Here is a 72,089-nt window from a genome sequence, read left to right as displayed (position 1 = left end):
TAGCTATAACAGCATGCATGGGTGTTCCAATTAACACAAACCAACAGATTTGATACAGTTGCATAGCAGACAGAACACATATATAAATGGAACAACAGTAAGCATGTCAACAGCATGCAAGTTACATTGACTGCAACAGGCCAACAATAATACTATTTGAACAAGGTATATTAATATGCAACCAATTAAATATATGAACAATAATAGAACACATGTCCCTACAATAGGTTTTGAGAACAACATACCCGTCGTATATGAATAATTATTACTGAAGCAGATGAGGGGTGGGTGGAGAGAACAAATTCCATTAACAACTGTATAGGCTTCCATTTTTCGCAACTGTACTACTCAGTACTCTACAATTCTGCCCTCACTTTACCTCTACCTATGGCCCATAGCTTCTGTAGCATATACATACCCATTAGACTGTCAGCCTGTAATGGTGTGGGGCAGACTGGGAGGACAATGGCTACATTACTGGAGGGGCTTGTACATGTCAGGGCTATACAGTTGACAGAGAAGGGGTACCTTGCACTGATGTTGTGTTAGTCTGTTACTGGCATACTTCCCTGGATTCCTACCTGTGTTCAAGGTTATTGGCAGCAGTGACCACTAGCCGTGACAGCATGACACTTGAGGGACATGTATCAGGGAGTGTCATGGTGTATGTACCTATCCTGCAGTCATTTGTAGGCATATGAGTTTGGACAGTGGAACAGTTGTACACTGTGTATTAGTCTACCCTTCATACAGGTACTACACGCATTTCTTTACCTGTAAGACCTGCTGAGAAAATATCTGTTGACACTTTCTGACTGTTTCTACACATAGTCAGGATTTCTTTATTGTATATATGTGCACATCTCAGTACCACTCCCTGGATTCAAACCATGTCTGGGTGTGCTAAAATGAACAACAGGGCTATTGTCCATCACACTGAGCTCCTGGGAAACTGATATCTCTTGCTTGACTAATTTCTGCCTAATACCCTCTGGCTTGACAGTCTGGCCTTGTAATCCTGACATTCATGCATGACAGATAGTTATTGTACTGTGTATTAATCCTTTGAAATGATAATATCTCGAAAGCAAAGGTTAACACAAGAATGCAATACTGCAGGGGACACATTATAATACTGTAGATATTACTATTCAGGGTTCAAAACTTAGTGCATACAGTATTTCATATTTTGTTTATATTGTGCTTTACAGCTCCACATTCTACTGTTTTACATACTAGCTGGTTCTCAGAACAGCCTCAGTTACTTCATGCTGTCAGTGCCATATTTGCTGTGATGAACCTGTACACATTCTATTTCTATGACAACATACCAGAGTAAACACAGCAGTTTGTGTTATACATCTTTATTACAGTGAAATGACACTTTTATTAATGCAAAGCCTGTGGATCAATATTAGTGTGACAAATGTCATTTATTCATTAGACACAGTACACATTATTCCTACTGGCAGTAAACAATGTACTCCTTCTACTTTATGCCACTATATACTGCAATTTAGATCTGTACTCTCCAGCCTGCCGATGCATCCATATCACTCTGTCTGCATGGACTTCAGTGTTACTAGCCCTCTCTGCTGCAGCTGTAGGGGTAAAAAACAAACATTATGCATGCCTGTCTATCACATACTCAGGCTAGAATCTGGAACACCTATATCTGTGATACTTACAAACTGCTAGAGCATGGTTTTCCCGAGCTTCTTGGATCCATTGAGCCAAAAGCACTCTGTTTTAGGTTGGCATAGTGATGCCGTACCTGCTCTCCAGTTTGGGGATACCAGTGGCACTGGTGAGGTCATGTGCCAGACATTCCCAGGCCTCCACTTTATACTGCGAGCCCTGGTACTGGCCTTGCAGCAGTCTGTCATCATGGTTTGATATGAGGAGCCCAGCCATGACCCTGGACTCCAAAATGCCCCAGCGCTGCACTCTAAAGCATGAGCACTCTCCAACTCCTGACATGGTTCCTGCAGAGATCAGACTACAACAGGTTCTGGCTGTATTCCCACCTGTGTGGTTTAAATTAGGCCATATTCCCACCCTTTGTTGTCATTGGATCATTTTGAAAATGCTAAGCTCAGCTAAGCAATCCACAAATCTGCTAAGCTGGGTTGAGCAATGCTTAAAGGGGTAATTGCTGAGCACTGCTTAACAGTGCACAAATCCACTTAGCTGAGCTGACTGTTGCTTTGTATTTAAGTCAAACCAATGCTTAAACTGGCTAAGCAGAGCTGACCACTGCTAACCATTGCTCACTTTTCATTTTAAAAAATATCGTAATTATGACTTTATTTATCATTACTGACATATTATTAAGTGTATATGATTTACTTTACATGACGTCCTTCTATGTACTTTCATTACATTACCTTGGGGTTTAACTATACTGTATGGGACACTTGTGTATACATGGGTGATTTCACATGTTATATGCACTCACACTTACATTTTGAACAAGCTATACTAACCTGGTTAACAAATATTAATTGCTACATAATTTAAAACAAAAACAGATAATTTTAACAATGCTTTCCCCATGTAAAAATAAAGTGTCTATCTTGGTACTTGAACTATGAATGCCTGACTACAAAGCCGTGACTCTAACCACTATGCTATCTTGTCATTAGGATTTTAGCTGTATATTTGTATTTATCTCCTATGGGATGTTTAAGCAATGCTGAGCAGATGGCTATAATGCGCAAACCCACTCAGCTATGCTTAAACATACCTCAGAATGAAAAAAAAGGAATTTCATAACATCACTTTAATGACATGTCAATACTCCTTGTAAATCACAGTAAGGCAATTGTAAGGGGACAAATAGGAACACATTTTAAATATTATTCTTACAAACTTAGAAAGTTGATAGACTAAAGGTTTGACATTAGCCGATTCTTTAATCCTTGAAAGGAGAGAATTGGTTTGGCAATTAAGACTAGATGCCTGCCATTATCCGGGCATAAATGATAGACTATCCATAACATGTATATTGAAACTTAAAAGTCTAACTAGTTAGTTTTTAGGGGTGTTAATTGATTTCCAATATGATACAATTTTATACCCTTATATTTTTATACGTATAACAGGTTAAGAGGACAGTTCCATATATAGACAAATAGGATATTTATACACCACGTGTTTTTATTAACAGTTTTTTGTAGCAGTTCTTGCAGTCAGTAGCAGTGTAGATTAATAGACACCTAGGGTGATTGATGGGTTATTTATATATATATATATATATATATATATATATATATATATATATATATATATATCCATATATTTCTATTTTTATTTTTTACTTCTATTCATTTTACTACTTTATATATAAAAAAACGTTTTAACATATTCCTTCACATCTAATATTATGTTTGTTATATATAAACTTAGGAACATTTATTTGTTCCACATGTTTTTGCCCATTTTTAGATTTTTTCAATTATTAATGTAATATTTTTAAACATTTAAATGATTTCCAAATGTATTGAAAGATATATTGTATATATAAAAAAATATATTTTCTTATATATAGATGTGAGGATACTTAAGGGGTGGTGCCTGAGTAATGTTGTTTCTGTTTTATCATCTGTTAGAGTCTTCTGAAGAAGTTGGTGTATTTTTTACCGACGAAAAGCTTGTGAAAAGCTTAAATCTAATAAAGTCTACACTTTTCGCATTTTCATTGTTCAGAGATTCATTTAATAGTTCCTGTTATAGTTCCTATGGCATGGAAGGAGTGTTGTGCATCTCTTTGCCTTTTCAGTGTGTTTGTATTATTCTGGTTTGTAAACCTGTTATTCTTTCAACTTGCCAGGTTTGTATGAGCAATATTTAAAAAGTGTCCCTATTTTTGGCCTTTTGTTCCCCCCATTATTTATGGCTTTGTACATATTTCTTGCTCTAGGAGGTTGAGAGGTATGTAAGGCAGGCATCTGGGCATTCTGTGAAAACCTGTACAGGTGAGGGGTATGGCCGTATGGCTCTTTCACAATGCAGGAGGTGTGTGACAGCACCTGTCATACACCCCCTGCATTGCTTCCTATTGTAATAGCTGCTTTCAGTGTCCCCAGACACTGAAAGCACTTGCAAAGTGCGGTATGGCAATTTGACAATGCTGCGGGTGTGTGACAGCACCTGTCACACACCCCCTGCATTGCTTCCTATCCAGACTTCCTGCTTTCAGTGTCCACAGACATTGAAAGCACTTGCAAAGTGCCGTACAACACTTTGACAATGCAGGGGGTATGTGACAGAACCTGTCACACACCCCCTGCATTACTTTCTTGATCCCCTATCTATTTCAGTGTCCACAGACACTGTTTTACTATTTTATTTGATTTCAGTGTCTGCGGACACTGAAAATCTTTTAAAAAGTGCCATATGGCACTTTCTGAGTGCAGGGGGCATGTTAGATGTGTGTGCACTACTTAAACACGTCCCCTGCACTCAGTAGTGTTTGTGTCCATTTAGCCTTAGCAGCAGTGCGCCTTCATGAATATGCAAGGTGCACTGCTGTTAAAGCTCAGGGGAAACGGACATGGTTCACTCCGTGCAGGAATAGCACTATTCCTGCATGGAGTTGATTGAATCCCAAGGCATGTCTCTGACTTCTACTCCCATTTAAATAGGTGTATTGATAATGCACTTCCTTAGCAGCACCAAATATGAGAAATTTAAAAACAAACCCCTGTGGTGAAATACCCATGTAAACAAATTATATAACAACAGAAAGAAACTGCTCATTCTACCTACCTTAAGAGCACACAAACTAACAAAAAAGCTTAAGAAACCATTAGGAATCTCAAATAATAATAATTACTATAAATCTTTTTTCAACTATGTCAGGAAGTTAAGAAGTATCACCCAACAATCTTCAGTACTAGTCCAAAATAATTCTACTTTCTCTGATCAAGATAATGTCCTAGCTAACAAATTCAGTATAAATTGTACTCCTCCCACAGTTATATCTATTCTACAGGTTCCTCATTCCCAGACCCCCCTTTAATTACTATGGAACTATTTCTATCATCCATCTCAAAAATCTAAGAATAATTCATCCATGGGCCCTGATAATATACCAGACTGTCTGGTTATCGGTACCAAATATAGCATTTCTGAACTCCTACTTAACCTCTGTAATCCAAGCCTCAACACTGGCTGCACTTTTGAAGCCTAGAAAATAGCCATTGTAATGCCATTGCACAAGGGAGGCCCAGTTAAAGACCCTAATAAATATAGACCTATTAGTCTCACTAGCCCCATATGTTAAGCATGGGAGCACATTATCTCAGACATCATTAATCCGGAGAATGAAAATCCTTTAACCATAGACCCTTATCAATTTGTCTTTGTCAAAGGAAGGTCCTGCTCTTTAACCTCATTAATTTCTTTGAAAAATGAACTCAGGCAGTGGATAGTGATTATGCAGTGCATACAGCATATCTAGACCTGGCTAAGGCCTTTGGCACTATATCCCCATGCAGGCATTATTGATAAACCTGTAAATCTGAACAGAAATCATTATATTGTGTGGTGGACAGTAACTGGTTGTCTAATAGAACCTACGTGGTTAGAGTCACAGGTACCACTTCTGAAACCAAAAAGGTTACCAGTGATCTACCACAGGTCTCAGCTTTGAGCCCTCTCCTATATGGCATATATTTCTCAGACCTTCAGGCCAGCACTCCTGGACTATGGTTAACTTGCTCTGCAGACAACTGTAAATTGTGTGTTGTTTAATCTTCAGCTGATTCACAATTGCTCCAATTTGGGTTAAATGATGTTAACAACTGGTATAAGAACAATGGTCTCAAAATAAATGTAGAAAATGTAGTGCAGCACATTTGGTAAACAAGAAAGTTTAGCTTACCATACAGGTGATGCACCCCTCTAATCAGGCACTGTTGTAAGGGATATAGGTACGCTTGTTGATAATTTATTTTCATTTAACCATCATGTCTCCATGGTAGTTCAGAAAGCCTTTTATCTTATCATCTTATTTCCAAAGCTATCTTCAGTAGATCCAGAGAAGTGTCAATTCTGAGTTACCCATAAATTATCAAGTACATTATTGAATATAATACACCTTTTGGCATGTATTTGTCTAAACATATCACACAACTTGAGAGACCTGAGAGATTCATAACAAAACAAATCAGTGACCTCAAAAGTTTTAGTTATCAGGAGAGACTGGCAGCCCTTTCTCTGTACTCAGTCTCTTACAGACTCCTCTGTGGAGATCTATGTCTAGTCTTTCAGGCTATTAGAGATCCAACCCCATTTGTCCTCCTATTACTTCACAGAACAAATGGTACCTCAAATACCTGGTTAACAGAACTAAACCTTCATAAACAGATAACTAAGAAACGTTGGCATTATAGATTCATATCTCAACATATCCCTAAGCAATGGGACACATTTTCTCTACCTATCAAGCAAAGTATCATCTCTGCCACCTTCAAATTAAATCTTTATATTTAGATGAGCAGCCTGAAATTCTCTCGTCCTACCCTCCTTGAAGCTAGAAAGAACTTTTTAACAAGGTTTTTGACTAGGCATGGTCAGCAGACTGATTCCTAGTACTTACCTATGAAGAACCTATAAACAGATAATGCTCCAGAATAGAAAATGGGGGTACCGCCATTGTATGTTTCTCATCCGGTTATATATACATGTGTATGAATTGGTAGTCAGTTTCATTAATGTTTCTAGAATAGAGAAATGCTAAATACAGTCCAAAGCTCTCAGAAAGATCCAGATATACAATATGAAGTGTTACATATTCAACCAATGTGTAAATTATATCATTGCAAAACTTCAGCACACAAGCTGTACCAGTAGTAAAGCTATGTTGGTTAAGCTAATAGCCCAGACACAGATTCGACAGCAGCATTGTAATATTGTAACACCATCTAAAAGTTCTTTCCTATATTGCAAGTAAGGCTAATAGGCCTGTATCCATACACAGTGCTAGCATTATTTCCCTTTGAGACTTGTACAACTACTACTTCCCTTCACACATATCAGGGACATGGTAGTGCAATAAAGACTTCTGAAATAAAATAAGTAAGCCATACACAGATAGAGCTTCTGATCTTGTTTATAAAAAGCCATTTAACTCATCAAGCCCCGTTGTCAAACCTGATCTAATTCTCTTTAATGTCTGGGATACCATTTATTTAATTACCAATGGATTTGAATGCTGGCCAGCCATTAATGGAAGGGATACCATATTATCTATATACTTCTACTCAGGGGAAAAAAGCTTTTACACAGTAATTCTGCTATGTTCTTAACATGGTCATTAATGGTATTATCATTCTTAAGGGAGAGATTTTTCTATAGCCCCTTTGCATGACTTCTCACATTTAAAGATTTTCTTTTTTATTATCTACTGTATGTACAGCTACATTGTTTCATGTTTATCCTTAGCAAGCCATAATTTCTTACTCGGCGGACATTTTACTTTCATATGTCTTTCTATGTTACTCATTGAAGGTAATTCTCTAAAATTTTCCAGTAGTGATGTTTCATTTCTATCAATTTTTAACTGAATTCCCACAGCATTCAAGACTTAATTTCCTTAAGGCATTTACCTTATAGCATATATGAATACTATTTTCAATAATTTCTTCGGCTTTCTTGCAAAGCTTTCCCCATGGATGAAAAGTATCATTGATTTGTTGATAATGTCCCCAGGTCCATTCTAATAATTCAATGAGAATTTTGATGTAATCAGTGAATACAACATTTGTACATAATTTTCTGACATTTTCTTAAGCATCCTGTATTTCCTAGGTAGCACTGAAATGTTTTGCTTTACTACATTCTAAGCAAATTTCAGTATTTAATAACCTAAGGCATTCATTAACCCATACAATAGCCTAATACGTTCATCTACTATCTGATGGTAAACATCAATCAAAGCTTTAACCAATAAAAATTTATCTTTAGACTTCGAGAGCATGATGCCCCTGAACAATGTTTTGGAGAATATAGGTCTCCAGCTAGTTAAGCTACTTTACTATTAAAGTCATTATGCATTTCTCTATAATGTTTGCACTGTAATTTACTAAAGCTGAGCTCTTTCAGAAACTAACAATGCCCAGTGATTGCTGATCAGTATTAAAATTAACAGTAATAATTTCTACTTTTTGATTGTTTATAGTTACCGAGGATCCCAGACAAAGACAAATAACTGGTACCAGAACCATGGCCTAAAGCACAATGCAAAAAAATGCATAATTCTACACTTTGAGAAGATGAACACCCCTGCAAACTGCAACATTGCTGACCATCCCTGCAAATTACTACATTGATAACACTCCCCGAAGAGAATACCCAGTGGTAAGGGACTTGGGAACGTGGGTAGACAGTAATCTGTACTTTGATCACCATGCACCCATGGTAGTGAAAAAATCCTTCTATGGGGCATAACTTATAAGTAAGGGCATGGCATCCAGATCTAAGCAGATCTTATACCCACTATATTCAGTGCTCATTAGACCAATAACCGCATATAATGTACTTTTCAGCATGTACTTGACCAGGCATTTGCAATAGCTGGAGCAGCCAGAGAAGTTCCTCACTAAAAGAATACAGGGTGCAAATAATGTCTTATGCAGACCACCTCAATGCCTTGTTCCTGTACTTGGTCTCTTACACACTACTGAGGGGTGATCCATGCCTAACTTACAAGGCATTCTCAGATCCAGCTCTGATGGATCTGCTACACAGTCACAAAACAAACATCAATAGAATTACCCAATCTAAGGATCTAAACTTCATTTGTGACATAAACAAAACATGTTGGAGGGACGGGCATGTGTTTCAGAGATTTATCCTTCTCTGGAACAGACTCCCCATCCATGTAAAACACAGCTCTTCCGTAAGCCTGTTCAAATGAAGTTTGGACCAATGAATGGGAAATTGCAAATTCACCCTTTATGGAGAGGTACAGTTTTTAGATGCAGGCATATGCCAAAGCTGTTCTAGCTCTGGGGTATAAATGGTTAGGATTAAAAAGGCACTAGGGCTATTACCTAGAAACCTCCTATAATCATTTCATCCTGTAATAATTATGAGAATAGCAAATCCACCTGAGTGTTTTACCCTATAGTTATGAGACCCTTGAAAACCTTGTATAAATATGGAATAGTGCTTGGACCAAGCCATATTTCACTAACTATGATGACATTGTATTTTCCAACATAAGCTCTGCACTGTAGTTCTAAGAATTTCTTGTTGCGGTTTATTACAGTAGTTGTAAATTGGATTAACACCATTTCTCTTATAAAGGTTTCAGGATTAGCTGGCATTGATCTAGAAATGATTCCATTATTTTTGGGTATACTTTGCCAAAATGTAATTACCTCAGTGATTAAGGTGAAATTATCTCTTATAAGCAAATGTATTTTTGAAAATGTTAACAAAGGTAAATGCATTTCACACTGTGATGCCTGTGCACTGGCCCAGCAATCAAGGAGCCTCAATCCTCACCACTAACACCAGTGAGGGACGTCCACACTGGGAAGGATAACAAATACACACACAGTAAAGAACTATTTCCCTTAAGTGCACACAGAGATCACAGTCAGTCTGGGGCTGGTTTCTCCCTTTCTCTCCAGATCCCCAATAAGACTCCCCACTGGCACAGTTATAGAGTGGGGTCCTTAGCCAGGGTCACAAGCCAAGTCCTCCTAGAACTGTCTCTGTCCAACCAGTGCTTCGTGTCCCTGCCCAAGGAGCTGAAACACACATATACACTTTGAGATATGATTTATATACAATCACACAGACACTCCTGGGGAAGGCTGGCACAGGTTCGCAAGCTGTGCCCCTTCTGTCCAGGCTATAAGATAGTAATCAATACCACCAAGACCCTTACTTATCAGCTACTAAAAAGACCCTTACTAAAGGGTGTCCAATTATTACTGTGCAACATTATTATCAAAATGGTAAGTGTAACTGAACAGCAAGGCTTATTGGGGTGGTTTAGTACAGTATCACTATATACATGCAATGTACTCTAGAGTTTAAATTATCGCTGCATAAAACAGCCACAGCTGAAAGGTTTAAAAATATTTAATAATAGAATAAAAGAACACAAGACAATACTTCTTGCTACACAGTGCTAGTCAAGAGTACAGAGATCACAGGAAAATGCATAAAATAATACAGTAGAATAGTTCTGACATCAATACAGAAAACAACTAGTCTAATCTTCTTATTTCCTAGCTATTTCTAAGAGCAAACACAGTTCTAAAATAAACTTACATATAGGGCAAGACAGTGCTGGTGAAGGATGTTCTGAAGACAAATGCAAAATGCTCTGAGTATCGCTGTCCTTAAATTGATAGCACAGTACTACTGACTCATTTCAGATTACATCATTTTTTCTCTGGTTCACAGGCTAACAAAAACTCAGAGTTTAGCAGCCCTTTTGATCTTGCACCTGGTCAGGAAGGTACAGCAATAAAAGACATTATACATGCAAAGTCTAGCAATTTAATCTGGTCTCAAAACAATAGCAAGAATTCCTTCATCCAGACATCTCGGCTCCGAGTTTTGAGATTAAGCAATTATACAATGCTTGACTTATCAGCTTTCCTCCAGCAGAGTGGAAAGTGGTTACATTTTTGAAGTTCAACATTTAACAAGGAGAACAAGCATGTGGCATACATTAATATTTACAAATAACATAATTATCTACAAAATCCTATCTAGCTAGGCTGGCAGCCTTCACATATCTTCACACACACCATCAAGTATACACAGACACATCAGTTCACTGTTTAGGTGATTACCCTGCCAATACTTTTGCCCTGAAAGTACTATGATGGAGGGATACCTCTTAGTGCCCATTTGATTTGCCTTACATGTGTTTAAATGACTTTAAATGCATGATTTAATCAGCTCCCTTTCTTTCTCAGAAAAACCTCACTTGAATGTCTGCCCCGAAGTTTACATGCACTACTACCACATCTAGGTTCTAAATTAATTGCGTCTTTAATATCAAAAGTTTGACAACCAGTTGAGCTAGAAACTGTATTCCAATACGTTCTTATCACATATCTTCACCCTTTGAGCAGTCAATCCCCATTAACCAGCACCTGTTCACAGTTAAGTATCCAAGCAGCATCTAGTAGTTACAATAGGTTGTCCTCTTCACTAGGCCTAACGTCTTTTGAGTTATCATATGCAGACCTGTCCATGACCTCAGGAAAAGGGATGATACCTTCTGTACCTCCCTCCAAGGCCCTTTTCTGTTTCTTTTTCTTTTTATATCCTAACAAACAAATACAAGTACTACGCCTTACATCATCATTTTGCAGTAGCTTTTTGTCACTGGCATTCATGACTCCTGCCTATGTACTTGGTTCCCCAACCTGATTCAGTTGAATTGCATTTTTACTCACTTCTTCTGACTGTATCTCATTTAAGTCAATGCCAACTTCAATACCTAGTTCAAGCAGATCTACCTGAACAACAACTACAGTTGGAATGCTTTGCACTTTTAAAACTTAATCCTATTTTATCGGTTATAAACAATTATTACAACTTTTAGAATCTGTTGCAATCATTTCTTTCATCTTTGTAAAGATATTGCAAAAGTCACACTGAACAAGAAACTCTACATAGTAAGTTCTATTAGTAAAATGTATCCATTGTATGCATATCAACAGCCCTAGGCAGTGAATATTAAATTAATCAAAGGGTAAAATGCTGTTGAATAAGTTACAGTACTGAAAGGGGATGTAGATTGTCACTATTCTAGCAAATAATAAGCATAAAATGCTCACAGTTAATTAATATCCTTAAGGGGTTGACAAAAGGCTGCCTTTCTTACCAAGTGAGTAGCTTGTCATCTAAAAGTATGGGCTGTCAGTACTTTAGTGTCAAATTCAGATAAAAAAGCAAAGTCTGCTATGCTTTCCCCTGCATGGTAGTATGCACACTGCCATGCATATCCTCCAGAAGGCTACTGTCAAGTGTACATCCCCACCTCGCATGCAGTATTCCTGCTTCACTGAGGGCATCAGTGGCACAGACCAAACCACCTCCACCCTCTCAGGATGGGTAGCCAGTACTGTTTAATCACTCCATCCCTCCCGGGTCAGCACTCAGGCCACCAATCAGAACTCATGTGGGCTGTAATCAGCACTTCATCCCTCTACACCACAAACATAACCTGTTACAAACAAAATATTGTATATAGCACATGAAGTTACATCAAATACACAAATATACTACAAAGTATTATGTGTGTATCTTATTTTTTTCTTGAAGGATTACCTAAGATGCCTATGATATCTTGTTCTAACAGTGAATCCAGACATAGACTAGAAGCTGCTTTCAGAGTACAATATAAAAATACATCATATTTTGCAGGAAACAGAACTTTTAGTTACAGCCAGTGCAGCATATACAAACAGGTAAACAGACAGTAGTATATAAATGAATGTAATTTTAGGCTAATGGGAAGTTAGAGTTACATGACTGCCCCCATTTAAATTGACAAAGCAGCATAATCAGCAAAAATATGAATCCAGGTGCACATTCATGACTGAGATATACCCTGCCCGATGCCCTTGTCATTGAGTGTTTTCAAGGTGATGAGATAAACAGAATGTGGTAGCTGAAGTTATAGCATCCTTTGGGTCCAGTCAGGAAAAAAATGTGCTGAGAGGAGGTGTATTATTTGGGTAAACAGTACCTATTACAGACTATCAGTGAGGCTGTTCGGTAGGAAAGTTACTTGGCACTGGATCTCTAGGCAGTGCTATAAAAAAGAGGTTGCTCCAGTGCTGTAGAGAGGTAAAGCCCTGACTTTACTGACCTTACCAGTTGACCTGGGTTCGACTAGTGGCTCAGGTGACTGACGGAGAGGCAGTGTAGGGACAGGAATGTTCATCCTGATGGGAGGGAGATTACATGGATGGAGGCTGGGGGTGCTGCATTGAGCAGCATAGCGTGTGGAGATGTAAGGATGGTGAGCATGGCTGAGCATCTGGGGAGGCAGGGTGATATGGCATGTACATCCATTGCACCTCTCCTACTCATGCATCACCACATTACCACATCAGGAGGGGGGAGTGGCTGGTAGGTCAAAACTGGGAAAAAGTGGCAGAATGGTGACAGCCAAGATCTCCAGGATGATCTTAGGTTCCATGACTGTCCCTAGCTAAAATCAGAAATTAGTAGTAGCTAGTAGACTTGGCATGAATGTGGGGCACTGGGTAGAAAGGCTGTAGGATGATGCAGGGACCAAAAACAAAAACAAAAATGCTGTAAAAGGAGCACTATTTTTTCAATTAGCTATTTCCAACATGCAAAACAAAAATGAAAACACATATGCGAATTAAAGATCAGTCTTCCTTCTCCACTCACTGACAAAATGCACTGCATTAATGACTCGACAGTATGGTGCTGACCACATGCTACAGGACAGGATCATTATAAGATGATTTATCATACTCTGGGCTGATTGAACTAATGCTGGGACAGACCATCGCAGCATCAATAGTTGTTTGCTATGGACATGTCAGTTTCTACTGTGCAGATATCCCAGTTCTCATACTGGCATGATGTTTTATATCTCTGCTGTTCAGCTCCTGTGCAGTAGCTTAAGGTAGCTAAAGTCTATACAAAGGTAAATAGCACATTGGTTTATTTTAGATGTGCTAAGCAATCAGTAAAAGAAATTTGTCCAAGGATTTCAGCACTTCCTAGAGTCTGCCATACTACTAAATGAACCACAATGCAAGTAATATATCTAAAGGAACAGGGACTATTTACTGTGCAGATTCATGCTTCAGTATTGATACTACAATACTGCATGAGGGCATGCTGCACAGTGGAGGTGGCTTCCTTCTAACAGTACACTAAACCATGAGCCTATCCCTTGATAGTTCTAATGGATATGAAAAATCAATGGCACTTACGTTCATAGGTTCATAGCTGTTTACTAGGCTAATAACCAGAAGGGCCTTTTTAAGCCTAGCCATGCACCCCAGATCTCTGACAAGTTATGGTACTCATGATAAGTGTAAGCAGGGGCTTAGGAGATGAAAAATTTACAAGCAGGGGCCAGGGAGCTGAACCATTTACAGGTTACCTGTGTCAATTAGAGACATAGGTGCCTAGCCAGGGATTAATTTCCTGTTCCCCATCCAGGGAGGAACTCTGCTTCACATGACTGAGGAGCCTATTCCAGGGACAGGATAGTCTCTGAGATACATACCTGTCTATCCAGCAGGTCCTATTTATATGACAGCAAGATTTAACTCTTTAGAATGGGTAATTCTGGTGCTGTTTGTTTTGTGGATATGCAGGAGATCTATCAGAGTGGGATATGACAATGCCCCGTGTCAGGTATAGAACTCCCCTCAACAGCTAAGAGACAGAATGCCTAGTTAGGTACATACTAAAGAGGGCATTGTACAAAATGATGGTTATGATGAAAGTTGAATACAGTGGAACAATGACTTCCTTGGACCTAGATGCCATACCTTTGTTTATATGAACAGCAGAAATTACGCAGTGACTCAAGAAACATGTACACCACCCACTCTCCCACATGACACACTTTTCATGATTATAGGCATTCATTAGAAAGTATCACTATATACAGTGTCTTCCCTTTATAAAGCACGTTTAAGCATACTACTATCAAAAACTTCCAGCTCTGCTGCCCTGTAATCACAGTAAGACTTGTATCTTTGCTTATTGACGTTTCATAAACTGTTTAGGAATTTTGCCCTATGAAATGTGTGGTTGGTATAGCCTGGAGCTTTCTGAACAAGGCTAGATAATAATTGTCATGCTATAAATGTGTATAAAACCCATGAATCTTAAGTGCTACACAAAATGTATGTACAGCAAAACTATTCAGCAGAAAAATACCTTTCCATCTGGGAATGAAATAACCCTAAAGTAATTTATTTTTTTCCATTTTCAGTTTTAGTAGGAAAAAATATATATATTGTATATATATATATATATATATATATATATATATATATATATATGTGTGTGTGTGTGTGTGTGTGTGTGTGTGAGTAGGAAATGTATGTATATATATATATATATATATATATATATTTTTTTTTTTTTTTGTTTTCATCAAGATAGCCTTATTAATAAGTGCTGATGAGAAGAATATAACTTGTAGTACCAAATTAACATTTCACACACAAATAAAAAAGGCAGCAATGTCCTTTTGTATAAAACATAAATTTATAATGAAATATGCTCACCATTTTATTCACAGTAACCTGGTGAACCTATGATATAAATGAGAACAACAAAGAATCTAGAAAGCAAAATGCTTCAAGGAAGTGTTAGAAGTTACAGAGCAAAAGAAACACAATCTGTCCCATGGGGATGAGTGTGGTGAGTGCAAATTAGAAAGAAAATAATTTTCATAGCAGAGCAGACTAAAATCATTGATCTAAAAACAGGCAGTAACAACATTATACAAAGTCAGACATGCTTCAAAAAATTAAATCAAGACTAGGATAGGCAACTCTGTAAATCCTCTAGGAAAACTGCAATGATACGTTTTGCCAAACTATGAAATTAAGGCATACCAACTAAAACCAGTACAGTACTTTTCCTAGGAAAACATGAAGAAAAGATAAACCACAGAAAGAGGATGCACCTTTCAAAAACAGACATAAATCATTCTCGGAACACTAGCTGTTTCAAACATTACACAGCCTGGTGTAATGAATGTGATAACATGAAACAATTGTGAGAGAGACACACAAGGATGAAAATGGCAACTGTATGGTAGCATTTTGTTTGCTTTTTTTGTTTGTTTGTTTTTTTAGAAATCACAAGATGAAAAAGACTCCGTGCAAGAGTTAATCTAAAAACTCCAGCCACATAAATTAAAACTCTGTAAGAAATTAGGCAGCAGACTGAAAGTGAAATCAGGGAACAAAGGAAGGAAACAGCGTTAGGACGGTATGCCAAAATGTAAGTTATGTATTTACCATAATGTTAGATTTAGATGGTATCTGTTTGGACACTGGAGAACTGTGAACTGGTCTCCAAAGGCACAAACTCCAAGGCAACAACATAACGCCAGACAGCTCTAGCTTCTCCCCTTATCCCATAATACACTGCTGTGAAACTAACTCTCCAGATTGAGTGTAGCCATTTCAATATGAGAAGATATGAAAACCAAATAACCAAATGACTTGATGGTGTGGACACTTTAGGAAAATAGGTGTCAATTATAGCCTCTTGTCTTTTTCTAGGTTCCTCTGGATAGGGCAGTTTGGTCAGGACAGGTGGGCAGGATGTTTCAATGTCTTGAGAGATACCAACTAAATGTAACATTCTGGTAAGTACATAACTTATGTATTTAGGCTCGTCTGTCTGTACACTGGAAACCTGTGGACAGAATCTCCAGCAGGCCGTGGGAGGTACTAAGACAAAAAAATACCCCTAAGAATGGAAGCTGCAAAGAAGACTGCATCCAAACTGCAATGTTTCACAGAAGTATGTAAAATACACCAAGCAGCTTTTGCACAAACCTCTTTCAAAGGCAGATTTCAAAGGAAGGCCAGTGAAGTAGCCCAGGCCTTTACAGGCCGTACTGTTGGATTGATTAGCAGGGATTTGTTGCAGGAAGAATAACAAAATGTACTGCAACTAGAAAACCACTTTGATAGTGAAACTTTGATAGAGAGCTGAATCTCAGAAAAGGCCTAGCACTGCTTGCACTACTGCAGAAATTATGTCTGGGGGAAGGATGGGCAATTGTTTGACTGTGTTCAACTAGCAGCCTATGAATGTTAGAGACTGAGAAGGTTCTAGCTGGGAATTTGGTAGGTTGAATGAGATCCCCAAGAAAAGGTACTGGTATAGGTGGAGTAAGTAATATCTTCCCAAGATGAATTAAGATGAAGTTTTCCATTGTAGATGCAGTGATAAGCCATTCATCTAGGTAAAAAATATTTTGTTGCCCAATAGATGCATGTAGGTAGCAACTGTAGCCATGCACTTAATGAACACTTTTAGAGGGTGAGAGACTAAGGGACAAAGTTCTGAATTTGTAATGAGAGACTTCCACCTGGAAGCATTGGTATCTCCTGGGCAGCTTGATCATTTATATGTGTAGAAATGCATCATGGAGATCCAAAAACCTCATCTAATCTCCTGCCTACAAACACAGTAGGGTGGATTGCATTGTGACCAGCCTGTATGGCTCTTTCTTCGCATATTGATTTAGACAGCTGAGATCTAAAATTCAGCAAAGGTCTGGTTTCTTTCAGGACATCAAGAAGAAGCTAGAGTAATATGCAGGTCCTCTGTGGTCTAGTGGGACCTCCTGAATGTCTCTTTTCCTGAAAAGGAGAAGGTTCTCCACTAGGATGGCACTGCATGGTGGATGGCAAGGCATTTATTTAGGCAGTTCTATGAATGGTAACTAGTAGCCACTTGATACAATTTTCTTGATCGAACTGTTCTGTGTGATGACCAGCCATGCAAGGAGATGCAGGGAAATATGTTCTCTGATTGCATCCAGAAAAGGACAGTCAGGCAATGATATAGGGTTTATACTCACTGGACCCAGAGGAGATGGAATCCTTTTTGATCTGGACCATCACTGCATTTCTGGTTTTGGTTACCATAGAAATTCCCTCCACCATAGGAACTTCTGACAAACTACTGCTGGTGCTGGGGCTGTTGGCATTTACAAAACCATGTATTTTTGGCACCATTCTTGTTTCTTTGGAATCACTGTTGAACTGATAACTTGCCCTTCTGCTCACACTGTAGCAGCTTATTGTTGACATTCTGCCGAAGAAAAGAAGTCCCAATAAAAAAGGCATTGAGATAAGTTACCTTAAAGTGCTCTACAAAACCTGTAAGACAAAGCCAGGCCCAGTGTTGCATTGCGATGCCTTATCCCACTGACCTAGCTGTTCCATTTCCTGTGTCATTATACAGGTGCATGGACAGTGAAGTAATGCAGTTGATCGTGCCTATCTGGGTTTGCAAATGTTTTCAAAGATCACCAGGAGGCAGTTGTTTCAGAGTCTACATAGTTTTTCCCATGAAATCCATCTAAAACCTATCATATGTATCAAGTAGTTCCTCACCATGATAGAAAAACTTCCTGACATGTACAGACATTTCCCTAGCATAATCCATCCATTGGAACACCTTTATGGGAGGATGGATGGCTCGAGCATCTTCTGGGACCTCCTTTTTTGTGGCTGCTGAGACTACAATGAAATCCACAACAGTCATCTTATACCAATGGGGTTAATCCTTGGGGATCAGCAGCACTCTGACTGGTTTTCAAGGAATTGGTTCAATAGCATCCACACCTCTCTTCAGGCTTTGACACAGACCATGTGAGACGGCCGTGCCCTGGCCCAGCAATCAAGGAGCCTCAGTCCTCACCACTAACACCAGGGAGGGCGTCTCATATAAGAGGAAAGGATAACAAATATACACAGTAAAGTGCAATTTCCCTTAAGTGCACACAGAGATCACAGTCAATCTGGGGCTGGTTGCACCCTTGCTCCCTAGTTCCCCAATAAGACTCCCCACTGGCACAGCTATAGGGTCCAGATCTCAGCCTAGCTGGCAAGCTAACCTCTAGTACCCTTTCTGTCCCACCAGTGCTTTGTGTCCCTGCCCAGGTAGCTGACACACCAGACACACACTGAGATAAGTATTTATATAACTTCACAGACACTCCTGGGAAAGGATGACACAGATTCTCCAGCTGTGCCCCTTTACCCAGGCTATATGGTAGCAATTACTGCCATCACCAGCTAATACTTATCAGCTACCCAAAGGCCCTTAAAAGGATGTCCAATTATTACTGTATAATATTATTATCCAGTTGGTAATGTGACTAATCAGTCTAAGGCTTATTGGAAGGGCTTATTACAGGATCACTTATAAGCATGCAATGTACTCTAGAGCTTACTTATCTCTACACAAACCAGCCACAAGCAAAAGGTTTTAAAATATATAATAAAAAATAATGAAAACACAAGACAATACTACAACACCACAGCACTATTCAAGAGTTCAGAGATCACACAGAAACTTAAAACAATACAGTAGGAAAGTTCTGATATAACAGAAAAACACAAGTCTAATCTTTATAGTCCTAGCTATTTCTACAAGAAAACATACTTCTAAGATACTACTTACATAAAGAAGCATAAGGAAGTGCTGGGAGCTGGATATCAAGATCAAAAAGCTTACAGTCTCTCTCTGAACAATAGTTTTTAAACTCACTAACAAACATCTCTGCTGGGCCCTCCCAGATTACATTATTTTGACACTTAGGTTTTCCCAGTACACACATTACATCATTTTGACATTTAGTCTGGAGTTCCCAGGGCAAAAGGCTACATTATTTAACAATCTAACACCTGCTCAGGATACTACAACAATAAAAGACATTTCACATGTACACTCCAGCAACTATTCCTAAAGTTAAAACAATAAAAAGAATGTGTTTAGCCAGCCTCTTTGGTACCACTGTCTAGATCAAAAGGGTATACAAGACATACTTTTAACTTCAAAAAAACAGATGTGAAATGTTTGGCTTAGTTTTCCTTACAGCAGATGGCAATGTTGCTACAATCTTGAAGTTCACATTTTACATTGTTTTCTTTCATTTAAGAAAGAAGGCTGTATTTTACATTTATATTCACAAATGATAGAATTATGTATCAAATTCTATTTGACTAGGCTGGCAGCCTTCACCCCTTCTTCCCCAATCTTCACATCTCTCCCCCCCTGGAGAACTCAAGCTAGTTTTTCAAGTGACCCTTGATAAATGCAGCTTGAGAGGGTTAGGACTATCGGAGTGTACCTCACCCCATTCCCTGTCTTGAGAACCCATCTGCATTGGCATTGATAATCCCACTGCAGTGCTGCGCTGACATATCATTTGCTTGCAACCCGATGCTCCATCTTAGCAACTTGGCATTTTGCTGACTGGCTCTGTTTAACCATGTTAGAGGGTTGTGATCTGCCATTACAGTGAATTTTCTGCCATACAGATAAGGTTGAAGTTTTTGCAGTGCCCACACTATGGCTAGACATTTCTTTTCTATGGCTGCATAGCATTCCTCCCTGGGTTGGAGCCTATGACTGAGATAAACCACTGGGTGCTCTTTCCCCTCTGAAGAAATCTGGCTAAGTACAGCCCCCACCCCATGGTTTGAAGCATCCACTTGCACAACAAATTCTTTTCTGTAATCTGGACTAACACAGGGGGTCCTCCCCAAGCTTCTTTAAGCTTCTGAAATGCCTGATTACATGCTCGGGTCCACACTACCCTATATGGCCTGTTCTTCCTTGTCAGGTCTGTGAGTGGAGCAGCCATGGTACTATAACTAGGGATGAACTTTCTGTAGTACCCTACTGTTCCTAAGAATGCCCTCACCTGCTTTTTGGTAACAGGTGCAGGCCATGCCTAAATAGCTTCCACTTTGGCAGGTTTTGGCCTTATCTTACCACTCCCCACTCTATGTCCTAGGTAGGAGACCTCTGCCATACTCACCTGACATTTGCTCAGCTTAATGGTCAACCCTGCCCTCTGTAGTCTGCCCAGCACCTCCCTGACATGCCGAAGGTGCTCTGGCCAGGAATGGCTGTAGATGGCAATATTATCTAGGTAAGCAAGGGCAAATCCTCCTGCTTCTGCTAGGATATTATCCACCAACCTCTGGAAAGTTGCTGGGGCATTCTTCATCCCAAAGGGCATCTTTATGAACTCATACAAGTCAAAAGGAGTCACAAAGGCTGACTTCTCTCTAGCACTGGGAGTCAAAGGCACCTGCCAGTAACACTTGGTAATATCAATGGCTGTAAGATACTTAGCCTCACCCAGCTGCTCTAGGGCCTCATCTGTCCTAGTTATGGGGTAAGCATCTGACTGTGTGTGACTATTTAATGTCCTGTAATCCACACAGAAACTGGTGCTGCCATCTTTCTTTGGCAACAGCACCACTGGTGAGGCCCAGGGACTGTTAGACTCTTGAATCACCCCTAGTTCCAACATCTCTTGTACCTCTTCTCTCAGAGTCTGTTTGACTCTCTTAGGGACCCTATAAGGGGCATGCCTAATAGGCCTTTGGGATGCTGTACCCACCTGGTGCTGCACCAGGTGGGTGCACCCTGGTTTCCCAGTGAACATGCCCCCAAATTCCTGCAACACTGCTTGGATTTCTCAAACATGGTAGGAGATAGCTGCTGGGATATTGCTACCTCTTCCACTGAAGTGTCAGCTTGAGCCTCACTGAGGAGATCAGTCCCCAGATCTCTCTCAGACTCCTCCTGCAATCCACTGCAAATGCTCAGCACAAGGTCCTCCCTATCATGGTAAGGTTTCATCATGTTAACATGGTACAATTTGTGCTCCTGCCATCTGCCTAGCAGTTCCACTATGTAGTTAACATCACTTACCTTTCTTACCACCTTGTAGGGTCCCTCCCAAGCTGCTTGCAGTTTGTTGTGTATGACAGGAATGAGAACCATTACCTGCTGCCCCACAGCATACTCTCTAGCTTGAGCATTCCTGTCATACCACACCTTTTTCTGTTGTTGGGCTTCTGCCAGGTTCTCCTGGGCCAAACCCATGAGTTCCCTGAGCCTTATCATGAGGTTTAGGACATATGCCACAAAAGACTCCTTGTGAGACTCGTACTCACCTTCCCACTCATCTCGAATTAAATCTAGAGGTTCCCTCACCCTATGCCCATACAGCAACTCAAAGGGTGAAAAACCTGTGGATTCCTGGGGAACATCTCTGTAAGCAAACAACAGATGAGGCAAATATTCGTCCCACCCCCCTCTTAAACGGATCTGCACATGCCCATAGCATGGACTTGATTGTAGAGTTTAACCTCTCAACAAGACCAGTAGTCTAGGGATGGTAGGGGGTGGTCTTCATGTGACTGCACAGGACGTCGACAGACAAGCCAGCAGGTCTGACATGAAATTGGCACCTCGGTAGGTCAGTATTTCTTTTGGGAAACTTACCCTGCTGAAAATCTCTAACAAAGCATTTGTCACCTTCTATGCCTCAATGGAGGACAAAGCCACTGCCTGAGGGTATCGTGTAGCATAATCCACTACCACTAGGATATACTTTTTCCCTGTGGAAATTGGGGTACTCAGAGGCCCCACAATATCCATAGCTACCCTCTGAAATGGCTCCTCAATCACAGGCAAAGGCATCAAAGGAGCTCTCACCTTGTCTCCTGCCTTGCCTACCTTTTGCACTGCTCACAGGTCCTGCAGGACCCTGTTACATCTCTGGAAATTCCAGGCCAATCGAAGTTCTGCATAATGCGCCTCTTTGTACATCTTATGCCTATATGACCTGTAAAGGGAATATCATGTGCTATGGCTAGAAGCACCAGACGGTAGGCTCTAGGCACTACCAACTGCTGTACTCTCTCATCTTCTAGCCCTCTCTCAAGGGTCCACTCTCTGTATAGTAACCGTTTGTCCCAGTATACAGGTTCCCCCCTCCCTTGAGAATCAGGTGCCTCCCTAGCTACCTGCCTCAGGCCTTGCAATGTAGGGTCTGAGAGCTGAGTCTGTCTCAACACTCTCCTTGTAACCCTTCCCAGCTCCCCTTCCACAGGAAGTCTGGCATCTTCTACTGTCAGCCTGGGTACTACTACTCACCTTTACCTTTGTAGTTATCCTGTCCAATTGAGCATTAGTACCCACAAGCAGCTGTGGCTCACCTCCAGTCTCATTGCTACAGCGTAGCTCACTCCTTGAAGTAATCACCTCACCAGTCCTAGCTGCAAGTATGCAGTCCATCTGGGTCTCCCCCAGGCTACCAGACTCACATGCTTGCCTCCTAACATCACTGGGTGTAACTGCATAAGTGCATAATACTGCCTCATCCAAATCATTCCCTCTCAGGACATCTGCAGGATGATAGCTCCATGCCCCTGTTGTCTCAAGACAACCTACTATTGGCATTTTGCCTTTCCCACTTACTGTCTCCCTCACCTTTGGTTCCCCAACTTGCCTCCATGGACATCTGTATGCCCCATGGCCCCACTGGTTGCATTGAAAACATTTAACCCTAGCTCCTGGACGCGTACCTGGACTAGTGGCTTCCCCTGCTACTGGCAGATTCTGTTTGGGCAGTCTGTCCTGCCAACTATGGGTTCCTTTAGACCCATGAGCAGTACCGGGGGCCCCTGTCCTGTGCAGGGCTGTCCTGCTGGCCAGGTATAGGTCTCCCTTCTTTCCCAACTCATCTGAAGTAGCACATTGTCTATCAGCTAACCAGATCCTCATGTCCTCAGGCAAAGTGCTAAGGGCTTTTTCTCCCACCAAAACGTCTGCCAGCCCTTCAAAAGTGGTGACCTGACATCCACTCACCCAGCTATGAAAATAAGTGCTCAATTCAGCAAAATATTCACACACACTTTCATCTGCCTTGCGTCTATGCTCACAAAACTTTTTCCTATACATTTCAGGTGTTAGCTTAAAACATTCTAAAAGACATTTTTTACAGCAGTATAATCAAAACAGACAGAGTCAGGTATTTTTGATAAAAAGTTACAGCTTTCCCATGGAGTAAGGGGGTCAGGAACCATACCCAAAGCCTTTGGTAAACACTATATTGTTTGCATACCCTCTTAAACATATGAATGAATCTATCAAAATGATCCCCCTCTTTAAATTGCGGAAGAAATTTACCGACCTGTTGTGCTTCTGGGGTCCATTTCCCTCTCATGCTTCCTCTGATACTCCTTTTCTTTAGTTTCTGTCTCCAAATGCCTGGCCTCCAACTCAAGTCTCTTTAGCTCCAGCTGGATTTTTAAGTCCACTGCAGAAAGGTTGAGCTGTCCATTCTCAAAGGATATTTTATCTCCACTGCCAGTCTGATTGTCCTTCACAGAAAGGTTGAGCTGTCCAGACTCCGAGAATATTGTATCTCCACTGCCAGTCTGATTGTCCACCTGGATGCTGTTTTCTAATGCAGCTGTAACCAAGGCTGCAATTAGGTCTGTCCTAGTCAGGTTTACATGCACCAGTCCCCTAGCCTGGCACATCTCCACCAGCTGGCTCCTTGTCAGCTTTCCATACTCCTTTGCTGACATGCTGACTGCTCACCCTGACTAAGCTAACAAAAGAAATAAAACAATTGTGATCTGAACTCTGAGTATTCACTGCATGGCTGATTTAAAGTACAAAACACCTTCAGAGATCATTGTACATAAGCTACAGGATTCACTCTACCCACACCACTGCAAACCACAAGTGAGGATATCTTATCCCAATCACTGCCACCACAATGTGACAGCCTTGCCCTGGCCCAGCAATCAAGGAGTCTCAATCCTCACCACTAACACCAGGGTTATACCAGTCTCATATAAGAGGAATGGATAACAAATACACACAGTAAAGTGAAATTTCCCTTAAGTGCACACAGAGATCACAGTCAGTCTGGGGCTGGTTGCTCCCTTGCTCCCCAGGTCCCCAATAAGACTCCCCACTGGCACAGCTATAGGGTCCAGATCTCAGCCTAGCTCTCAAGCTAACCTCCAGTACCCTCTCTGTCCCACCAGTGCTTTGTGTCCCTGCCCAGGTAGCTGACACACCACACACACTTTGAGATAAGTATTTATACAACTTCACAGACACTCCTGGGAAAGGCTGACATAGATTCTCCAGCTGTGCCCCTTTACCCAGACTGTATGGTAGTAATTACTGCCACCACCAGCTAATACTTATCAGCTACCCAAAGGCACTTAAAAGGCTGTCTAATTATTACTGTGCAATATTATTATCCAATTGGTAATGTGACTAATCAGTCTAAGGCTTATTGGAAGGGTTTATTACAGGATCACTTATAAGCTTACTTATCTCTACACAAACCAGCCACAGGTAAAAGGTTTTACAATATTTAATAATAAATAATTAAAACACAAGACAATACTACTACACCACAGTGCTATTCAAGAGTTCAGAGATCATACAGAAACTTAAAACAATACAGTAGGAAAGTTCTGATATAACAGAAAAACACTTAAGTATAATCTTTATAGTCCTAGCTATTTCTACAAGAAAACATACTTCTAAGATGTTTTTTACATAAAGAAAGCATAAGGCAGTGCTGAGAGTTGGATATCAAGATCAAAATGCTTACAGTCTCTCTCTCTGCACAATAGTTTTTAAACTCACTAACAAACATGTCTGCTGGGCCCTTCCAGATTACATCATTTTGACACTTAGTTTTTCCCAGTGTACACATTACATCATTTTGACACTTAGTATGGAGTTCTCAGGCCAAAAGGCTACATTATTTAACAATCTAACACCTGCTCAGGAAGCTACAACAATAAAAGACATTTCACACGTACACTCCAGGAACTATTCCTTAAGTTAAAACAATAGAAAGAATGTGTTCAGCCAGCCTCTTCTGCACCACTATCTAGATCAAAAGGGTATACAAGACATAATTTTAACTTCAAAAGAACAGATGTGAAATGCTTGGCTTAGTTTTCCTTACAGCAGATGGCAATGTTGCTACAATCTTGAAGTTCACATTTTACAGTGTTTTCTTTCATTTAAGAAAGAAGGCTGGATTTTACATTTATATTCACAAATGATAGAATTATGTATCAAATTCTTTTTGACTAGGCTGACAGCCTTCACCCCTTCTTCCCCAATCTTCACACCATGTCTATGAGTTTATCAGGTTATAGTACTACCTAGGCTTCAGGGAATAAGAATACTTCCTTCAGGAGCTATTCTTTGAAACAGGTGGGGTCATTGGGTCAAGATCTCTTCTGCCTCTTCATTTTTAATATCTCAATGAATGTAGTGTCTTATGGAAGAGATTGTGTGGAGGCCCATTCCTCAGAAAGATCCATGTCTGGGAGGGGATCTCTAAAGGGGAGCCTAATTGCTTCTTCTTCCTAGTGCATATCCATTTTCTGGGATGGCTTGGTGGGGATTCATCTGAGCTGTCCCCAGGAGAAGGCAACCAATACCAGGAATGTCTAGAAGACATAACATTACTCTGCGCGAATACTGATACATAGCTAAAATGATTAGCTTCAGTAATTAGACAGTGAGGAACAGGCAGACTATGTGCCTGCTCATGCAGAAGGACCTGATAAGTGCCTGCTCATGCAGAAGGACCTGATCTGGTCATCTTGGCATCAAATCCATAAAAGTACCTGGAGTTGAAGCCATTGATGCAGACTACATTGATCTGAAAGTGAAGGAGGACTACCTCAGTGCCAACCATCGGCCATGATGACAACGGCACTGGTGCCACAAAACTGGGCTTCAACACAGGGAGGTTGAATGTCAAGAGTGCCAGCACTGACAGTGATCCTGAAGGATTCAGTTCTGGAGTCAACAGCAAACAACTCTTGACACTGACCTTCTTGGGCTTAGTGGGAATCAGCACTAACAGTATCAGAGCTGACACCCCTGCTGAAACCAGGGGCATTGACACCAAGGAAACAGCATCTTGTGGAACCAAGAACACTGGTACAGGATATCTGGTTGGTTCTAGAATCTTCACTGCCAAACCTGGGCATGGGGTAGAAACAATGATACATTGAAGGGGCCAAGACAACACCAAACTGAAGATGCACCCTCATGAAAGCAGATATCACCATGTCCCAGTCCAACTACATGGGGATCTAGAGAGACCTAGTGGAGTGATATGAGATAGGAAGACAAGAAATTAAACAACTCTTTATCTGAGGAGAGTCTCCCTAGTGTTTTCCTCAGAACAGGATCCATTGGTCCCAAGGAACTCTGATGAAGAGATGTGGTGAGTCATGAAAGAGCAGAAAGAACAGAAAACCACAGAAGAGGAGAAGCTGAAGCAGTTACCCAGGGAACTTTGGCCAGAGACAGATTTATCTAAAATGGAAGGCTCAGATTCTGCCAGTCTTCTTTTCTCTTTTCCCATCTTTCTAGTCGGTCTCTATCACTGACTTTGTCACTGTCCTTCTCCTTCTTCTTTACTTTGAGTGCTTCTCTTTTCAATAATCGCATAAAGACTAATTTGTTCTCCTGTCCTAACAAAGTTACAGTGTTAATGTTTCGACATATAGTGCACTTACAATCAAGACACTTAACCCCAAAATACACAATACAAAACTCATTTGGGTCTTGGGGCAGGATCTTATGTCCGCACTGCTTGCATTTTTTAAAGGGAGAGACCTTACATTCTCCATTTATTTCCACATACTAAATAACTGTGCCTTATATCAGAAAAATAATTTTAAAAAATTGAAAAAAATACTTGTTTAAGCAAGAAAGGTGATAGTATAGATAACGAGTTTTATTTAAATAACAAGGGACAGGGAGGGTATGAGATGTGAAAATTTTGGACAGAATATGAAAACAAAAGAATTCTTGAAGGAAATTACACTATAGCAACTAACTCCTGGTTGAGTAGAATTGACAAGGAGAAGAAATAAAAAATTGATTTATTTTTCCTACAAGAAGATGTGAATAGACCATTAAATCACCAAAGACTGAAGCTAGTCCAGAGAAGTCACTGAAGAAATAACGGCAACAAGATCTGGAAAGTTAGCTCACAGCGGTGCATTATACGATAAGAGGAGGAGCTTGAGCTGAGCAGAGTTTTTGTTGTTGCTATGGAGTTTGTGCCTTCAGTAACCATACCACAGGTTTCCAGTATCCAAACAGGACCAACATAAATAAACAAGCTACTGTGCATTGCACTGTGATACAGCAACCTGTATTAATTTAGGTCAAGGAAGATGGGCTTGAAAGCAGGAATAATAATGGGAAACAGAAGAGAAGTTTGGAAGTGCAGAGAGACATTCTAATGGCATTAGAAAATGTGCAGTGGAACATTTCTGTTGTAACAGGCCCCCTATTTAAATGGCAGCACTCAAAATACCGAGTGCTGAAAAGCTTAAAAAAAGACCAAAAACACAGGAGAAAAGGAAAATCTCAAAAATCACTCCTCTACTTTACACTTCTTTGGGGGGGGGTGGCAAGCCCCCCTGCACCCCTATCCTCTGGAGGCAAGATCCCCACAACCCCCAAACAAATATATATATATATATATATATATATATATATATATATATATATATGTATATATATATATATATACCAATTCAGAAATTACCATACCTCTGAGAAAAGGGAATATTCTGACAAATGGCATTTCAGACTTTGCATATGTTAAGTTTGATCTTTCAGCCATTCAGTCTGTTTTTCAGAATTTGGTCAAGTGGTTCCAGACATTTTAAATTCATACCATTGCAATATTACAATATATTCACAAGCCAAGAAAGTGATGATATTTGCAGCAGTACTATGACATAATCTGACTACCTATATAGATAAATCAGTACCTAACATCTGATCAGTTGGTATATGAAGATACTTTGGAGCCTTTCATAGGAAACCAGTACAAATGTTCAGTTGTAGGTGCACAGCAAGAGAAGGAACAGGAAACTGCGTCAACTCTGACACAGTCAATGTTGTGTAGTGACAGAGCAGTATGCTCCCATATGAAAGTGCAACAGCTGACACAGGATGAAACTGAAGAGAATGTGGCACAGGAAGATGCTCTGGAAATTTCTATATAATGCCAGCAGGAAATAGAGAACAAATAATGTGCCCTCAGTTTAAAAGAAAATGATCTAAGAGAAGAGTTGCTTAATTTAATAGAAATAGACAAACATATTAAGATCAATGAAAGAAATAGAGTAAAGAAAGTCAAAAAAATCCAAATGTTAGAAGTTTGATAAAACAAATGACCACAGTAAAAGTACTATAATATATTTTTATATATAAATTTTAATGTAAAATAGTTCTTCCGCCTAAAGTTTCAAACCTGCTGTAGTATTTGCTAATGGTGTTGGAGGAAACATTTTACATGACAAATTTATAAAAAAATAACATAGTGCTTAAAAAATAAGTAAGTAAAACAGAATACTTTTACATAGAGCCCATTCTCTCTCTCATACACACATACATAGTCTTTTCTGCTTTCACACACATGTACATATACACACACAGTCTCCTCTGCTGTCATACACACACTCACTCACAAGATAGGTTTCACTCTCTCTCGATCACACACACACACACACACACACACACACACACACACACACACACACACACACACACACACACACAGTCTCTCTCTCTCTTTTTTTTTTTACATTTTACACTCGCTAAACAACAGAACTGCTGCTTAATGAGTGTAAGTAATGGCGACCATTTGTTAATTTGCAGTCCAAGCTTCACAGCAGCTTGATATGCTGCCGTGAATCGGTGGATTTGTTTGTCAGCGGACATTACCTGTGCATTGATATCCTGCTGGAGAACGTTCCTTTATCAGGGTGTTGATGTACAGTTTTCCCATTCTCTAAAACAGAAGTAAATAAGATATACTGCTGTGCAGCTAAACTAATAACAGATAAAATCTTACCAGAAAAACACATGGTAGTAAGGGAAAGGCAGGGGAGAAAGCAAATGTCATCATGGAAGTACTGAATAGAGAAAACTATAAAGCAAATAAGACAAGAAGTGTCACTGTTAGAAGAGTATAGAAAAGGGAACAGCTCAACAAAAAATACTCAGAACGATAATTGTGGTAAAAGCAATGTGCAGTATCAGAAAAGATCAGGATCTATTGTGCACTATCACAAACAAAGTATCAGTGTAGGCAGAAAACCTTAGAAGATATACAGATAAATATAAAGGAAACATACAAAATAAGCAATTTACTAGTGATCCAACAATGGTTTATAGAGAACTAGGAAACAAAGCAAAAGGAATTGAAACACCACAAACAAAAGAAGAAATAGATACATTTTCGAGAAATATCTATGAAGATCCTGAGGAACGTAACAAAGATGCTACATGGATCGAAGAAGTAAAGGTAAGAAAAAGGAAAGAAAAAGAAGTTCAAATGTACAGGATATGAAACGGGATGAAGTAAGGGCCAGAGAGATTGAAGCAAAGTTAAGAAAAGGTCCTAAATGGAAAATCCCAGGCCCAGATGCAGTACCTAACTTCTGGCTAAAAGTATTAATATCTTTACATGAAGATTTAACCATGAGTAAGAACTATTTATATGTGCACCCTGACCAGACACCAGCCTAGATAACAACAGGAAAAACAGTACTCCTACTTAAGAGCAAACCTACAAGCTATCCTAAAACCTATAAACCAATAACAAAACTTCTGACGACATATAAACTATACACTGGAATTGATGCCGACAGAGGTTATAGTCATTTAGAAGAAAACTCAATCTTGGCAATAGAACAAAAGTATAATAAAAGAAATTCATATGGAGCAAAGGATCATTTGTTGTTAAATAAAGTCATAGTGGAGAACTGTAAAAAAGGGGAAGAATCTAAGTATAACATGAATTGACTACAAAAAAGCATTTAACAGTATCCCACATTCATGGATAAGAGTGTTTAAAATGTATAAAATACACCGTACACTGATCAGTTACATTACTGTGACCATGAAACAATAGCAGACCACTTTGCTATTAAGCCATGATAAAGGACAAATTATTATTCCAGGTATAGAAACTCAAAGGGAGATAGCCCAGGGTGACTCTGTCACCACTGCTATTTTGTCTTGCCCTTAACCCATTAAGTTGTCTACTTAATAGATTAGCTCATAGCTACAGTTTGGCTCCCAGAAAAGAACAAAGTGTAAAGACTTCTCATCTTCTTTTTCTAGATGATTTGCAACTGTAGAGTTCATCAGATGAGGAACTGAAAGCACAACTGCAAGTGGTCAAAACTTACTCTGATGATATAACAATGTGGTTTGGTTTTGATAAACGTGAAGAAGCAACCTTTAAAGCAGGAAAGCTGCAGCACCAAGAAAAGATCAGTATGAGGCAAAAATGTGACACTTTATGCTCAACTTCTGAGAGACTTGGTTGGCTATAATCACGTGCATTAGAAGGTGAAGTTAAGTGCAAACTTGCAGTTTTAAAAGTACTGTATTTCATTTTTTCTGTTACCTAATTGTGTGTTTCACTGAAGAGTGTATGCTGTGTGTCTCTCTGCTATAAGTGGGGGTGGTGGTCTTCTCACTTCTTTATTATCTGATATTTAACTGTTAGCCTAGAGGCCTTCATCTGTACTTTAAGTGCTAGCCACACAGTTTGAGAATTCATTTTATGCTCAACTTCAGAGAGACTTGGTTGGCTATAATCACCTGCATTAGAAGCTGAAGTTAAGTACAAACCTGCAGTTTTAAAAGTACTGTATTTCATTTTTTCTGTTACCTAATTGTGTGTTTCACTGAAGAGTGTATGCTGTGTGTCTCTCTGCTATAAGTGGGGGTGGTGGTCTTCTCACTTCTTTATTATCTGATATTTAACTGTTAGCCTAGAGGCCTTCATCTGTACTTTAAGTGCTAGCCACACAGTTTGAGAATTCATTTTATGCTCAACTTCAGAGAGACTTGGTTGGCTATAATCACCTGCATTAGAAGCTGAAGTTAAGTACAAACCTGCAGTTTTAAAAGTACTGTATTTCATTTTTTCTGTTACCTAATTGTGTGTTTCACAATAGTGTGCGCTGTGTGTCTCTCTGCAGTTAGTTCCCCACCCACCCTCCATGTTCTTGTTTTGGAGTTAGTGTTGGTGGCTCTGGAATTGTCCACCCCTCCTGTAAGTCTGTATTTGAACACTCCTCCTGAGTCCATCTCATTTGCTCACTTAACCAAGTACAGTCAGATCATATTCTGAGTCTAATGTTCACTCTACTTAATACAGAGAAAGGATTTGAGAAGGCCAACCCATTTAGGTTCTTCCTTCCTCTCCTTGCACTTTACTAACAAAAAAAATGCACTTTATTCATCTGCTTTTACTGTATTTGTGTTTCCTCCTACTTTATTTTGCTTTTGCCTCTTCTTAAAAGTACCCAATTTTATTTATTCTGCTGCATTTATTACTGCTTGGTAGTAGCCTGATTAAATTGTAACTGTTATTCTAAGTCTTTTGGTTTAAGCACTTGGGCTTCATACCATTTATTTTACATTAAGAAGGTTTGTGATCTGCACTGTTGTGGCAGGACAGGTAGATTACATCCTTCTAAGCTCGGAATTGCTGATTGAAGGCTTAGTGTCTGCTATTCTAAAAGTGTATTAGTTCTGGTTTAAGCACTTGGGCTTCAGGTCAGTCATTCTACATTAAGAAGGTTTGTGGTCTGCACTCTTGTGGGAGGAGAGGCTGGATTCTGCCCTTCTGAGATGGGAATTTCTGGTCACGGGCTTATTGTGTCTGCTTATTTGAACTGTTTCTTTCTGAAATTGGTGCGCCTTGTTGCTGTAGCATAGACCAGATAAAGGCCTGCTGAATCTAGCTTTGTATAACTTGAGCACTGATCCAGGCCATCTTTTTTTGGTGAAGGTTCCCCTGCACCCTAGTAGCGGGAGTGTGCAGTTAGAACTTGTCTGATTGAAGACTGCTGGAACAGGGCTCAGTTTTGAGCTTTTTTTTTCTGGTTAACTGGGTAACTTGTTTAAATCAGTTTGTTCATTTTCTATTTTTATATATATATAAAAAAATTGCATTTTATTTGTCTGCTTTTACTGTCTTTGTGTTTCTTCCTACTTTATTACTAGGGGCACTGACTACAACTCTGATCTGAGATATATAACAATAAATATCCTTTTATGTGCATTTAAAGTGTTTTTTTGATTGTATCTGCTTTATTTTCTGAAAAAATAAAAACAAAAAAATACTTGTTTCCCACCTCTCTAAGCTAGTATATTCCAGTTTTCTGGTTAGTGCTGAATTCAGGGCTGTGTTACAAATCTCTGTGTTTGCCCATACCCTACTTGGATAGAAGTAAGTTTCTCTGTTCACCTGTGAGAAAGGGGAGCTTTGAGCAGCCTATCTGTCCCTGGAGGAGTGGTTTCAGCCCAGAAATTAGTAGTTTATTGGCCATTTTGGACTAATTTCTATCTGTTTTATTTCCCTGCTATAAAAACCGCATTTGCCCGGTTTTGCATGCCGGGTAGCTCCGGTTAGCTAGGGTATAACTATTCCCAACTCCACAAAGTCTACTCTTCAATTTTTGCCTTGGAACTAGACAAACTTTCAACTTAAGCACTCAAGCCATTCATTTCTCAGCCCAGCACTTGCTCAAAACTCATAGCAAGCACTTATAAACCCTAGCACTAGACCCCCCTATACTGTACAGAAGGACAAGGCTTTCTATTCAACCTTACCAGCCATTCAGTAAAACAGTTCACTGTACCTATCCAGGCATGTCCAAAGGGCATTTTCAGGTGTACTCTCTAGTCCAACTGATGAATCTGGGTATTTTGAGGCAATGCTACAACTGCCTCATGTACACAGACAACGTTGTCCTCCTACCACCATACACTAATACATGTGAGAGATGCAATTATACAGCCAAACTGGAGGCTAAGTTCTCTCAATCTAAGACTGGATCAGACAGTCAAGAGAAGAAGGGAAATACTTGCATCACGCCACCAGTCTCACATAGACCCATTAAACCAGCACCGGCATAAAACACACATAAATACTCAAAAACATACTTGGATGCTCTAAACTAAAATCTGCAAAAGCAACAGAGACCTCCAAAGCAGACATCCAAGCAACCTCCACCCCCCAACACAAACCATGAAACACATACTTCACAAAACCAGTGTGCTACGCAATCACAGCCCTTAAGGCAAAATAACATACCCAACATACTAATAATAGGTGACTCTATAGTCAGGCACACTGACATCCCACTCACTAGGCTGAATAAGGAGAAGGTTACTGTTAGCTGTCTGTCAGGTGCCAGGATCCGCCACATAACACAAGCACTCAGGTCACTCCAGAACAAGTACAAATATGACTCTGTCATTGTCCATGTTGGTGTGAATGACATGAGTCATACCTCCCTGGACTACATAAAGAGAGACATGGAAGAGCTCTCTGATCACGTAGCCCAGGCTAGTATGACCCTGACCCTGAGTAGCATCCTATCCACACCAATAATGATATCACGGTATAAAGAAAAAATTATCAATTTCAACAATTGGCTAAGTTTCTGGTGTCATTCAAAGTGGATCCATTGTCTGTCTACCTGGGATTACATGCTCGACAAGCCACGCTGCTTCGCTAGAGATGGCTTGCACCTGTCACCCTTAGGCTTTCGAATACTGACCAAGGCTCTTGCAACCCCCATAGTGCCTTTTTTAGGCAAGGCTCAAAAGAAAAACCCACCACCATAAATAGCACAAGTAACAAAAAACTGAGAGTAATGCTACTCAGTGCCAGAAGTCTAAACCTCAAAATGCATGCACTCGAGGCACTCCTCGGTATGGAGAAAATCAATATATGTGCAGTAACAGAAACCTGGTTTAAGGATCTAGAAAGCACCCCAGCACTACCAGACTATAACTCATACAATACATTTTGGACACAAAACCCGGACCAAAATACAAAAGACGGAGGAGTATCCATATTCATCAAGGATACCCACACCTCAAGGTTAGTGGCACAGCACAATGCTTCAGAGATAATCCATGTGCAACTAACAATGGGCAAAACTGCAATTCAAATTGTAGCTTGCTACAGATCACGCACCATGTCCCAGGACCCCCATTGTGCATTTCTGGAAACACTGGGAAACATTAAGGTCCTACCAAACACCCTAATATTGGGTAATTTCAATTACCCAAACATTAACTGGGAGAACTACTCAAGTGCTAACTCCCTTACCCAACATTTCCTAGAATTTATAAACTCAAACACCCTGGATCAACTGGTCAACACTCCCACCAGAGGTGACAACATATTGGACCTGGTCATCACCAACATGGGTGACTGGTGTTCCACACCGGAGGTCAACCCCTTGCTGGTTAGATCTGACAATAAACAAATCACTTTGGATATCCACATTCTGCCCACCCCGGACAAGGAAACCACCATGAAAAACTTTTCAAAAGCAAACTTCACGTTACTTAAGACCGAGGTGGAAAGTTTCAAAGCCCCCATGCTAAAGGATAATGCTGTCCAAGCTGCAAAATCCTTTACTAATGCATTCTACGGGCACCTACAAGAATGCATGGATCATGCTATCCCAAGCAAAACCAAGACTCACTCCTCCAAGAAAAAGAAACCAGTCTGGTGGACCCCTGCCATAAACAAGCTATACAATAGAAGGAGGAGACTAGTACAGAAACTAGAATCCCTCATAAAATCATCCAAGGCGAGCTTCAAAGAAAAATTGCCAAGGACTCCAAAGATAACCACAAGGCATTCTTTAGCTATGTCAAGAATCTAAGTGGCAATGCTCAGATCTGCTCGGAGTTAGTGAAGAATGGCACAAAATACACTGAACTGACTGATATCGCCAACATCTTGGCAGACAGGTTCAGTGCAAACTTTACCCCCCTCTCACACCCAAAAAGTCCTATAACCATACCAGAAGAATGTAGAGCCCATGAAATCACAGACACTCAGGCTAAAACAGCCCTCTCCAAAGCCAAAAACACAGCATCAATGGGACCGGACAGTGTCCCAGGCTGTGTCCTACATGAGCTCAAAGATGAGCTAACCCCTCACCTAAACACACTGTTCAAACTCAGCCTCTCCACAGGCTACGTACCCATAGAGTGGTGCACAGCAATGGTTATTCCACTCCACAAAGGTGGAGCCACAACAGACCCTGGGAACTATCACCCTATAAGCCTGAGTAGCTTGGTCTGCAAGGCTATGGAGCGCATCATCATGGAACTCATTAACAGAGACGTTGGGAACCTCCAAACACTGGGCCCTACCCAGTTCTGCTTTGTTAAGGGCAGATCATGCCTCCTAAACCTGGTGGACTTCTTTGAGACAGTTACCAAGGCTATAGACAAGGAAAGGTGGTACACACAGCCTACCTAGACCTCGCAAAGGCCTTCAACACCATTCCCCATTCTGGTATTATAGACAAGCTCACCAGCCTGAACATAAACCCCTATGTCACAAGATGGTTTGCCAACTGGCTCATGGACAGAACCCACATGGTGTGAGTTGCAGGAGCTAGGTCCGACTCTAAACTGGTTACAAGTGGCATTCCCCAGGGGTCAGTCCTAGGACCCCTCCTGTTTCGCATATACTTCTCAGAGGTACAGGCAAGCACAAGAGGACTATGGCTGACCAAGTTTGCAGACGACTGCAAACTAGGGGCTATAATAGACTCTCTGGCTGACACAGACTTCCTCCAAAAGGGTCTCACTGAGACGGATACCTGGTGTAAAAATCATGGCCTCAAGCTAAATGCCAAAAAGTGCATAGTCATCCCCTTTGAAAAAAACAAAGTACCTACAAACTACCACATAGGTGGTAGTCCCCTAAATATGGAAAACGTAATAGGGATCTGGGGACCCAAGTAGATAGTAATGTCTCCTTTGATAATCACATTGCCAAAGTGGTTAGAAAATCCTTCTATGTGGCCCACCTAATCACAAAAGGGTTCACATCCAGATCAAAAGAGGTCATTGTGCTCCTCTACTCATCACTCATCAGACCCATCATAGAGTACAATGCCCGATTTTGGATGTACCTTACAACACACCTGCAACAGCTGGAAAGACCACAGAAGTACCTCACCAAGAGGATCACTGGCCTCAAACAGATGCCCTATGCAGCTTGACTGAAGAAACTCCAGCTGTACTCGGTTGTATACCGCCTACTCAGAGGTGATCTCTGCCTGACATACAAGGCCATGTCCAACCCAGAATTGATGGACATGCTCCACCTAAAGAAAACCTTATCTCCTCGAGCCACACGCTCTAGGGATCTAAACCTCACCACAACAATAAATATGATGTGCTGGAAGGATAGATTCCTGTCTAAAGAGACTTCCCATGCTTTGGAACAAGATTCCAATCTACATTAGACAGAGCTCCTTGGTAACACTCTTCAAGAGAAACCTTGATGAGTGGATGGGAAACAGAAAGTTTACCCCGGGGATCACTTCAGTGGGTGTGCTGGAGAGAGGCACAGGAAACTAATCTAAGGGGGCGGCGAAAGCCAACACATTCTGGCTAGGCTTATAAATGCCTTCGGGCAGATATCCTAGTACCTACTTATGAACCTATATAAGAGCTTGAGCAAGAGGAAGTGTATAAATATTTGGGAATTGAAGGCTCAACAATAAAACATGAACAAATGCGAATAAACTTAGTAAGGAATATTTTAGAAGACTTAAATTAATAATGAAAACAAGTTGACATCTAGGAACAAAGTCCAAGCTTTAAACCAATTTGTTCTTCCTATCCTAACTTAGAGTTTTGGAGTGATTGACTAGCCCCAAAAGGTGTTGGACAGGTTGGACAGGAAAACAAGAAGGATGCTTCATGCATAGCAAGATTATATATTCCCCGTTCTAAAGGAGGTATGGGCCTCCTCAAAATTGATTACATGTATACATCTGCAATCGAGGGAATGCATACATATCTGCTGATCTCACAAGACCCAGACATAGTGAAAGTTTTGAAACATGAGGAGAATAGGTCTAAGATGACTTCCCTGCTTAGTTTAGCAGAAGCAAATTAGCCTCAGGTGTGAATAGAAATCAAACCAGATGTAGATAAATGGTACAAAAAGACTGAGACAGAAATTAGAGGAAAGAAAATACTTGCACAAGAAAAACTGTTAAAAGCTGCAAACACAAATTTGTGTTCATTAATACAATAGATTCATGAAAAACATTATATAGACCAAGAAACCCTGGCCCATTTGTAAAAAGAAGCAATTGAGGAAGTGCGAAAATATAAAGAACAAACTGCAGAGATTTTTGAAAAGTATAAAAAAATAAATATGGGCATGGGAAAGAGAGATCTGATGTGGTGCAATATTTATGCAAAGGAGAAAGCCAAATTAATCAATACAAAAAAAGTTGTCCCAAAGATATTGAAAGAGAAATACAGGCAAAGGCACCCAGATATGAACATTTTCACAATACAAACATAAGATTACAAAGGGGAACACAGAACAGAAGAATAGTACAGAAGAAGTTAAAAATATAGAAGTTATGAAATTCCTGTGAAGTGAATGATATGGTGCAGAAATTCTAACAACATGATGGAACAGTGAGGAGGAGCAGGAGACATCTGAAGAAGAAATATGGACATGGGAAAGAAAAAGAGACGTAATATGGTGCAATGCTTATATAAAAGAGAAAGCAAAATTAGTCAATACAAAAAGAGCAACATCAAAGATACTTGAAAAGAAATATGACAAAAGCATCCAGAAATGGAAAATTTTGCAATGCAAAAATAACAAAACAAAGAGGGAAAGTAGAAAGGATGATTAGTAATGGTGAAGTTAAAGAAACAGAAAATGAGATTATGGATTATCTGCGAAGTAAAGGATTTAGTGTAGAAAATCTAACTCTGTATTATAGAAAATGATGAAGTTTATATTACATGGGATCACCCATTACCAACAGTTCAAAAAATAGATGTGAGAAAACCAGATATAATAGTCCAGGAAAAGAAAACAAAAGTAGCACCGATCATTGACATTGCTACACCCAGTGGCTATAGTGCCTTACATACAGAAAGACACAAAGTCATATAGGACCAGAATTTTCAGGCAGAAACGAGGGCAATGTGGAAGAAGGATACTCTGAAAGTTCCACTAGTACTAGGAGTAATGGGTCTTATAAAAAAATTTACAATCATACTTAAATATATTACCGATACATGTAACATAAATTGTAGAAGGAGTCAATTCCAGGCACATTGCGGGTGCTTCAAAGAGCACTTTTGGCTAGCATCAAAGATTGAAACAATATTCATTTCATGAACTTTAATCATAATTTGACTTACGAATGGGGTCCATTCCTGTCATGATTTTTAGAAAACCTAAAACACTTGGAAAAATTATACAGGCAATACGTCACTGGAAACCCATCATATTCTGTCATGCAAAAGAGATACAACCTTTATCAGTAACATGTGGGACATTAGTCATTCAGGATGCTTTCCTAGTGAGGGGATAAAAACATATGGTTAATACGTAACACCTACTACAGACAGTGATCTCAAATTCAGCAACAGCCAGTAAAACATCAGAAGAATCATCTGTGATATAGTTCTGTTCTCTCTTAATCTCTTCTTTCCACTTTTGCTTCATAGGGTGAATTTCTTCTACTGATTGATTAAATCAAGGAGATGGTGCTGGATTCTACTCTGTGGACTAGATGCAAGTAGTAACCAGGAGAAGGAAATGTTCCAAGCATGCCTGCATTCTGTGCATAGTGCAGGAGACAGCCAGTGCTGGAGGTGTGAGAAGGAGTACACGTCTCTAAGTTAAAGAGATTTATAGCGCTGTTACTGCTTTCCTCAGATAGTCCTGGGCATTCTGAAATGCAGGCTTCTGAGATCACTGCTAAGCCAGCTCTGTTTACAGTGTGTGTGTGATGAGCCACAATTGCTTGTTACCTATACATGCATTCAAGTCATTGTGAATGATGAGCAGCTTCTCATTGTGGCTGCAACACAGACACATTCTGTTAGATCACCTCTCAAACAGAATAAAGTAGGATTAACTGAGGTGACCACTGAATGTGCAGAAGCACTGCTGGTAGTCATAGCAAGTCCATGCTCATTGTCATCATCATCATCATCGTCGCCAGACCCCCTTTTCCCATTTTTCTACATGAGGTGAGGGTGTTGTGTTAACTGTTGCCAGCTCTCGATTCAGTGCCACACTCTTGTCTTCTTCAACACTCATGCCTAACTGTCACAGATCTTCTTCACACAATCCATCCACCTATTTGCTGGACATCCTCGCTTCCTCTTTCCTTCTTCCTGTCTGTCCCAAATCTTCCTCACCAGAATGTCTTCTGCTTTTCTGCATGCATCCAAACTACTGTAATCTGTTGTCTTGATCTTTTCTGCAATTGGAGCTACTTTGGCTTCTGCTCTTATGTCCTCATTTCTTCATCTGTCCCACAGTGTGCATCCTACCATCCTCATCAGAAACTTCATTTCCATCACCTCTAGCTTCTTCAGCTGTTCTGCCTTTCCTGCCCAAGTTTCTGTACCATACACACCACTGTCTTGTACACCTTACTTTTCAGCTTCTTTGGCATTCTTCTGTCATACACTACACCTGACACTCTATGCCAGTTCACTGCAGCCCCTCTGATTCTAGCTTTGATCTCTTCATTCAGACTTCCCTTCTCCTCAACCACCCCTCCCAGATAATGGAAGCTGTTTACCTGTTCCACTATCTTCCCTTCCATCTCTGTTCTCAGCTTCTTCTGATTTCCCCAATTTGCTGCCATTACCACTGTCTTATATGTGCTTAGTTTCATCCCATGTGCCTTCGGTTTTGCATTCCATTCTCCTATCCTTTGCTGAAGTTCAAGCTCAGAGTTTGCCTGTAATGCCACATCATCTGCATACAGCAACTTTGTTGATCTGCCCCCTCTGACTTGGTAATGTAGTCCTTCACCAGTATGAACAACAATAGGCTCAGGGCTGAACCCTGGTGTACACCCATTCCCACTGGGAACCCCTCTGTGAGGCTGAAGTGTTCATACTTGAGTCATTGGGTCCTTGTACATAGCCTGCACTAATACTACCAATGTTTCTGGGACTTCAAACCACTGCAGTACTGCCCAAATCAGCTTTCTTGGAACCTTGTCATATGCTTTCCCCAAGTCTAGGAATGCCCAGTCGGACTCTCTCCTCATCCCTAGCTTCTTCTTAAGTATCTGTCTCACTACAAATATCAAGTCAGTTGTGCTACATCCTGATCCAAATCCGAACTGCTCATCTCCCATCTTACATTCTACTGCTGAGCATATCTGTTTATCAATCACCATCTCCAGAACATTCATGCAATGTGATAGTTGTTTGATGTCTCTGTACTGCCCACAGTTGTGGATGTCTCCTTTGTTCTTGTACACTGGCATGAGTATGTTTATTTTCCAGTCATCTGGGATACACCTTTCTCTTCACACTGCTACTAGTACCCTCAGAAGCCATTTCTCCCCCATCTCACTGTTCTTCTAGGGTGGGCTCCTCTTCTTCTCTCATCATAGGCTGTTTCTGGGGCAGTACAGCTCTCTGGGGGTTTCTTCATTTAGAAGCTGCTGGAAATACTCCTTCCATCTGCCTTTGATGTCCTGTGGACTGGTGAGCATGTTGTTGCTGGCATCCCTTATGAAGGGTATCTGACTATCTTCTTTATATTTCTGTCTTTGCCTTGCAACCTGATATAGTTTCTTTGTGCCCCTTACTGAGTCACTTTCCAGAAGCTGGTAGAGTGCCTCTGATGCCCTATTCTTCGCTATTGCAACTTGTTTCCTATCTTCTTTGTTAGCTAACCAGTAGTCCTTCCTAGCCTGGTGAGTCTTTTCTATCTCCCACTTCTTCCTGCACTCCTTCTTTCTTTTGATGACTTCTTGGACTTCTGCAGCCCACCACCAGCTTTCCTTATGTACCTTATTTTCATACCTGGCTTGGCCACATATCTCTCCTGTAGTCCTAATACATGCTGTTTTTAGGTGCTGCCATTATTGTTCAGCTCCACATATTTCCTCCTTTCCTTGGGGTGCTAGAGCCCTGAGTAATTCCTTGAACTGCTGTACTTTCTCTCCAGTCAACTTCCAGGTCTTTAGCCTGGTCTCTGTTGACCTTAGAGGCTTCTCTGACCACTGCTTGCAGCTGATTGTGGCAACTAGTGGTTTATGCTGTGGGCCGACTGTTTCACTGGGGATGACGTTGTAATCATAGATTCTACCCCAGTGCCTTTTCCTTACTAGGAGGAAATCTACCCGAGATGCATGTTGGCTACTCTTGTATGTGATCTTGTGAGTCTCTCTCTTTCTGAACCATGTGTTGGCTACTATCAAGCCATTTACCAGACGGAATTCTAGAATGGCTTCTCCTTCTTTATTCCTGTTGACCCACCCATGTGAACCCAGGCAGTCCTCATATCCTGTTCTGTCTGTCCCGATATGTGCATTCAAGTCACCCATTATCAGCCTCAATTCATGTTGTCCTGCTTTGTCTAGTAGGTCCTGCAACTGCTGTCTGAATGCACTCTTTTCTTCACTATCATAACCCTGCTGAGGGGCACAGGCTGAGATTATGAATACTGCCCTATCATTACATTGGAGTCTGATTGCCATGAGTCTGTCATTAATTCTGATGATATCCCTCACTGCGTTCAGAAGCCTCTCTCTCACCACAATTCCTACACCATTTCTAGCCTGTCCCCCTCCTGAGTAGTAGAGTCTGGATCCCAAGCACAGTAGCTTTGCTGCACTGCCCTTCCATCTCATCTCTTGGATACATAGGAAGTCCAGCCTCCCCCATATCATCATGCCATCCACTTCTAAGCTGCATCCTGTCAGTGAATCTACATTAAGTGTAGCAATTCTCAGTTCATGTTTGGCAGGTTGGTTGGTTTTACATCCAACTTTTGCTCAACAGAGCTATTCCCTGAGGTAACCCAGGCTGGGCAACTAGACACCAGCCAGCCAGTAGTTTTTTGACCCACGGCTGCTGGGCTTTATGGTGAGCCCACATTGACCAATAGGGACACATATACCCCTCCCACCATTAGCAAGAGTCCCTGGAGTAGGTTAGAGTAGGCCGGGTCCTCAACCCACTTATCACTGGTAACTATCCATGTCCATTTTGGCGACATTAGTCAATAGGACTGGATCACCTAGAGCCATATTTTATAATGTCCATACTCACATATGGGAAATCTACATGGGCAATGTTTATTTATTTATTTATTTGTCTTTGTTTACTGTGAAAGTCCAACCGGGTAATACCCATTTTCAGTGGAGGCCTGAGGAGAAAAGTTCCATTTGCTTACATTGCATTATACTTAGTTCCAGTTAAACACAGAGTAATTAATTTCTATTTACATTTTTAAGGATGTAGTAGTTACATATATATATTCTAACATTTTCCAGAGGCAGAAGTTACTAAAGAGAAAGCCCACGTGCAACTTAGTGGATTGTACAATGTTGATCTAATGTAATTACTGGATTGTACTATGTTCATCTAATACACTGCAATGTATAAGCAGAGAAATCTTCCATGAAAAGGAAAATATCGTGGATAGCTAATTGTGGAGTACAGGTTTCACTAGAACAACAGCAACCACAGAGATGGAAGAGCAGTGCAAACGGAGTTGCCCACTAAAGCAGGGCAGCATAACACACTGGCGAGGGTGGTACAACAATACTTGAATATAGAATAATGTGAAACTTGGACAAGACAGGTGGGATATAGGAAAGTAACATGATCTACTAACCTGACAATTCCAGACAATATCAAAATGTATGCAGTGGACCTGTACTATAATGTGAATGTCATTAAAAAGGGAAAGTAAGATACCGTCAGGGAAGACAACCCATCAGTTTAGTCCACATGCCAATAAATCCCCAGTTCCCTAGCAAAGAGAGCTACAGAAACAGTCAAACTAAATGAGGTCATAAAACACTCATATCAGGGGAAATATAGCATATTTACAGACAGATACCAAAAAAAGGTAAGTCTGAAGGGATTTGAATAAATGTCTTTCTTGGGTAGTCTCTCCATGCCAGTACATTAACAACACATTATCAAAGAGATTTACTGAAGAAGTCAGAACAGAAGTAGGGCTTATAAAACATACATACCAGGGAAATGTAAAACATTTGCAGACTGCAAATTGAACATTGTAAAACAATGTGCAACCCGCAGGGGATTCCAACCCCCACCCTGTGCACTGACACAATAGAAATAATTTCATGAGTATACAGTTTGATTAAAGATGTTAAGTTTATTTTCTTTCAAATTTATATGGTAATGTACACTGGTGCTAAGCTCATTTGTGTGACTAATGGCAATATCCATTGCATATGACCAATATTGGACTTCATTTTTGCCATTGGACAAGAAGAGGTATGTCTCATTTATGTGCATCAACATTTCTCCCTGCAACCCATTGCAAAACATAAGAGACCAGAAAGATGATTTCTGTTTTATAAGCCCTATATGGCCATGTATGTGTGTTGTGTTTATTTTTGACCAGATTAAAGGTTAGAAATGGCAGTAAAGCACAAAGATGAAAGGGGGAGTAAGCAGTGGGTAGAACACAAGGTGAGCAAATAAGAGATTAGCAGGATCTTGGTGAAATAGGGATGGCAGGCCTTGCCAGAGAGTTAACTGAAGATTGCTGGGCTGCTGCATATAACAGTGACTGAAATTGAGAGAAACAAAAACAAAACAACAGAATAAATATATAAAAGATAAAAGATAGTAGAAAAGAGAGTGATGGAAGAGAAATACAAAAGCATAGAGTATTGTATTCTTTACTATGCTGATACCTGTACATTAAACCATAATAATATGGGAGGGGGATAAGCAAAAAGCCATCATGCCATGCAGTCTGTCCTAAGAGAATAATAACTGCAGGAGCAAAGGTATAGCAGGCCCATCTAAAGCCTGCAGCTTTGCTTTCCTCTGTATGGCAGCCCAGAACAACTGAGGATCAAAACAAAAAAAAAATCATGATCAGTTACTTGATGTTCCTGAATTGCATGAGAAAAAAATAATGTATGCCATGTACAGAGTGCAACAGCACTCACGTCTTAATAAAAAAATAGGAAAGTATATTTTTATTTAAAAATGTAGCAAGCAGGTGTGACAGTTTATACCACGGCACACATGGAGCACTACAGTGCTCAGGTTTTATTAAAAAAGCAAGAATGTTTTTTTTTTCATTTAAACTGTAGCTGTTACCACAATTTATAACAGCAGGGAGTGGTACAGTGTTGAGCTGTTATTAAAAATATAAGAAATATCTTTTTTAACTATGGCAAAGTCATTTGCAGCAAGCAGTTGTTACAGTTGAAATCGCAGATGAAATGCTACAGTGCTCAAGTATCATCACAAATGCAATATCGGCTTTTAAAACTCAATATTTCAATAAAGAGCAATTGGCTCTGGATCAGAATAATGACCAGCTGCACCCCCCCTCCACAAACTTTGCACCTGGAGCCATTGCCCCTTTACTGCACCATAACTACAGTACTGTGCAGGTGTCATTTATCATGACAGCACATCTGTTTTCTTGGCCAGTGATGCTATTTGACTTTTAACAATAATAACACTGTCCAACACAGGTGATAGACAAGGGACAGGTACTTCTACTGTATTGTGAAATGATGGCAAACTACTATTTATGGCTATTACATACTTGGGCCTTGTAGTGGTGCACTGATATTAGTGGAATAACAAGTATACTCTGCCATAACAACAGAACTTTTTTTTTTTTTTTTTTGGTGGAGAAATTGAGCCTACAGCTGTCCTAACAGTCCAGTGCACATAGACTTAACAAGCATAATGATCCACTTGTCCACCTATACAGGAGGAGACTTTCAAAAGCACACTTCTTACATTGCAGTCATTCTGCTACTACCCTTAAACTATTCTAGCACTGACAGCTGTGGTACTGCTGTATAATGTTATACTGACTTATTTTTAATGGCTACAACTGCCATTTTTCACAACAGCGTGTATTCACCCCGCACTCTCTTAGATGATCTAGCCTGCTCCTGTACATCTCCCTGTTCTTTTTGACCTCTGCAGGGGAAAGAAACATAAACTGGGCACAATGAGAGACCAGATGGTTGCATATAGTGGTAGATTATTTTTTAAACTAAAAGATGGCATACTTGCAGTGCTAAAATGGTGACTGTGCCCTAACTACAGTGTCCCATCAGCCAAGAAGGTAAGGATTGCATCAGGTCATGTGACTATAGTGAGGGTATCATTGTTCCCCTATGTGCAGGATGGATGCCATGAGTGACAGTCTTGGCCAAACTATTCAAGGCATCAGCTTATATTTTGAGCTGGTATAGCCCTCCTGCAGGAGCCCATGGCTGTAATGCTTTATGCAGATGTCCAGAAAAATATTAGACAACTCATCACACCACCTCAGTGCAATAAAAGGAGCATTCCCTCATCTTCATGAGCCATAATATCTCATCTTGGAAGATCTCAACAAAAATGGGTGTGCCCTGGCACACATAACAGTTCTCATGTGTCCTACCCTTTGCACAATTACTGGCACTGATGGGCACCTTATTTGCATGATGGATGGAAAAATAATAAAGCATAGGCACTGCATTATTATGATTCCAATTGCACTTTAAGGTGTGAAGCATTGTAATCCTCCAGCCTTCTGTTTGCTGCTGAGAATACCTGCTCTACAGTGACTCCATCTTCAGATGATGAATTATAGAATAACAGACCTAAACTGTTATGTACACCTTGGGTGCATAGAGCTGCCCACAGGTGTGCTCATCATGCAGGTTAATAATGAAATGAGCCCTAATTAGCAAAATGATTGTATCCAGAGTGGTGAATCTACATGATATAAGCACCAAGAAAAGCGCAGAGCCTCATCATTCTATGACAGAAAACTACATTGAAAGAGATCTGACTCCTGTGAGCTGATTCTGTTGAAAACATTCCTTTTTAGGAGCGTATCTGATTAAATAAATAAGTGCTACTTCTCACACAATTCATTCAGTTGTAAAATGTTAGTTTTGACTTTTCCTAGACCCTAATGCCTGTGAGGGAAGCCAGTTTGTCAGTACTTATGTATTGGCTAAATCTGTCTTAGGAGGTACATTGCAAGTGTACTGCAAGTAGTAAATGCAAGGCTGGTAAGGTGGATGATAGAAACCTTCCTGGGCTCATATTCTGAGTAATGTTCATTACTATTTTACTATTATCTGCCTTGCACACATGTAACTAGACATAAGTTGATATTGTAATGGTCAAGGTTATTGTTTAGCTTCATTTCTGTAATTGTTTGGTGGGGAATATGTGCTCAGTGCACATACGATGCCTGACATTTTCTTAAATATCATGGACAGACATATATAACTATTAGGAACAAATCAGCCTAGTAGTATAGGACTATTTTACATATTTTTATGGCCATGCAAGAAAAATGCTATTGATTCCCATGTTTTCCATGCCAACAGAGCCATGCCTAAAAAAACAGGCCCTAAAAAAACCTTCAGATAATGTGGTGGTACTACAGTCCCTCCATCCCCGTGGCCAATAGCTCTCTGTGACACTGCTTGGGCTGAAATGGTCATCAATGCAAATGAGGTTGGTGATGAGGACCACAGCTATGGCAAAGTTAATCTCAGGGCCACTGGTCACTGAGCAGAAGCTGTGGCATGAAAATGGAGGGCAACTGGTGGTGGGCTGTCAACCTATTCATAGGTTCATAGCTAAGTACTAGGCTAGTTGCTTTTGTGAGCCATTTTAAACTTAGATCATTTCCCTTTCAAAGGTGATAATCAAGCCCTGCACCATGTGTCTGTTAGTTAAACACTTTAACCATTATACCAACCCCCAACCCCAAATGCTTAAGATACTATCTTACCCCGAATCTACCACTTACGCAAATAGAGCAGTTCCTAGCTTTGCCAGAAGGCAGTGCTGGATGTTGGGGTAGGTCTGGACAGGGCCCAGTGAGTTTCAACTGCAGATGCCCCAAGTATGGACTCCTACTTTAAATTATCAATAGCTGCAACTCCTCCTTAACACATAGTCAGTGCAATATTCATTAATTCATTACATCTGTCTAACTGTGCTATACAAGTTCATCATGGATCTAAGTCCCATGTCCATCTAGATGAAGTATGGGCAGTGGTATCAATTGCTGTCATGCTTTTTTAGTTGTAAAGCTATCAGTTGCATGTTTAGTTGTGGTGCTGGGTCCTACTTAACACTGTATATTTTTTGTTTGGAGTATTTGGTGATGAATCTTGCAACTATATTTATGCAATTTCCACATTGCTTGCCTTCTCATCTGATCCTTCACCTTATATTCTTTCTTTTGTTTTTTGGCACATTCAGTTGCTGCCGGATCTTTATCAACTTCTGATATGATTTCCATTGCCACTTGACACCAATATCCTTTTAAAGCTTTCACTGTGTTTAGGTCTTGTGAGGCCAACAGATATGTATGCAGTCCTATGATTGCAGATTTATACATATAATCAATTTTGAGGAGGCCCATCCCTCTTTCAGAATGGGGAATATATAATCTTGGCATGCACTGATTTTTATAAATCATTTGTTAAGAATGAAGCATCCTTCTTTTTTCCTGTCCAACTGATCCAACACCTTTTGGGGTCAGTCAGTCACTTCAAAACTATAAGTTAGGACAGGAAGAGCAAACTGGTTTATAACTTGGAATTTGCTTGTAGATGTTAGTGTTGTTTTCAGTATTAATTTTTGTCTTCTAACATATTGCTAAGTTTTATTTGCATTTGTTTATATTTTATTGTTGACCCTTCATCAATTCCCAAATATTTATATACTCCCTCTTGCGCAAGTTCTTTTATATCACATTCCTATCCCAGGCTGAAGTTTACTTGGTGCTGCAATTTTCCTGCTTTAAAGGTTGCTTTTGCACATTTATAAAGACCAAATGACATTCTTATATAATATGAAACAGTTTTGACCACTTGCATTTGTGTTTTCAGTTCTTCATCTGATGAACTATACACTTTTAAATCATCCACAAAAAGAAGATGAGAAGTCTTTACACTTTGCTGTTTTCTGGGAGCCAAATTGTAGCCATCACCTAATATGTTAAGTAGACAGCTTAATGGGTTAAGGGTAAGACAATAAAGCAGCTGTGACAAAGAGTCACCCTCGAATATCCCCCTTTGAATTTTTATCCATGGAATAATAATTTGTCCTTTATCATGGCTTAACTGCAAAGTGGTTTGCCATTGTTTTATGGTGGATGTAATGTAATTGATAAGTGTAGCATGTATCTTATACATTTCTAACCACTCTTTTATCCATGAATGTGGGATACTGACAAATGCTTTTTTGCAGTCTATCCATGCCATAATTACACACTTCCCCTTTTTGCAGTTCTCCATTATGATTTTATTTAACAACAAATGATCCATTGTTCCATATGACTTTCTTTTGTTACCCTTTTATTCTATTGCAATGATTGAGTTTTCTTCTAAATAACTATAAACTCTGTCCGCATCAATTCCAGTGTATATTTATACGTTGTTGGAAGACAAGTTATTGGTCTATAGATTTTAGGATAGCTTGCAGGCTCAGTCTTAATTAGGGGTATTGTTTTTCCTGTTGTTAACCAGGTCACTGTCTATTTGGTGTCCCCATATAAATAGTTCTTACTCATGGCTAAGTCTTCATGTAAAGATTTTAATACTTTTAGCCAGAAGTTAGGTACTGCATCCAGGACTGAGGTTGTTCAATTAGGAGTGTTTCTTAACTTTGCTTCAATCTCTGTCTGGCCGTGACTTCATCCCATTTCATATCTTGTACATTTGAACTTCTTGTTCTTTCTTTTACTTCTTGTATCCATTTAGCATCTTTGTTATGTTCCACAGGATCTTCATAAATATTTCTCTAAAATGTAACTATTTCTTCTTTTTTTAGTGGTGTTCCAATTCATTTTGCCTTGTTTCCCAATTCTCTAAAAAAATGTTTTTGGATCATCAATAAACTGCTTCTTTTGTACTTTTCCTTTATATTTATCTGCATATTGTCTAATTTTTTCTGCTTGTGCTGATATTTTTAGTTTATTATTTGCGATAGTGCATGATAGATCCTGAACTGTTCTGATACTGTGCATTGCTTTTATCACATCTATCTTTCTGAGTATTTTTGTCAATCTGTTTCCTCTTCTATAATCTTCTAACAGTGACATGTCTCTTAATTGCTTCATAGTTTACTTTACTTGATACTTCTGACCAGTATATAATTACTTATGATCAACAAATTTCTGTTTGTTCTGCTTGTCAAGGCATATTCCTTTTCATCCAAGCCTGTAATACACACCATCTTCTTTACAACACACTGATATGGTAATCCTTACAAATATGCAGTATTCCATATTTAAAGTCAGATTTCTCCTGTGGTGCTTGCGGTTGATATAGAGTGTGTACTTAGATTAGTAGGTGTTAGAAAATAGCCATGACTGACTAGCATCTTTACGTGTTTATCTGTAATGCTAGGTAGGACTGGCTTCTCACACACATTTGATGTGGACACTTCCACACTTAAGAAACATTTACATCAGGACAGTGCTATCCAATACGTTTCTTCCATTGTTTAGCCAAGACATCTCTGACATGCACTGATGATGTCATCCTTTCAAATGTGCTCTATCACACTGTCATAATCAGACTTCACCTGAGGTGCTTGTGGTTGATGCTGTGTATTATAAACCATGTAACTAGGTAGGTAGATGGTTTGAACCCAACAGTGTGGAATTAGTATGACCGTGTCTCTAATATGAGGTAGATATTATTTCAACAGCAGATCTGACATGCATGCTTCCACTTAGGAGAAATATTTACACTGAGGGAATGCTTCTCCAGCAATTTCTTCCATTTTTACTCAAGGCATGCTCTATCACAGTGTTGAAACCAAATTTCTTATGTAACACTGCAGTTGATACTGTGTTCTCTAGATTGCGTAACTGGATAGGTAAGAAGTTTGACTCCAGCAGTGACTGGCTACTCTGAGCTTCTTTTTAGTTCTAGGTAGGAATGGTTTCACCCACCAACGTGATGTGTAGCTTTATAGTGGGAGTAGTCTCTCCTATAATTTTCAGTCCCTTTTAGCACACACATCACCCTAGGAAAACAACAATGATGTCATCCTTTTAAACATGCACTATCTCACAACTATAATCAGACTTCTCAAGTGGAGTGTGCAATTCATGCAATACTTGTGATCTTAGTTAGGTAGTCAGTTGGAATACAATCATTAATCCAAAGATTCAATGTGTTTGTGAATATATGTGTAAATAGTAATGGCATCACCCAAAGTATGATGTGTAGTTGTGTAGCCTGACAGGGTTCTTTCACTACTTTCTATCTATTGTAGCACAAACAACTGCTTTGTTAAGCATTGATAAGACCATTTGTTGAGATGAGATTTTTCATACAATTGTATTAAGCTTCCTCGTATGGCATTAGAAAATGAGATATGTTTGAATCTGGTATTCTCTAAGTATTATACATGTGTGTGTCATTCTACAGTCAAAGGGATGACTGGATTATGTGACATGTAGTTGGTAACACATAACATCATGAAAGTTTTTGAGCCAAATCACACCGCACTTTCAATCAATTTTAAACTGCACATATGCCTTGCAGTGTTATATTGATGTTATGCCTTCAGATATTCCCTGTATCACATTTAGAGTAAGACTTTTCCTGTGACATGTGCGGTCCATACAACATGCTGTAGCTTCTATAGGTTGATAAGTAGGTGTTCAAAACCTGCAGTGAGTGAGTTGTGTAATATGTGTGTCACTATAGTGCTAAGGGTGAATAACATCCACCCCAGTTTTAATGTATATAATAATAGTAGGAGAGGGCTCCTCCATTCACTGTTTAGAATCAGAATCAAAATCAGAAATACTTTATTGATCCAGCAGGAAATTGCTTATGTTACAACTGCACAGATAAACATAGACACATCATCTGCTCTCTCAGAGCCTTATTCTATGTCTCTCTGCTTTTACTCTGATAGTAAATCTATCACAGGAATCCTACACTTAAGACTATCTTCTAAAATGTAATATTATATTGTAGAGAATGAATGTATCCTATCTGTTAGTTAATATGTATGTCAAAGTCTCTTCAATGGAAATTGTATGTCAAAAGTCTGCCCTTAAAGCTATGTTTTGTAAAACATTGTTCTCTTGGAGCTTTTCTCCCTGGGCCTCTACCAAAAATGAACTTGTAATCCAGTTGGACTCTCCCGGTCAACAAATGTAAAATAAAATTAAATAAACCAAACACATATGTTTCATAATTAGATATGACAGATACTATACTCACTTATATTACCCCACATATATAACAGCAATTCCAGACACAGGTACACTGTTGACCATAGCGACAGTATTAAATGAGTTTGATACCACATATAGTAGTGACATGAAAGGGGAAGCCTTTTGTGTTAATTACCACTCACACTAGGATATGGGGTATTGCAAATTATGATACATTAACTAAGATATAGCATATTGCACAAAGGATAACTGCACTGATGATTAATATTGCACTGCAAAAGAGATAAAATGGATGGATAAAAAAAGAAAAACATGAGTAAGAGTTTGACATTGCACTATGTGATCTCCTTCAGTACTGGGGTCAGTGCTAAGATGGTAGGAGGCATTATAGACTCTGTTGGCTGTGAGCAGGAAAGAATTCCTGTGACGTTCAGTGGAGCACTTTATGCTTTCCAGTCTCCTGCTAATGGAACTTATCTATCTATCCACCACTCTTTTGTGTGGGTGGTCAATATTTCCATGATGGACCTTAGTTGTGCTGACATTTTTCTCCCAGCCACAGTTTCACGAGTGTCCAGTTCTTCTCCAACTACTGAGCTAGCCTTCCTTACCAATTTATTGAGTCTGTTTGCCTCAGCCTTCTTTATGTTATGACCTCAGCATGTCACTGTGAAGAAGATAGTGCTGGCCACTACAGTCTCATAGAGCAAATAGAGCATAGTGTTGCTGACTCCAAAGGATCTGAGTCTTCATAGTAAGTGCAGTCTACTCTTACTGTCCAGGTGCACCCCCAAATACTTGTAGTCCTGAACACTCTCCACTTCAGCCCCCCCCCATTTGACAGAGGGGTAATTGGGGGATGAGATTGTGATCTCATTGGATCTACTACCATCTCCTTCATATTACTGATGTTCAGTTGCAACTGATTAATCTCACACCAGCTCACAGAGCTGTCCACCACCCTCCTGTATTCTTCCTTGTCTCTATGCCTGATACTTCCTACTATGATCAAGTCATCTGAGAATTTTTACAGGTGACAGCACTCAGTGTTTAGCCCAAATAACTGCTTTATGCCATAATAGTAAGGTCATGCCTTCAAATATATTCTAACAGTTGTGGTAAGACTTCACTTGTTGTTCATGTGGTTAATACACAGTTCTGTACATTGTAAACTTACATAGTCAGCTGTTTAACTCCAGCAAAGGACAGCATAATGTGAATGTAGTGACACCCTCCACTACTCTCTCCTGTTGCAGACTCAGATACTACACCATTGTGTGGAGTATGATAGGCACAGGTTTGAATCTGCTAAGGTCTGTTTGTCAGACAGTTGCGGCAGACAGGAGTGGCTTAGCCAAAGACAGGAGATGTAGCACAGTAAAAGAGCTATTTCTTTTTAAGTCTCACACTCCATATTAGGGGAGCCATAACCATTACAATAAAGAACTCATGAAATCCCTTCAAATGTGTTTTTCATGGCACATCAGATATGCTTCTTTCTGTGGCATCAAGGGTTGATAAACCTCTCGTTCTGAGATATAATATTGGCATGTGTTTGAGTCTGGCAAACTATAACTGCTGAGTGGGTCAGTGAATGTTCACAGGCATTATTTATTTTCTCAAAAATAATCATCTGTATTGCATGACTTCAAGTAATCATTTATATATATATATATATATATATATATATATATATATATATATATATATAAATGGATCTAGGACTATTGAACGAAAGTTCAATGGTCAGATTCCACAATCACTGAACACTCTTTAACCAAAAAAGCACTTTCGTTAAAAGTGCGTTAAAAAAAAAAAACAATAAATCTACTTTTATGCAGGGGTGCAAGCCCCCGTGCACCCCCACTCACCCCCTACTTTAATATTCTCACTCCAAGATCGCACAACAGTGAGGAAAAGGAAATATTCCCTTATCCACCCCGTAGTATGATCTCTGCAACAGTCATTCCCCCACGACTCCCTCTAGCTGCACGCATACTTCCACGAAAGTGCTTTTTCGGTAAAAAGCACATTGGCGGAAGTATGCCTGGCTGTTTGTGCGTCAGTGAAAAGTTCCTTAAGGGATCAGTACCGATCCCACTTTTGTTCACAGTACAGGGCTTTAAAGGAAACAATACCATATTCAGCATTTCTTGAACTAGCCATGCTCAAAAATAGTCTCAAAAAGTGAGTGGACCTGTTTTATGATACTTTCTTGTGGCTTTGTGTTGGTTAGTTGATGTTATTCTAGCCCTCGCTGTACTTCCCTATGAGCATGCCCAGTGTAATGCAGTATTAGATGCATGCCATGTAGCACAAAAAACATTAAGGACTCAGTGTTCTGAGACAGTTCTTGTGAATTGTTCTTCTTTGTCAAAAAGTTACAGAATTAGCTTCTGAAAGGTTGGTTTTGCCAATGTCTGTGCAATGCAGTCATTGACCTACAACCTGAGGATAAGAACTTTTGTCATATGCCAGGGTACAGCTAGTATGTGCAATGTAAATCTTCAACAGGTCGCTTACTAATACATGCTAATGTTTAACGTGAGTATGATTTATTTACTGTACTGTCATACAGGTATTATTCATGAGTTTAGCAAGGCTCACTTCAGGGCTAAATTTCAGGTACAACATGATGTTATACTGCATCTCTATTTTGATAGACTTTTTTATTTCAACATGTCCATAATGTAGCAGTTGTGTCCGGATGGACACACATTATATGATAGATTATACTCCTGCAAATGTATAGGTTCATAGGTTGGTACTAGGCTATTGGCCCTAGGGCCTATACAAGCCTAGCCATAACAATTCCCTGGCTATTTCTTCCCACACTATTTACTTCCCTGGACCCCTGTCTAGCAGGGTGACTGACGTGATCCTTTGGGTGAATTTCCTTTCTCCCATCCAGTCATCAAGGTTCCTTTTGAAGAGGGCCAAAGAGGCGCTCTGCCTGACATGTATGGGCAGTTTATTCCAGAGTCTGGGAATGTCTCTGGGTCAGGAACCTATCCCTCCAGCATGTTTTTTTTTATTGTGATGACAAGGTTTAGATCCCTGGAGCATGTGGCTCTGAGGGATTGGGATTTCTTTAAGTGTAGCATGTCCAAAAGCTCTGGGTTTGACATGGCCTTGTATGTTATGCAGAGATCACCTCAGAGTAGACGATATGCGACAGAGTATAGCTGGAGTTTTTTAAGGTGGTCAGCATAGGGCATCTGCTTCAGGCCTGTGATTCTTTTAGTGAGGCATTTCTGCGGCTTTTCCAGTTGTTGCAGATGTCTTGAGAGGTACATACTAAATGGGGCGTTGTATTCTATAATGGGTCTAATGAGGGATGAGTACAGTGGGACAATGACCTCCTTTTTTTCTGGATGAAAAACCCTTAGTGATGAGGTGTGCCACATAGAAGGATTTCCTGACTGTTGTGGCAATGCGGTTATTGAAGGTGAGACCACTGTCCACCTGTGTCCCTAAGTCTCTTATAACACTTTCGGTGTTTAGTGTACTGCCACCTACGTGGTAATTCACGGGTACATGTTTTTTTTCAAAGGGGATAACTATACATTTCTTGGCATTGAGCTTGAGCGCCATGGTTCTGGCACCAAGCATCTGTTTCTGTAAGGCCCTTTTGCAGAGTATCGACATAATTTTGGGATTCAATAATGGCTCCCAGTTTGCAGTCATCTGCGAACTTTGTTAGCCAGAGTCCCTTAGTGTTGGCCTGTACTTCAGAGAAGTAGATGCCAAACAAGAGAGGTCACAGGACTGAACCCTGAGGTACTCCACTTGTCACTTGTCTGGAGCTGGATTTGGAGTCAGCTACTTTTACAGTGTGGGTTCTGTCAATAAGCCAGTTGGCAACCCATCGAGTGACGTAGGGATTAATGCCTATCTTAGTAAGTTTATCTATGATTCCAGAGTGGGGGATGGTGTCAAAGGCTTTAGCAAGGTCCAGATAGGCTGTGTGGACTGCCTTACCCTCGTCCATGGCTCTGGAGACTGATTCGAAGAAGTCAATCAGGGTCAGGAGACAAGATCGGCCGTTCACGGACCCAAACTGGGTGGGGTCCAGTGTTTTAAGGTTACCAATGTCTTTGTTTGTTTCTAAGTTCCATGATAATATGTTCCATGGCCTTGCAGATCAAGCTCAAATGTATCATACTCAAATAATTATAGAATGGCATTGGATACATTTCCACTGTAGCTGATGTCATTATTCCATAATGCTGGCATGAAATTTTGTTTGGCATTTGTCTTGTCTGGGCTACTTATACATTTGTGTTATACACATATATACATTTTGTGCATATTGATATATATAATGACATTCCTACACACCCACTCCAGATGTCAAGGAACTGAGTACACATGCTCTGCCAAGATTCATTCCAAAACACAACAGAAAAGAAAAGCAAATGTCTGCCACTCAAAGCACTCTCATGAATATCATAGCGAAACCTAATATGAAAATGATGGCAGTTTACACAGGGACTGATACACACCCGTTATGAACAGAGGTGTCTCATATATGCCTGGCCCTCAATGTCCTATTCATAAACAGGACATTAGTATTCTTTTGTGAAAACTTGTATAGGCTTAGCAACACCTACCTGGGTCATTTGCATTGCAAGAATGTATAAATCTAAAAAATAAAGAGACTTACTGTCTGCATAATTTATTTGAACAGCCACCAAGTGTTATTGCTAAAATGAGTAGAAAATGATATGGCAATATTGTGGACAATAGATAAGCCATATGACAAACACCTGACCCAGGCAGCATGAGAATTGGCTGAATACACATCAATATAATGAATACGACAGTAACAAATATTTTATATTTCAATCACCACTGCTTCTGACATATAGAATGTAATATATCTGGCACTAACAGTATTGTATGTGTACAACTGTATGCATTATCTATCTACAGTTATTACCAGTCACTTGCCTACAAAATGTAAACATCATGAAGATGTTTGCTGATTATGAGCTGCTGCAAACAAATATCTCTACAAGTGTCAGTAAACCTAGACTATAACTGTGTTTTAACAAAAACACCCAAGGTGTTGGCAGTTATACCGAAAGGCATGCTACATAGCCTGCAAAGAGCAGCACAAGTACTGACACAATAAACACCTCTTCAGTCTGCAGCATAAGTACACCAAATCACACATTATAATCAGCAGATGAAACACTTGTATACAAAACATCCAACATTAAATATGTGTGACAGTTATACTGACCCAACTGTTATTTATGTTATGGGGTACAGTTACAAAACAGTGTGCTGAAACAATGGCAGTGTTACATGATAGTTCAGCACTTTTTGATTTCAATCACAGTTGTAAGCACAGCGATAGGTGTGATGATTTCACTTAACTTACTGAGCTTAAAAACCTCAGCTTTGACCGGCTAAAATCTAGCTGTATTCAACTGGACATATAAGAGAATTTAAGTACCTTTATCTGCACTTTTTTTCAAATAATACAGTATTTAAATTGATTTAACTGTGTTGCATGAATATTAACTGAACTGGAAGTTTTGACTCTGTTATTCAGTTAGTGCTTGCTTGAATTTTATTATCTGTTAGTAATTGCAGGTGTGGGGTAGCCGAATTCTTTGATTTACTGTCATTGCCTATTTAAGTGGTACAGTTTGAAATATTTTCTACTTAAAAACCTCAGCTTTGGCCGTCTAAGATCTAGCTGTATTCAACTGGACATATAAGAGAACTTAAGTACATTTATCTGCACTTTTTTTCAAATAATGCAGTATTTAAATTGATTTAACTGTGTTGCATGAATATTAACTGAACTGGAAGTTTTGACTCTGTTATTCAGTTAGTGCTTGCTTGAATTTTATTATCTGTTAGTAATTGCAGGTGTGGGGTAGCCACATTCTTTGATTTCCTGTCATTGCCTATTTAAGTGGTACAGTTTGAAATATTTTCTGCTTAAAAACCTCAGCTTTGTCCGCTAAGATCTAGCTGTATTCAACTGGACTTATAAGAGAATTTAAGTACCTTTATCTGCACTTTTTTCAAATAATACAGTATTTAAATTGATTTAACTGTGTTGCATGAATATTAACTGAACTGGAAGTTTTGACTCTGTTCTTCAGTTAGTGCTTGCTTGAATTTTATTATCTGTTAGTAATTGCATGTGTGGGGGTAGCCACATTCTTTGATTTCCTGTCATTGCCTATTTAAGTGGTACAGTTTGAAATATTTTCTGCTTAAAAACCTCAGCTTTGGCCGGCTAAGATCTAGCTGTATTCAACTGGACGTATAAGAGAATTTAAGTACCTTTATCTGCACTTTTTTCAAATAATACAGTATTTAAATTGATTAAACTGTGTTGCATGAATATTTACTGAACTGGAAGTCTTGACTCTGTTCTTCAGTTAGTGCTTGCTTGAATTTTATTATCTGTTAGTAATTGCAGGTGTGGGGGTAGCCTCATTCTTTGATTTACTGTCATTGCCTATTTAAGTGGTACAGTTTGAAATATTTTCTGCTTAAAAACCTCAGCTTTGGCCGGCTAAGATCTAGCTGTATTCAACGGGACGTATAAGAGAATTTAAGTACCTTTATCTGCACTTTTTTTCAGATAATACAGTATTTAAATTGATTTAACTGTGTTGCAGGAATATTAACTGAACTGGAAGTTTTGACTCTGTTCTTCAGTTAGTTTTCCCACCCACCCTCTCTGTTTCTGTTTTGGTGTTAATCTTAGTGGCTTTGAAACTGCCTGCCCCTCTTGTAAATTTGTGTTTGGATACTCCTTCGGGGCCCATCTCATTTGCTCACTCAACTGAGTTCAGTGAGATCATATTCTGATTTCAGGCACTCCTACTGTGTACAAAGAGAGCATCTGAGAAAGAACAAAAAAAAATTTTAAGCTTGTTTACTGCCTTTCCTGTTAAGTGGTCTAGACTGTTTGTAGGCTTCTGAGCCCCCAAGCCCTTCTGGGTTGGAAGGAAGCCTTCTAGTTTAGTTTTGTTTCTTATAACTAGCCAGTTTTCTAGTTTCAGCACTCAAATCTGTTTCTTTGAACTCAGCACTTGTTCAGAACTCATTGTAAGTACTACATAAGCTGCAAATTACTACAGCACTAAACTTTCTTCACTTGTCTAGTGGAAAGCAGTTTTTAGTACTTAATAAATAAGCAGTTTTAGTACTTAATAAATAAGCACTTATCCAGGCATGTCTAAAGGTCAGCTCCCAGTGATTTCTCCTGTCTACCTGATGAATCTGGGCATCTTGGGGCAATGCAGCAATTGCCTCATGTACACAGACAACCCTCTCCTACCACCCAAAACTACAACCTGTGAGAGATGTACTTATATAGCTAAACTGGAAGCAAAGCTCTCTTCACCCAAGACTGGACTAGACAGTCAAGAGGAGAAGGTAAACACTCACACCACACCACACCCATCACATAGTCCCTCAAAACCTACACCACCAAAACACACACATAGAAACACAAAACACACACTTACATTCGCGGAGGCTCTCAATAAAAACCCGCCCAAGCATCAGGGACATCCAAAGCATAAACGCAAGCAAACTCCACCCCCCCAACACAACCCAAATGACACATAGCCCACAAACTCAGTGTGCCACTCAACCACAGCCCATAAGGCATAACAATGTACCCAACACTCTAGTCATAGGTGACTCTATAGTCAGGCACAGTGATGTTCCACTCACTAGGCTAAACAAGGAGAAAGTTACTGTCAGCTGCCTGTCAGGTGCCAGGATCCGCCACATAATGCATGCACTCAGGTCACTCCACAATAAGTACAAATATGACACTGTCATTGTCCATGTTGGTGTGAATGACCTGAGACGTACCTCCCTGGGCTACATGAAAAGAGACATGGAGGAGCTCTCCGATCTTGTATCCCAGGCAGGTATGACCCTAACCCTGAGTAGCATCCTGCCATCACCCAGAATGATACCACAGTACAAGGACAAAATGATTGACTTCAACAATTGGCTAAGCTTCTGGTGTCATTCTAAAGGGATCCAGTATTTGTCTGCCTGGGACGACATGATCGACAGACCACAATGCTTTGCCAGAGATGGCCTGCACCTGTCACCCTTAGGATTCCGGATACTGGCTAAGGCTCTTGCCACCCCTATAGTGCCTTTTTTAGGCAAAGTTCAAATGACAAATTCACCACCGTAACAGGTACAAGCAAGCAAAATCTGAGGGTAATGCTACTCAATGCTAGAAGTCTAAACCTCAAAATGCACTCACTCGAGGCACTCCTTAAAATGGAGAACATTGACATCTGTGCAGTGACAGAGACCTGGTTGAAAGCTCCAGAGAGCACCCCTGCATTACCAGGCTACAAATTCATACCACACCTTTCGGCCACCTAACCCAAAACGAAACACTAAAGATGGAGGCGTGTCCATATTCATTAAGGATATCCACACCTCCAGGCTAGTTGCACAGCATAATGCATCCGAGATTATCCAAGTGCAACTAACTCTGGGCAAGACCACAATCCAAATTGTAGCTTGCTACAGACCCCTCACCATGCCCCAGGATTCACACTCCTCGTTCCTTGATACACTGGAAAGTATTAGGGTACAACCCAATACCCTAATAATGGGCGATTTCAACTACCCCACCATTGACTGGGAAAACTACCCATGTACCAACTCTTTTGCTCAACGTTTTCTAGAATTCATAAATTCCAACAACTTGGATCAACTTATTCACACCCTCACCAGGGGCAGCAATATCCTAGACCTGGTCATTACCAACATGGGAACCTGGTGTTCTGCACCAGAGGTCAATTCCTCATTGGTCAGATCCGACCACAAGCTAATCAGCCTAGATATCCACATCCCACCCCCACCCCCACCCCCAATTAGGGAAACCATCATAAAAAACTTCTCCAAAGCCAACTTCACACTTCTTAAGACAGAAGTGGCAAACTTCATGACACTCATGCAGACGGACAATAGAGGTATGACTGCCGAATCCTACACAAATGCACTTTATAAGCACTTACACGAGTGCATGGATCATGCTATCCCCAATAGAACCAAGATGTTATCCTCCAAAAAAAGGAAGCCAATCTGGTGGTCCTCTGCCATAAACAAACTCTACAACAGAAGAAAGAAACTGTTGCAAAAAAGAGTAAAATCCCATGACTGGAGGAACTCCCTGGTCAACCTCAGTAAGAAGCTGATATCCCTCATAAAATCCTCCAAAGCTAGTTATGAAAACAAAATTGCCACTGACTCTCAAGACAACCACAACGCATTCTATAGCTATGTCAAGAATCTAAATGGGAACACATAGATCTGCTCTGAGTTACAGCACAATGGCACCAAATATACAGAACCAACTGATATTGCCAACATCCTAGCAGATAGGTTCAGTGCTAACTTTACCCCCCTAGAGGGCCCATCTCTATACCAGAAGAATGCAAAGTTCCTATAATCATGGCTGCACAGGTAAAAAACACACTCTCCAAAACCAAGAACACAGCATCCATGGGACCTGACAATATCCCAGGCTGCATTCTACACGAACTACAGAATGAACTGGCACCCTACCTAAGTACCATGTTCAATCATAGCCTCACCGTGACAGTTATCCCACTCCACAAAGGGGGAGCCACGACGGACCCTGGGAACTACCACCCCATTAGCCTGACGAGCCTGGTCTGCAAGGCCATGGAATGTATCATCGTGGAACTCATAAGCAAAGACATTGGTAATCTCCAAACTCTGGACCCTACCCAGTTTGGATTTGTAAAAGGCAGATCATGTCTCCTAAACCTGATTGACTTCTTTGAAGCAGTCACCAAAGCCATAGATGAGGGTAAAATGGTTCACACAGCTTATCTAGATCTCGCCAAGGCTTTTGACACCATCCCCCACTCTGGAATTATAGATAAGCTCACTAAACTAGGTATAAATCCCTATGTCACAAGATGGGTTGTCAACTGGCTCACGGACAGAACCCACACTGTGAAAGTAGCAGATTCCAAATCCGACATCAGACCAGTGACAAGTGGAGTACCACAGGGTTCAGTCCTGGGTCCTCTCCTGTTTGGTATCTACTTCTCTGAAGTGCAGGCCAACACAGAAGGTCAATGGCTAACAAAGTTTGCAGATGACTGCAAACTAGGAGCCATAATCGAAACTCCTAACAATGTGGACAAACTACAAAAGGGCCTCACTGAGACAGATACCTGGTGTAAAGCCATGGCCTGAAGCTCAATGCCAAAAAGTGTATTGTCATCCCCTTTGGTAAAAACTCTGTGCCCATGAACTACCACATAGCTGGTAGTCTACTTAATGCCAAAAATGTGATAAGAGACCTTGGGACACAGGTGGACAGTAGTCTCTCCTTTGATAATCACATCACCAAAGTGGTCAGGAAATCCTTCTATGTAGCTCATCTCATCACAAAAGGATTCTCATCCAGAAAAAAAGAGGTCATTGTTCCCCTCTACTCATTATAGAGTACAACACCCCTTTTGGTATGTACCTCACAAGACATCTACAACAACTGGAAAGACCACAGATATACCTCACAAAGAGGATTACTGGCCTCAAACAGATGCCATATGCAGACCATCTCAAAAAACGACAGCTTTATTCCATTGCATATCGCCTGCTCAGGGGCGATCTCTGCCTAACATACAAAGCTATGTCAAACCCAGAACTGTTGGACATGCTCCACTTAAAGAAATCCCAGTCCCTCCGAGCTACATGCTCTAGGGACCTAAACCTTGTCACCACAATAAACAGAACATGCTGGAGGGATAGATTCCTGTCCCAGAGACTTCCCATACTCTGGAACAGACTACCTATCTATGTCAAACAGAGCTCCTCATTAGCACTCTTCAAGAAAAATCTTGATGATTGGATGGGAAATGGGAAATTCACCCCGGGGATCACTTCTGTGGCTCTGCTCGACAGGGGCACAGGAAAATCATTTTCTTGGGTGGCGAAAGCCAGGGTACATTTTTTGGCTAGGCTTGTATGGGCCCTAGGGCCGATAGCCTAGTACCTACCTATGAACCTATGATGCATGATGGGTCTTCCTACATTTTAATCGATATGCATTCTATTGTTAAAAGTAAAGGCCTGTAAACAGAAGCAGATGCATTTCATTTCATTAAGCAGAAAAAGTAATAAATGTACCTCTCTCATTCTGCTGTTCCTCAAGCCTGTGCATCTGCTCCATGCACATGGTTCAGTTCCTGGTATGATTTTCCTCTCTTAAAAACAGAAAATGGAAAGTATAAATGATGTATTTCCCAAATAACAGTGACATACATTGCTCAGAAAAGTTGCTAAACAACTTAATCATGAAGAATATTAAATAATCACCCTATACTGCTACATACTGGTTTTTAATATATTTGACTGTAAACTGGAGAACATGAGACTCACACCTGCAACTACAATATACAGCTGAGCTCTAACCCTGAGAGCTACTTGCCTAGCTAAGCCATCTTTACTAAAGAAAGTATCTTTTGAATGCATTGAAAACACCTGTTTTTGTGACATCACCTGGAAGGGGGGATGGTCTACTACTATGGATTCTAAGGGCCCTGGCTTAGGATTTCAAAGTATGAACATTTGCTGGTCATGTAGCTAAAAGAGTGGGAAAAACATCATTCATGTCAGCACTGTGTTCAGAAACATTAACAGTAATGGAAATCATTGATTTCTCAGACACTGGGACAGTGTCATGTATCACAGAGCTTTTGTGAATAGAACCATGCAAGTTGCTGTATATAAGGGGCACAGTAAGGTATGTGTGAGAACCATGATATTCCCCGACAATATGCTAAGAACATACATGCATCTTCCCTGTTCTTCATTTCAGTTGTTAATCTGCCCATCCCACTCCCACAAAAGATGAAGATGATGTTGTTCTTGAATTGAATGTAATATTTAATGATAAAACAGAAGTTGCTAGCACTTTTACAAAGTATACAATAGTCACTAAATCACTGGTCAGGCATACAACACTCTGCAGCAAGCTTCACTTACCCTGCTGTTAAAAATCTGATGTTAATGGACCATTACCCATTATGGTTCTCACACATACCTTACTGTACCCCTTATGTACAGCAGCTTGTATGGTTCTGTTCACAAAAGCTTATTAGTCTAGCACTTTACCAGACTTCTTGTAGCAATTATTGTAGCACACAAAAGTGCTACCACCACTAAACATTCTACAAGGAAACAGCTCCAGTGCTTATTATTAATGCCCACCCCTCCAGGCACGTCTAAAGGTCAGTACCCTGTGCTTTCTCCTAATAACCTGGTGAACTTGGGCATCCTGAGGCAATGTAGCAGCTGCCTCAAGTACACTGACAACCCTCTCCTCTTACCTCCCAACACTCACACTTGTGAGAGATGCACTTATATATCCAAAGTGGAAGCCACGCACTATCCAGCCAAAACTGGAATAGCTGGTCTAGAGGAGAAGGTCAACACTTGCACCACACCACATGGAACACATAACCCTCCAGAACACACACCAGCACTGCCTTCACATAAAAACACAAACCACACACACACACATGCACACACACACACACACACACACACACACACACACACACACACACACACACACACACACACACACACACGCACCTTCACAGAGGCTCTCAATAAAAATCTACCCAAAGAGCAGAGACCTCCAAGGCAGAAACACACTCGACCACCACAATACAAGACTAATCATGAGTCGCATAACTCTCCTTAACAGTGTGCCACTCAACCAAAGCCCCTAAGGCAAAACAGCATGCCCAACACACTAGTCATAGGTGACTTGATAGTGAGGCACACTGATGTCCCACTCACTAGGATGAATAAGGAGAAAGTAACAGTCAGCTGCCTGCCTGGTGCCAGGATCACCCACATAAAGCATGCACTCAGGGCCCTCAACAACAGGTACAAATATGACTCTGTCATTGTACCTGAGAAGTACCTCCCCAGACTACATGAAAAGAGACATGGAAGAGCTCAGGGATTATGTAGCTCAGGCGGGTATGACCCTAGCCCTGAGCAGCATCCTACCATCACCCAGAATGATACCACAGTACAAGCCGAAAATGATTGATTTCAACAATTGGCTAAGTTTCTGCTGTCATTCTAAGGGGATCCAGTATTTGTCTGCCTGGGATGACATGATTGACAGACCTCGATACTTTGCCAGAGATGGCCTGCATCTATCACCCCTGGGCTTCTGGATACTGGCCAAGTCTCTTGGCACCGATACAGTGCCTTTTTTTAGGTGGTGTTCCAAAGACCAAATTACCACCGTAACAGCTACAAACAAATGCAATCTGAGGGTCATGCCGCTCAATGCTAGAAATTTAAATCTCAAAATGCACTCGTGCGAAGCACTCCTTAAAATGGAGAACATCAATATGTGTGCGTAACAGAGACCTGGTAAAAAGCAGTAGAAAGCACCCCTGCACTACTAGGCTATAACTCATTCCACACCTTTTGGCCCCAGAACTTGGACTGAAGCGCCAAAGGCAGTTGTGTTTCCATATTCATAAAGGATGCACACACCTCCAGACTAGTAGCTCAACATAATGCATCAGAGATACTTCAGGTGCAGCTAACATTGAGTAAGACAGTGATTCAGGTCATAGCCTGCTATAGGTCCCCAACTATGTCCCAAAACTCACAGTCCATGTTCCTAAGCACCCTAGAGAATATTAGGGTCCAAGCTAACACTCTCATACTAGGCGACTTCAACTACCCATCCATTAACTGTGAAAACTACTCATATACCAATACACTTGTACAATGTTTCCTGGAATTCATTAATTCCAATGCCTTGGACTAGCTCATTCTTACCCCCACTAGAGGTAGCAACATCCTTGACCTGGTCATTACTAACATGGGCGACCGTTGCTCTACACTAATAGTCAACTCCTCCCTGGTTAGATCCGACCACAATCTAGTCACCTTGGAAATACATATTCCTCCTGCCCCCTACCCCCCACTCCCACCCACAAAGGTAATCACCATGAAAACTTCTCCAAATCTAACCTCGGGCTCCTAAAGACAGAGGTGGCTAACTTCACGGCACCCATGCAAATGGAGAAAAGTTGCATAATCTCCAAATCATACACCAGTGCACTGTACAAACACGTACACAAATGCATGGATCTTGCCATACCCAATAGAACCAAGACGCTCTCCACCAAAAAAAGGAAGCCAATCTGGTGGTCCCCTGCCATAAACAAACTCTACAACAGAAAGAGGAAACTGATGTGGAATAAGGTGAAGTTCCAAGACTGGAAAAACTCCCTTATCAGCCTCAACAAAAAGTTGAGCTCCCTCATCAAATCCTCTAAAGCTAGCTATGAAAACAGAATTGCAGCAGATAGTAAAGACAACCACAAGGCCTTCTATAATTATGTAAAGAATCTCCACGGCAATATTCAGATTTGCTTTGAGCTACTGCACAATGGTACCTCCTATACCGAGCCAACAGATATTGCCAATACACTGGCCGACAAATTCAGTGCCAACTTTACACCTCTCCCCCCCCGCCAAAAAAAAAATCACAATAAAAGTAGATTTCCAGGCACCCAGTAGTACTGCTGCGCAGGTTAAAAAGCACTGTCCAAGGCCAAGAATACAGCTTCTATGGGACCTGACAATATCCCTGGTTGTGTTCTACATGAACTACAGAGTGAACTGGCACCTCACCTGTGTGCCCTGTTCAATCACAGCCTCACCTCAGGCTTTGTCCCTACCAAATGGCGCACTGCTACAGTCATCCCTCTCCACAAAGGAGGAGCAATTACAGACCCTGGGAAGTATCGCTCCATTAGCCTGATGAGTCTGATATGCAAAGCTATGGAATGCATCAACATGGACCTAATAAACAAGGATATAGGGAATCTCCAAGCTCTGGATCACACACAGTTTGGTTTTGTGAAGGGTAAATCATGCCTGCTCAACATGGTGGACTTCTTTGAGTCAGTCACTAGAGCTGTGGATGAAGGCAAGGTGGTTCATGCAGCCTACCTTGATCTGGCCAAGGCCTTTGATACCATTCCCCACTCAGAAATCATAGAAAAACTCACTAAGCTAGGCATCAACCCCTATATCACTAGGTTGGTTGCAAACTGGCTCACAGATAGAACCCACAGTGTGAAAGTAGCTGACTCCAAGTCAGACTGCCGACCAGTCACAAGTGGAGTCCCACAGGGTTTGGTCCTGGGTCCTCTCCTGTTTGGTATCTACTTCTCTAAAGTCCAGGCCAACATGAAGGGACTCCCGCTCACAAAGTTTGCAGACGATTGCAAGTTGGAAGCTATTATTAACTCCCCGAGTGATGTTGACATCCTACAGAAAGACCTCACTGAGACCAACAACTGGTGTCAGAACCATAGCCTTAAGCTCAATGCCAAAAAATGTGTCATCATCCCCTTTGGGAAAAACCCAGTTCTCATGAATTACCACATTGATGGTAGTCCACTGAACACAGAAGGCATTATAAGAGATCTGGGAACACAGGTTGACACCAACCTCTCTTTTGACCACCACATTGCCACAGTGTTCAGAAGATCTTTCTATGTGGCACATCTAAAATCCTTCTGTATGGCACATGTCATTACTAAGGGTTTTGCATGTAGGAAGAAAGAGGTCATTGTCTCCCTCTACTCTTCCCTCATTAGACCAATTATCGAGTACAACACTTGCAACAACTGGAGAAGCCGCAAAAATACCTCACAAAAAGGATCCTAGGCCTTAAACACTTGTCCTATATGGACAGACTCAAAAAACTCCAACTATTCACTGTCTCACATCGCCTACTTAGAGGCGATTTCTGCTTGACTTACAAAGCCATGTCTGACCTAGATCTGTTAGAAATGCTACAACTAAAGAAATCCCAATCCCTCTGCACCACATGCTCCAGAGACCTCAACCTCATTACTGCAATCAAAATAACATGCTGGAGGGACAGGTTCATAACCCAGAGACTGCCCACACTATGGAATAGACTTCCCATACATGTCACTGGCCCTCTTTTAGAGAAATCTTGATGAGTGGATGGGAAATAGAAAATTCACCCTGGGGATCACTCCAGTGGCTCTACTCAACAGAGGCACTGGGAACTAAGGTCAGGTGGCACAATGCCAAGGTAATCCTATGGGCTATGCTTGTAAAGGCTCCAGGCAGGGCCATTAGTCTAGTACACACCTATGAACCTATGAATATGTTTGTAGGAATATGACAAATAAATGAGTTATTTGCAACCATGCTCAAAATATATGATAATAGCAATAAGTATAGTATGCTTCTCAAAAGAAATGCTATGTGTGAATTAAACGAAGATAACATATGTGTTTCCTATGTGAATTGGAAACCACAGCCACCACATGTTATTCTTAAACAAGCAGGTACTGCTCTACAAACCCTGTTGTTTAGAAAGCTGCTGTTAGCAGAGCATTTTGGATTGTGTGGCATATTCATAGGAATTCAACAACTAACTCAGTTTTTTTGTAACCATACACAACATAGGACAGGTGATCTGCTGTGGTGACCCCTAACCGGGAAAAGCCAAAAAAAGAAGAAGACACAACATAAACATTAATATCAAGTATGGTAATAGGCTTCTCTAAAGAAATGTTATGAATTAAGTAAATCAAGATGACAATTACAGATGTTTCACCCTGTGTGGATTGGAACCCACAGCATGCCAAATTTTAAACATGCTGGCTCATTCCTTACAGGCTGAGCTAGCCAACATCAGGGGTTGCATTTTAATAAACAGGTACTACAGATATTAATTTGAATTCCTGTGGAGAATGGATGACTACAGAAACTGCAAACACTTATCTGACATTTTATTGTAAAGAAGTAAAAGCTATCAACACATAATTGAAAACATTTGTGTAAGCAGTCAGGCATTCCTTTTAAGCTTAAATAAACATGTCTGTTTACTTTACTAGGCAGAATGAATTAAAGAAGTTATATATGAGATTTTATTCCAGCTTATAATGGTGCAGTAAGTGATACTGTAGTACTGTAATGGAAACTATGAAGTGTGCAGTCATCTGCAGCCTAGGCGTTATAAGTGTCAGTGATGCACAAGGACAGTGGCTATGTGACATTATGTCATTAGATGTTGTAAAACATATGTACATATACAAAGGTCATAATTATGGATATTATAAACACTATTAAATAAATTAATAGAATGGGAATTGAACTTGGAATTATAAGGTGACATCACAATATTTCTGGCCTCACTCCATACAGCAAGATGGGAATGACACATACCCGGGGTGGGATTGAAGTTGGAGTTCCAGGCCGAATATGCATGTCTTTCTTTCTTTCTTTCCATAACAGGGGTGGGTATAGAGATAATCACTGTATATTGCTGTAGTATTCATATTCATGTATTGTTATTTTTGATTTACAGCAGACATGAACCGTGCATACACATCCACACAGGGTCTAATGACATGTATCCATGCAGCTGAAGTACAGGCAGTCCAAACAACATGTGTAATGCTGTTTGCATTAATATTCACAGGTTCATCTACTTTGAGACTAAACCAGGGAACAGCAGGTGAGTGTCTCCATGCTGTTACTCTGACTACTATTATTTCATAGCACTGCTGTTTACAGTCATTTTGTTATCTCCCTAACATTGTACCCTACAGGTACATCCAGTGGAGGCCCAAGCTGTGTAGGTTCAAGTTCAGACAGACAAAGTCTGTTACAGCAAAATTGTCATAGCTTGCATCAATGTGTTGTACACATGTGATACATGACATTTATGTCAATATTTGTCAACAAAGGCCCATCTGATGTAGAGTTGCAAAGTCCATGACATGAGTATTTATGGACCATGTTTCTGTGCTGTATATGTGATGCTGTCAGTATTCTTTTTGCTAAATATGTGACTGGGATGCCTTTTATTTTACTTTCCCATTGCAGGATCCACAGTACAACCCATGGCCTCTCCACAGTAGGAATCTGTCAGTGTATGCTATTAATTATGTTTCATACCTGTCATGGCTGTTAATCCTGTTGTTCTCCATTAATACTGTGTCCTTCCCATTCCTAGGTCAATCTGCATCAATCTTATCAAGTGTATCTACGCGTGGCATGTGTATGTCAGCCTTTCTGTATGTTTTAACTGTGTTCACCTGGTTAGTTAATGGTAGCAATGATGTGATCACTAATGCTGTTTTTTCCCCTACAATAGTCGAGCTTCATCCCTCTTCAGCAGCGCTTCCTAAGAGGGGCTGTCAAGGGTATGTGTTTTTTGTATTCCTCACATATGTCATGCATGTTTGCCTTATTATATTATATAGTGCATGTATATGGATCCCATGAAACATACATACAGTAGATCTCATGTAAAGTCATTATTATTAGTACCATTACAATGAGATGTATGTGCTATATGTCTCTGATGATATCCATTATGTGCTGTAGGCACACTGTCCTGATATGTGTCTTTGTATCTTGTAGCACATCAACTGTCTTCATCATCCAGCACCCCATCAAGTGATCATGATGTTGTTCAGGATGTGCATCAGTGTGGTAGTATGGCCCCTGGTGCACAGGACCTTGAGCTGTTTGGAGAGTTCATCCACGAGGTTGATAGTGATGTTGCTGCAGTTGTGGCCTCAGATGTGGAGGTCAACTTGTCTAGCCATTCAGAAGATGATGAGACATTGGCTGCTGAACAGAGTGAGACCATTTAATGACAAACCCTAGCTGAGACTGATGTTGATGGTAGTTCTCCACAACCTGAAACAGGGCGTTTCAGGAGAGATAGGCAAGCAGATGTTGTGCATAGCAAGGTGTGAAATGGTGTCCACCTCCGGCTGCAGGCAAATGAACTTCCACAGCAATGGTCAGACATCTGTGCACTTGTAAGTGCCACTGATCATGTGGCACAGTAGCGACAAGTGATTCATGAAGGACAAGAGAACAGACATGGTGAGATAATGGCTGTGTTGTCCTCTCAGAATGAGATTCTGCTAGCTGTTGCACAGTTGGTAGAAACTCTGGCCTTTACAGTACTGCAGCAATGTCATAATATCAGAAGGGTTCTGCATTCCCTGACAGTGCTCAACAGATTGCAACATGGAAGAGGCAGGTCACCTGTTCATGAAACCACCATTGGTCATCCAGTATCACTGTCTGTGGTCCAACCTGCACAGAGTTCCAGTGCTGGCACATCTGTTGTGGTGCCACCAGTCACAGCAAGGCCTTCAACCTGCAGTCAATAAGGTCACCCTAGACTGTGTTAGAGTGTGCCCAACAGTGTCATAAACATAGCTGGCTCGTATTATTGAATTATCAATTTACTGTGATATATTTTTTGTGTGACTATTAAACATTCTGAATTATATCCTATGTTGTTTGATTTTTTTTCCATGTTATTCTGTTGCAGAGATAGGAATGTGTAGCATTGATGCGTGTCCCTTATTGTTTTCCATACAGTAATAAAGCAATCTGACTGTGTATGCATACCTCTGTCAGATGTGCCCTGAGTTGATGATCCCTGTTATGACACATTTGCATATATTCATATTATAATATATTACACTGATGTTGGTGTTATGTCTGATGCTCAGTGTGTACATCTAATGGGTACTTGCTATTAGATGCAATCTGTGCTGCTGTGATGGGGCAACACCTGAACATCAGTGCTTAATCTGTGTACTCATGTATGTGTGGCTTGTCATGACTCATAGTTGAAGGCCACATGCTGCCATGTTGCCTGGGCCTACCTTTGTGATCAAGTTGCCTATGCCTGTGACTTATATCCCCTACATCTTCCTGCTCCTCCTGTGGATGCCAACTTCAGACATCTGGGTTTTTTCAGGTAGTTCACCCACACCTGGAGGTGGAAGACTGCCATGTGCTGTAGTTAGCATACTGTGTAGCAAGGCACATATTTTTATCATTTGTGCTACCTTCTCAGGTGTGTATTGCAGTCCACCCCCAGATGATTCAGATGTCTGAACATAGTTTTAGTACATCAAACACATGCTCTGTGATGTTTCCGGTTGTTGTGTGTGCTCTACTGTAGGCCTCCTGTGCAGAGTTGGATGGCCCTCTGTATGGGGTCATTAGCCACGGCACAAGAGGATAACCACTGTCACTTGTTGTGGGGAATGAAAAC

Source organism: Protopterus annectens, chromosome 12.part0, assembly GCF_019279795.1.
Source record: "Protopterus annectens isolate FY-2018-M chromosome 12.part0, PAN1.0, whole genome shotgun sequence".
Classification (NCBI taxonomy): Eukaryota; Metazoa; Chordata; order Ceratodontiformes; family Protopteridae; genus Protopterus; species Protopterus annectens.
Note: the sequence above shows the minus strand (reverse complement) of the source record.